Genomic DNA, 72,089 nt, shown 5'->3' on the forward strand with positions numbered 1-72,089 from the left:
AGTGGCCTTACTTCTGTCCCCTGAGTGGAGAGAATGTTTTTCCACCCCAGGGCCTTTGCTGCTACCATCATCTTAGGGACTCTGACCTCAGTTTTTGAGTAACTGCCTCCTTCTTTTCTACCATTCTAGCTCAGTCATACTCCCTCTAGAAGGCCATCCAATTGAAATTAGAAAGCCACTCAAAATCATATTACCCTATTTTATTTTCTCAAGAGCCTTTGTCACTTTAATGAAGTATAGCATTTCCCCTACCCCAGTGTTTACTAACTGAATGTCTATAATGTAGAAGCTGTCATGGGAATAGTCTCTTATGACTATATTATACATTGTTATCTATGCAGTGTAAAATTGTTCCAAGCACAAGGCAGGTATAAATAGCTTTGACTGGCACTGATGAATGATGGGGCCTAACTCACCTCCCTAGATCCTGCTCTGATTTACTTCATGGATTAGAGTGGATTGTAGAGTGTGTTGGAATACCTGTGAGACTTGTAGGAAGAGATAGCCCAGGGTATGTGAGAGTACTTGTCAAGATGTTAGAGTTTAGGGAACTCATGTGTATTGCTACTACCACCCAAGAAGAATGTGCTAGACAGTATCCAAAGATGTCTGTCACCAATTCCCCTCACCTCATCCATGTTACTTTATTCATCAAGAGGTAGACCAACACCATCCTTGAATATAATTGGCTTTGTGGACTGTTTTTACTGATACATAGAACAACCCAAAAATAAATGTTTTGGGTCTTCCAAGCCCAGGCACTACCATAATAGGCAGCCATTGTTTCTGCCATGGAAGAGTCCAATACTCTGAGAATATTGTGTAGAGAAACCCAAGCTATTTGTAGAGAGAAGTCACATGGAGGAGCTCCAGGGCACCAGAGAGATGACTGAAATATTAGCAGTCTGTCTCCTGAATGCCTCCTAGTGACTGCTCCCAGCCTGTATCGTTTGAAGCAGAAGACCTTGCAAGCCAGCAAAATCTGTGAGCAACAAAACATTCATGTTTCAAGATACAGTGAGAACGAGATGGTCTGTTGGATAGCAGATAGCTAGTGTTAAGGCTGTGGTTGCTCTATTGAATTCTGGGTAACTGAGTCCTAAGGCTTGAAGGACAACTGAGTTTCTAAAGATTTGATCTACACAGAAATCCCTAGGATCGATTGAGTGGAGGTGGATTCTTCACTTATAGTTGGGGCTGAGCTGAGATTCTGCACTTCTTACTACTCCTAAGTGACATGTGTGTCAATGACAAGTGCTTGGATTGAGCTTTGAATAAGAAGACCAACTCGAACCTCCTATAATCATCTCAGGAAAACACCAGTTTTCCCTCCTGTTTGCTTGAGGAAGTAGGGTCTGGTCAAATACCTTTGGGAAACACCACCTACTATGGCCAGAGAATCACAATATATGCACACTAGTTATATAACAGTTCTTAAATGGGCTGTAGATACAGCTCTCCGGTGGATTCCTTGCTTAGAATGCCTGATGGCCCTGGGTTTGAGCTCTAGCCCTGAAAATAATAAATGTTCTTAGAGCCTGTCAAGCCAAGAAATCTAACTCTGTTAAGCACACAACTTTCTCCCCACCAATCATGTTTAATTACTTCTATTAATACCTTTAAGAACTGGTGTTCTGAAAGCAGCCCCCACCCTACTTGGAGTTAACAGGCTCTCATTGTCGCTTTATAATGAGAACTCATGTCACACTATTTTTGTTTTTGGTTTTGATTTTCAACCCTGCTGATGTATACTCTAATTCTCCCTCCTCAATGCAGACTAGAATTCTCTATTCGTTTGTATCAGATGGATAGCAACCCTATGGCACCCAATTCTTAGTTCCTGTGTTTGAAGGTCCTCTCTCTGTTAAAGTCCTTGACCTAGCTGCCTAGTTTTTGTTTCTCTTTCTTAGCCCTTTGTTGCTCTTTTCCAAGATCTAGTGTTTGATCTGTGGGTTGACCTTGAATTGGTTTCTTGATATTTCTAAGTTAAATCTCCCTATTTGTAATGTGGAGGTATTCTGAGCACCGAGTGAGCATTGAGCCAGTTGACTCATGTGAAGTGGTTAGCATCAGGCCTGGTCTCCTCATGCTTGGTCTTGATCTAAACCCCAAGTCTCCCAGCCCCTGAATCTCTTGCCCCATGGCTGCTTGTGACCCAGCGAGGCCAGGGAGGAGGGGACACATGGCTGATTGAAACTCTTCTGATTCCACATTCTGATTCCAGCTGCTATTTTTAGTCTCCTTCACACCGAATGTTTTTCCTGGTACTGCTGAGAGGCACCAGAAAGTTCAGGCTAAAGTTAGAAAGCTGAATCTGTGTTTCTGGAAGTCCACCCACTCGCCATCTCAGGGAGCCGTTCTTTGGGACTGACACTGGAATTTCAAGGGTTATCTGCACTATAACGTTTTTATCAGCGTTTGTCAGAGATGCTGTCCCAGCGGCCAGACTCTGAAGTGGTATGTTCTGCACCAAAGCATGGTTCAGAGCTATCTCACCTCCCCTGTCCCTCTTAGCTCAGGGACTACCTGCACATTAGGCTTTTCACACTTCAGAGGAAGCAGGCAGCTTGTCATCCATATTAAAACCTATGGAGCACTTCCCTTCCCCAGCTTTTGTTGGCTGCCAAGAGTAGATTCCACTGGAAGGCTGGTTTCCTCCAGGGGGCTCACAGAGAACTCTACTTGTCCTTGGTTCTTACTTCCTTGGCCTCAAAAGGAAGTAATTCTGATTACAAGGAGAATTTCCTTTCCATAGGGTGGGAGAAAACCTGTTGTGGTTAGTTCAACTTCAAGCCTGATCTCTTTCCTCCACAGGGGCACATGTGAACTGGTCATTATTGCATTACTTGGTGAACTCCAATTGCTATTCTTCTCATAGGGATTTTGATTGCCTTGCTGAAAATCGGGTTCTTTCAGCAAGTGACAACAAGGCTAGTGTTGCCATTTCACTTGGGCACGTAGGAGGACCAGTCAAATACCACGGCCAAGACTCAGCGTTCTGAAGGTATCGGGCACTGTGTTAAACAAAGCTCTTTCTAGACCTCTGTTCTCGTCATTGACAGAAGATATCTGAGGGGTGAAATTGGTAAGGAAAGTGAAATAACGTTTCCTAGGTCCCAAAGCTACTGTTCATGGGGAGAAGAGATATTCAAACCAGAACTGGGGAACTCCTGCCCGTGGCATATGGAAGTGTTGCTTGAAAAATCAGCCCACGCTGTTCTGGGGAGCAGATCTGAGTCACACGGATGCACAGCCTTGCAAGGCTCTCCTGGTACCCCTTTATGCAGCCCCTCCGTGAAGATGCCTCAGTTCTTATGTGGAAATAATCGTAAGGTACTCCACAGCCGACCCTGGCAAACCTGCAGGGTTTTATGAACTTTCGTCAGGGAACCTCAGCCTGGAGGGTTTTTTTCTTTTTCTCTCTTTTATATGACTATTCCCACTGGAAAAAAAAGTCTGTCTGCCGAAATGCAAACTGATGTTATTTTCTGTTTTGCTTCCCACGGGTAGGAAATGAGTCCAGAGAAGCTGCCGCTTGCAACTAGAGTGTGCATATGGTACTAGTCTTGGGACTACTGTGGATCCAAAGAAAGTTTTTATTCCCATTCCTGTTCAGACACTTAGTTTTCCCAGTGCATGAATTAGAACATTGGAAAAGTGGCAATGACTTTGGTTTCAAGTGCTGTAGTCCCTGCTCCTCATGTGTTCAAGCGTGAGTTTTCAAGTGTACCAGCAGCTGATTCAGCCAGAGATTTTTTTCTTTTCTTTCCTTTTCCTTTCTCTCTCTCTCTCTCCGTCCCTCCCTCTCTCCCTCCCTCCCCCTCTCTTTTTGAGATAGGGAATCACTATGCGTCCCTGACTGGCCTAGAACTTCTAGGTGAAGCAGCTGAGCTTGAACACACAGATGTCTTCCTGTCTGCCTCTTTAGAGCTAGAGTTAAAGGTGTGCGCTACCGTGCTCAATCCTAGAGCTTGTTTTAAGGCAGAATCAAAGGCCCAGCCACTAAAGAAGCAAAGTCACCAGCTCCTCTGTGGGTGCACCAAGGATGAGAAGTACCGTTTTGTAGGACGTGAATCCTGAGAGTAGTATGCAGATGGTGTGGGTGTTAGAGTGGTTGTGTAATGCTGGCTATGTGGCAGGATCACCTGGGGACATGAGAACACAGAGAAGCATGGGGCCCATCGCGGCAGGTCCTGGATTAACGTTCTGAGTGGGCCTTTGTGTGGGATGTTTCTTGGTGATTCTATCAGGTGCGAGCGATCAGCACTGCTGTCCAAGGAAGAAGTGAAGTCTAGCTGTGGAGCAGCCATCATGGTCATCAAGACGTGGGCCCTCACGAGACTGAGGGCATCAGTTTCTCTCTGCTGGCCTGTCTGTTAGGACAGCATGGATGTAGCCCAAGCTTGAGAAAAGACAACAAGGTGAATATGAAAACTTCAATGCAGCCTTATTGGATTATTTTCAAGGAAACATAGAGAGGGGACTACTGGACTGTGCTTGATATGTTGACAGAACTGAGGTTTGGAAAATGTTCTAAAACTAGTCAGCACAAGTGGAGAGATTTGAAAGCTGTGTTGAGTGTCTCTACTTTTTAACCTCTGGGGTACTAGGCAAGCTGGAGACTGAGGGTCTAGTTGCATATTCTAAGAAGAGACCATGGAAACCACTTGTGGAGAATGGGATGGCTAGGTCAGGAAGCAGCAGGGACAGAGAGGGGAAGAGGGCTTGCAGCACCCTGGAGACCAGAGGCTGCAAGGAGTAGCCCATCTAGGTGGGGAGGGTTATTCTCTGCATGATGTCATCCATCAAGATCAGAAGCCAGGGGTTGGAGAGGATGGCTCAGCAGTTAAGAGCACTGGCTGTTCTTCCAGAGGATCTGGGTTTGATTCCCAGGACCCACAGAGTAGCTCACAATGGTCTGTAACTATAGTTCCAGAGCTCTCTTCTGACCTCTTCAGACACTGCACACATGTGGTACACAGGCATTAATGCAGGCAAAACACATATTGTACATAAAAATAAGTTAAAAAAGGTCAGGAGCCAATGTGCTGTGGGCCTTGAGTTACATGTGGTCCACTGTCTATTTTGCAAATAATATTTTATTTGGAAATATCCACACCTATTCTTTTATGTATTGTCTACAGCTGTTGTAGTGCCATACTGGTAGCAGAGTTCAATAGTTGTAGCAGAGATCACATGGCTCTCAACGTATGAAATATTTACTTCCTGGTTCTTAAAAAATAAAACGTTTTCTGGTCCCTAGGATGATGTGTCTTATACATAAGCCTTTAATGCTCAGATCATTGGCATCTTCTCAGAGAGCAAGGCTTAACCATGAAGTCTGAGAACTAAGGGCTATACTTGCCCCATCCATTGTTATTTTATATAAGTTTTGTTACCAACACCAGTGGAAGCAGGGCAACATGACCTTGGCTCTCAGAAACAATCAGAGGTGCCCCAGGATGCTTACCGAAAGAAAGATGTGTGTCCCTAGCTAAGGCCTACACAGCTCAACTTCAAGAGCCTTCTAGGGTACATCCTTCTTGTTGTCACTGATGCTTGCAGCCCAGTCACTGTTTCTCGTGAGACCCTCCTCTTAGGACAGTTTAAGTTTTTCTGATTTTTCTTAGCAAAAATTCAACAGCAGTGATATGACCTCTTTCAGCACACCAAGAAGGTGTTGACACTCACACACATGGAGACCTGTCTTAGTCTCCAGAGGGAAACTTCACATTCTCAGTACATGGCCTTTACCAGCATCTCTGTTGCTAGGTTACATGTCATCTGATTGGAATTTTAAAGATCTTGGTAGAAATCTCCTTGTTTCTCTAGTCTTAAGGCTGTTTCTTCAGGTTTTATGTTTTAAATTGAGTCTGTGTTTGCGTCATATAAAAATGGGTTGGCATTTTCAACGGGCTAAAAATTCATCAAAACTCCATCCCTCAGTTACTAACGTGACACAGACTTTCCACTTTGGCAAGTGGCCCAGCTTCAAGGTACTGGGTAAAATGGGAGTTTCCCTTGCTGACGTTTAAAAGCAGAATGTTTTTCTCCTTGACCAACCTACTTGAAAATCAATGCTTACCTATAGATAGCTCCTATTTGTTTCTAAAATGAGATGTTTCTTTGTAGGTTGTTTGATGTGATGTCATCAGCCAAACAACCGTGTGAGGCTGCCCAGGGGGAAACTAATTTCCTCTTGAAGACTGCAGTTCTAAAAGCTGCACATGTTTTATCCTCACCATCAATAGGAACCAAAGTACATGTCATTCTGTGATAAACTAAATAAAAATGATCCCACTCTTAACAGCTAAAAATAGGTAACATTGGTGTGAACTGGCCATGGTGTGTCATACACAAAATTAACTTTCAGGATCTCTGAGCCATCATCCTTCAGCAGGAGACATGGGTGACAATCAATAAGAAGGGGCAGGCTGTATGTGTCAAGATCTCTGGACACAGGAGACATACAGTAATTTCAAGAGGTTTCCAAACGGAAAGCGACAGGGCAGATGCTATGGAACTCAGGCAATGGTTTTCAAAGTTTTGTTTGACACATAGGCCATTGTCAATGTTGTGCTTCAGGGAATATTGTCCAGGGCAGCGGTCTTCTGTAGTATCATTCTGTCTTTCTATCCTCCCATAAAACTGGGGGAATGCTTAGTGAGTTTGTAGACATGCTTGATCGTTACAAATAGGAAGGAGGATGCTGTTGATATCCAGAGAGTAGAAACCAAGGATGCTACTAGATATCCAACAATGAACAGAACAGTTTTCTCCCATGGAGAATGATCCAGCCCCAAGTCACAACAGTGCAAAAGTTGAATGTTGTATCTATATGACGGAATTCTGTAATGCAGGATATAATAGTTAGTGTTAATTTTTAGCTTGACAAGATACAAAATTACCCAGGAGACCAATTTCTGAGCCTATCTGTGAGGGATCATCTAGATTAGGTTGTCCTCTGAGCATGCCTGTGATGGATAATGTTGAGTAAGTTAATTAATGTGGAAAGAGCTGCCCACTGTGGGGGGTGCCATTCCCTGTGCTGGGATCCTCGACTGCATAAAAAGGAGGAGAAGGTGAGAAGAGCACCAGCATGCACTGATTTCTTCTTTCTGGTTGTGGACACAGTGTGACCAGATTCTTCCACTTCCTGCTGCTTTAACTTCCTTGTTATGACTGGACCTTGACCTGTGAGCCGAAGTAAATCTGTCCTTCCTTAAACTGCCTGAGTCAGCATATGTTGTCATAGCAACAGGCAAAGACACAAAGACAAAGGCTAATGATCTCACAGAGCTGTGTCTAGGTGGCAATGTATTTCTGTACAAGTATTCGTAGCAACATGTCCGCCGCTGTAGGAACTTGCCAACAGTCTATCTAACAGTAATAAACAAGGAGACTTGGAAACACACGAGGAGGTGGCTTTCATTAAAGAGAGAGGTGAGACTTCAAGATCCCTAAGGGTGATGGAAAAGGAAAATATTTCATGTTCAGTATTGAGAATTAAGAAGTTTGTGTTTGGGATGAAATGAAAGAGATAGTAAGAGGTAAACAGTCCTGTAAAGGATAGAGGGTATGTGGCAAATGGGGACTCTGATATGACCCAGGCACCTTCCTGTTTCCTGGCCTGGGCTCTCACTGTGGTTCACAGCAGGTCCTGTTACAGTACCCGCCCATCTCTGGGAGAGAAGCATTTCCGTAACTCCTGCCACTGCCCCTCATCTGTCCTTTCTCATCACCCTCCCTTGAGACCTATAGCAAAGAGTTCCCTGAGAAATTCCTGGGGGAAACTCTTAGCATGTGATGAATGTATGGAAAAATGAGATGCTAGACAGAGGAAGAGTCTTTTCCCAAATTATGCAATCTTGCTGAAGCCACTTCTGTTGAAATCTGGTTAGGACTGCCTGTCATCAGTATACCCACATATTTGCATTGAGATTCCAGTGAGTGTTTTGACACCTTAAAAATAAAACAAAAGCTATTGGCATGAATTTGGGAAACATAAAGGAATTTCTTCTCTTGAATCTGCAGTCATACATGGAAAAAAACAATGTGTAGTCAGAATGGTTGTGTGCACATGGGAGGTAGAGGAATGATAACCAAGAGTTCAAGACCAGGGAAGCTGCATATTGAGTTCAACACCAACCTGGATGGCATAGCACGACCTTGACCAAGCTAAAGGCTGTGGATATGGCTCAGCAGGAGAGTATTAGCCTGGCATGTGCGAGGCCCAGACAAAAACAATGACAAAAAGCAATGACAAAAAGCAATGTCTGAATAAAAATACTAGAATTGATGAAAAGTTATATGCATCTAAAGATAAATATATGCTAAATATTATTTTTCTTGTTACCAAAACACCTAAAATGAACATAGAAGATACTATATTCTTATTAGGAATAGCAATTATAAAATATTTATAAAAGTGTACTCTATTCCTGTATAGAAAGGCTTAAAATTGTAAGTATAATTTTCTAAAACTTAATGTAAAAACTTAAACTTTAAAGAGAATATCAGAAGTTTTTCCACCCTTGGGAATTGTATAAAATAATCTTCAATCATATAGAATGACAAATGTCTGAGAGCAGCTGGACAGTCATTTAAAATGAAGGAATGTCCCACTCCCCCAAGCTCTCTTTCCCTCGACCCTCGCCCTTTACTACCCCCACTCATGTCCAGGCTGTTCATGTAGATCTCATTCCATTTCTCTGTCATTGGGCGATCCCCGTGTCTTTCTTAGGGTCCTGTTTTCCAGGTAGCCTCCCTGGTGTTGTGAGTAGCAGTCCAGTCATCCTTGTTCCACATCTAGTATCCTGCTATGAGTGAGTACATACCATGTTTGTCTTTCTGAGTCTGGGTTACCTCACTCAGGATGATTTTTTCTAGATCCATCCATTTGTCTGCAAACCTCATGATGTCATTGTTATTCTCTGCTGAGTAATACTCCATTGTGTATATGTACCACATTTTATTTATCCATTCTTCAGTTGAAGGGCATCTAGGTTGTTTCCATGTTCTGGCTATTACAAACAATGCTGATATGAACATAGCTGAACAAGTGCTCTTGTGGTGTGGTTGAGCATTCCTTGGGTATATGCCCAAGAGTGGTATAGCTGGATCTTGGGGGAGATGGATTCCCAATTTTCTAAGAAAGCGCCATATTGATTTCCAAAGTGGTTGTACAAGCTTGCATTCCCACCAGCAGTGGAGGAGAATTCCCCTAGCTCCACATCCTCTCCAGCATAAGGTGTCTTCAGTGCTTTTTATCTTAGCCATTCTGACAGGTGTAAGGTGGTATCTCAGAGTTGTTTTGATTTGCATTTCCCTGATGATTAGGGATGTTGAGCAATTCCTTAAATGTCTTTCAGCCATTTGAGTTTCCTCTGTTGAGAATTCTGTTTAGTTCTATAGCCCATTTCTTAATTGGACTGTTGGGCATATTGATGTCTAATTTCTTGAGTTCCTTATATATTCTGGATATCAGTCCTCTGTCAGATGTGGGGTTGGTGAAGATCTTTTCCCATTCTGTAGGCTGTCGCTTTGCCAGTTGGATCAACAACAGAGAGGGAGAACAAGGAATAGGAGACCATGGTAAATGAAGACCACATGAGAATAGGAAGAAGCAAAGTGCTAGAGAGGCCCACAGAAATCCACAAAGATACCCCCACAACAGATTGCTGGCAATGGTCGAGAGACAGCCCGAACTGACCTACTCTGGTGATGGGATGGCCAAACACCCTAGAAACCTCATCCAACTACTGAGGGATCTGGATGCAGAGATCCATGACTAGGCCCCGGGTGGATCTCTGGGAGTCCAATTAGCGAGAATGAGGAGGGTTTATATGAGCGAGAATTGTTGAGACCAAGGTTGGATAAAGCACAGGGACAAATAGCCAAACGAACAGAAACACATGAACTATGAACCAATGGCTGAGGGATCACTGAGTGGGTGGATCAGGCCCTCTGAGTGGGTGAGACAGTTGATTGGCCTGATCTGTTTGGGAGGCATCCAGGCAGTGGGACTGGGTCCTGTGCTCACTGCATGAGTAGGCTGTTTGAAATCTGGGGCCTATGCAGGGTCGCTTGGCTCGGCCTGGGAGGAGGGGACTGGACCTACCTGGACTGAGTCTACCAGGTTGATCTCAGTCTGTGGGGAAGGCTTTGCCCTGGAGAAGATGGGAATGGGGGTCGGGCTGGGGGGAAGGTGAGGGGGGCGGGAGGGGGAAGAACAAGGGAATCCGTGGCTGATATGTAGAACTGAATTGTATTGCAAAATAAAAATTAAAAATAAAATAAAATAAATAAAAAAAATAAAATAAAAATGAAGGAATGGCCAGGTGTGATGGTGCACACATGTAGCCCCAGCACCATAGAGGTGAGACAAGAAGACAGAGGTAATCCTCAACCGCTTAGTGATTTGAGGCTAGCCTGGGCTACCAGAGAGAGGCCTTGTCTCAAGAATAAGAAGGAGGAAAATGTGGGGGAGGAGACATTTAAAAGGGATAAGTTATCTTCTATTATAATTATCACTGTGTATTAATTATGTAAAGTAACTAGTTTCACTGTCCTATTTCATACATGCATATGCAATGCTTTGATCGTATCTGCTTTCCTTACTATGGAAAGGCTTATTTTGAATTGGACTTGCTTTACTGTATGTCAAAATAATCTCTAATCATGTACATACAACACTGCCCAAAGAATATAGACACAGGACAGAACAATGGGCCCATTAGGGTGATTCGAGGGGAAACTGAGGGACGTTTAAACAAGCGGTGTCAGCACAACTGTTTGCATCTGGATAGAGATAAAATTGGAATCTATCTACAACATATCAAAAGTAAATTTCAGTTGGATTAAAGATGTATTGAATGCCAGAAACAATACAACAGAATACAACAAACACCTAAGAATAATTCAGGAGTAGAGGACACTTTCTGACTAAGATAGGCAAACCTGAGGTTATAAATAAATGTATAAATGCATATAAAAGTAGCAGTGAATTAAAGGAGATTATCAACAACACAAAGAAACAAGTGATAAATATGGAAACACCATCCCAATGTAGAAGACAGACTAAGACCATTTATTCGTAACATTTGAAGAGCATCTATAAACAAGTAGATAGACTAGCCATCCAACCAAAAAGGGGCAAGGGATGTAGACAAATTTTCACTAGGAAAAAATGTCAAAATGCTAACTAATGCCTGGAGACTCACTGATAGTCAGGAAACACACGTTTTAAAAAGTAACAGTGACTTTAGTCCCATTGTTGTTATAACTGGAACAATAATAATTGCGGATTATTCTCTTTGACGTGGAATTCCTGTGAGAGCACATAGTGATGAAAGCTTTTGTAGACTTTTTATTATTGTTAAATACGAAATGATCCACCCATGAGATACATGTCAGTGTTGTGGCGTCAGGGAGTAAACAGCGCCAAAGGCTGCCTACTGTGTTTTTAGCACTTTAGGAATATGAGACCAGGAGGCTATCAAAAATATAAAAGAAGAAGACTGCAGTGCCCACCCCTGTAACATGATTCAACTTTAATTTAAAATTAATTATTACATATTCTAATATTTAAATGTGTATATACACAGATTAACTATTTGAAAAATAAATCAGCATACATAATGTTTTTCAAAAATATGTTAATACTATCTTGAATTTATAAGGTATTTTTCTTTCCAAGAAGCCATAACACTTTGATGCACCCCACTCATTTCATCCTCTTGACTTTCCTGGGAGCTGTGACCTTTAAATATCAAGCCTTGCAGGACTCTCTGCCTGGCCCCAGGGTGGGACATCTGGAGAGATAGCCTGGATGGTCCTTGCTTCTTTTCTGTGTGATCTGTTGGGAGGTGGGTTTGTTGCTGGGCTCTGGGCGCCTGCAGGGCTGTAGTTCCTCCAGGCTTGTGCTTTGCTCATTCCTCTAGACATGATTTCCTGTCTTGGGTGAAAGGGGGCCTTCAAGCTTTCCCCTAGACACTGGCTTCAGGATCCTGAAACAGCACAAGGGAAAAGAAAACAGTCAAGGACTATTTGAGGGTCAGCGTTCATGACTGACAGCAAGATCCTCAGCGAAAAAACAAGTTCTGATGGGCAGTGCCCCCCTCAGTTCAGTAACAGTGGGGGTTGGTGAGATGATGTAAAAATCACAGCTTTGGGGGCCTGAGCGCTGGCCCAGTGGTTAAGATCATTTGCTGTTCTTCCAGAGGACCTCAACTCAGACCCCAGAACCAACGCCAAGCAATACACAACCACCCGTAATCCCAGCTCCAGGTGATCCAACACCCTCTCCTGACCTCCTCAGGCAACCCGCCCAAACACCCCCATCTGCTCACCCACCCACCCACTCACTTCTCCATACATGTACGCATGCATGCACACACAGAAACAAATATGGAGTTGGCACATAAGAGTCAAGGGTCAGATTCTGGCTTTACTACATGGAAGGAAAAATTACTTAATGTTTCTGAGCTTGAAAAAGAAATTGTCACCGGGCGGTGGTGGCACACGCCTTTAATCCCAGCATTCGAGAGGCAGAGGCAGGCAGATCTTTGTGAGTTCGAGGCCAGCCTGGTCTCCAAAGCGAGTTACAGGAAAGGCGCAAAGCTACACAGAGAAACCCTGTCTCGGAAAAAAAAAAAAAAAAAAAAAAAAGAAATCGTCTCTAAATAATGTTCATTTATTAGATTGTCACAAGAACCAATTAACTAAGATAATAACCATAAGACATCTACCACCCGCCTGGAACACTGGAGGACCTTAGTCAGCAGGTGGGAAAGAAGCAGTGCACTGAAAACCTGCTCTTATCTGGCCTGTGTTCTCTCCACTTCTGCGAGCTCTTTCACCTTTCCCCTCCAACAGTATTGGAGTATTGGAGCCACTATTACATCAAAACCCGAGTCCTGGGAACCTCGGAGTCTAACGAAAGAGGTGGAGATTGAAGCACACGCTTTGCTGTGGGAAGGCTTTTTAACTGAGAAATGTATAAAGCTCTCTGGGAATGTATGGGAGACAGTCATGCACGTCCCTGCCTGGAAAGTCCTAACAGAAAGCCTAGTTTTGGGGAAGTCACCTGGTTGACCAGGAATCAGAGAATAAACAGCCAGGGGAATTTGCTACCATGAAGAAGAATTATGCACAGAATGGCAGATAGGCAAAATGCCCATAGATGAAAAAAAACCCACCTTTATTTACAGCTACTGTCCTGGGTATAAAAATTAACCTAATTTGACAAATGGTTGTATGCAACTGGCATTGCCCTGTTAGCATGGTTTAGCCTAACCCTGAAGGTGGCAGAGTTAATCTGTCAGCTTACCTGCATTTGGGCTCACCTAGCAGATACCTCTAGCCACACACGTGAAGGCATTTCCAGGGAGGTCGAGCTGAGAAGGGAAGAACTACTCTAAACATGGGCTATATTATTGTAGGGGAGTAATGAATGAGGTCTTGGGCCAAATAACAAAAGGAAAAGTAGAAAATCGGCTGAGTGGCAGCCTTCGTATCTCTCTCCCTCTCTTTCTCCTTTTCTCTGTCTGTCTGTCTCTCCTCTCTCTCACTCCTTACTGTGGACACAATATAACCATTTGCCTCTGACTCGTGCCTTCCCCACAAGGATGGAGAATTCCCCAAATGTGAGCCCAGTTAGACCTTCTATCCCTAAGTGGCTCTTGTCAGTTATTTTGTGAATGAAAAGTGAAAAGTACCCTATAATATAGAAGAATAAATGGATAAGCTGTTTTATAATCAAAGTTTGACATTCAAAATAGCTCTCAGGGTCCTTGCCTTCTGGGATTTGAACCCTGCCTGGTGCAGCCCCTGTCTACAGTGGACTGGGGCTGATCTGCATGATCATTAGAATGGTAATGATGTAGTGACTTGCCACTCTTGAGATGAAGCACAAGACTCTGTGGCTTCTCTCTTGACCTCTCTTGGTCTCTTTCTCTCTGATCACTCACGCTGGGGGAAGCCAGTTACCAAGTTGTAAGGGCACTCTGGAAGGCTTTGGAGAATCTCATGTGGAGAAGGAAAGAGTCTGCCAACAACTGTGGGAGTATGCTCGAAACACACCCTCTGGCCATGGAGCTGCCAATGACTGCCACTCTGACTGACAGCCAGACTGTACTCTCATAAGAAACTCTCAACCGGAACACCAGCTGAGGTGCTGGTGGATTCCAGACCCAAAGAAGATGCTCGGCAATACGTGATTGGTGCTTCAATGCTCACTAAAGAGTTCATTAGCAGATCGCTGCTTCCAACTCTTCATCAGTCTCTGCAGCAGTGTTCCGCGTGGGTTTCTCTGAGAGGTGACTTCTCAGGAGAAGTTTGTGATCGGATATCCGAGTTTCTCTTAAAAGAGACATGGAATATTGGCCTATGGGATACGTGCCAAGATGATAGCATGTCTTTTTACTAGCAATGCAGACGTTAAGATGCACAACACTTTTCTACTGGTTCAGGAAGCTTCCATCCCCCATGAGAACTTGTTGCTATTGTCCTGGTTGCTGGTGCGTCTGTAACCGGCTTCCCTGAGAAGTACCTAGTAGCAGAGTCATTCTATCCTCACTACAGACAGAGAGCCTGAGAATAAACTGCTGAGCTCAGAGAACTGGCAGTGAGCAGGAGAGGGGAAGGTTTAACTTGGAGATTATCTCCTGAAAGGACTTGTTCTGGGTGAAGAGAGAAAGTTGCTCCTTAGAGATTCAGAAACAGAAACTGGCAGAACTGGGGTTACTTGATGGAATTCCTAGGCAGACCCCATCATTTTTTCTTCCTAGATCCATAGAAGAAGTGTAAGTTACTCTACAGGATGTTGGATGAATACAATGCCCACATGCCTGACAGGAGACATGTATGTTTAAAGTGTATGTCCATGATCCATCTTGCTTCCCCTTTTGCCACAGAATACTTCTCAGTCTTTTCCTGATGGACTCTGATCCAGACACCTCTTCCAAAGGCAGGAGACTCGAGCTTAGCTGTGAGTTTCTGTGTAGGTGAATTCTCAGATGAAGTTCACTGGTTGCTATTGGAAATGTAGTCAGAGCAGCTCCAAAGCATTCTGAGACAACCTCGTGTTCCTACCACTGTACTTGATTTAAGATGCATAGTCCCAGAAGGATGGGCTTGGAAGATGCTCATTGCCATTTAAAGTCACAAGTTTTGCTAGTACAATTTGGATCCATCTGGTATCTTCTACACATTAGCATATTAGCTAGGAGTCTTCTTGTGTCCTTGCATAAGAGTGGCAGTGCCATCGGCTATTGTGATTAATATTACTACATGTTGGTACAAAGATGCCTGTGGTTTCTGGTAAGTGGTGTATGCTAATTGAAGCCTAATAAATGCCCTTTGATAGATGATACTCTCAGAATGACACTGGTTGGTCCATGTTTGTCTGATAGAATTACAGGGACCCATTTTTGGCTAGGATAATGGAGTCATTAGGAACAATAGGCTGAGAACTTATAAGTAGATCAAGGACTTCCCAGAGTGAGGGACTTAGAGATCACCATGTCCACCTTGGGGTCTTGTGATCTAGGCTCAGGCCAACCCATGATACCCTAAAAGCCAATTCATGAAATTGGTATCTTAGGATTGTCATACAGGAAAATAGTTTCCTATAGAAATTTCCTGGCTGGTTGCCTGAAAAATATTAATCAGCATTTGGAAGGAATTACAGGAACCTTTGACTACATGTCAGAGAGTAGCAAGAAGGGAACATTTTCTAACAGCCTTTTCTTCCATGTTAGGGGGTACAGTTATGTCTCTTTGGTGTGTAAACTTTGAAGCCTGGGACCAGAAAGATTAGAGATGATAGTTTTGGCATGGTTTTAGCGGGGAGAGCTCAGCACTGGTGCTAAGACTCAGGATTTTTATCATCTGAGAGACTGATATGACTTCAACAGAAGCTCAAGCAAGGAGGAGGCTGAAGATGAAGGCCTGTTCGGAAACCACAGCCACCTGCTACCCAGAGCATCACAGCAAAGATGGCTTTTCTGTCATACTCTTTGGAAACAGGGCCGTTAAGTCAACAAGGGCTGTCAGACCTGTAGTGGCTGAGACCACAGTAGTCTTAGTGATAAGGATTCGGGGTTTGGTAGCGCTGGATGTGGCTGCTCCAAGAACTAACCCAGAGTCTCTCATAAAACCTAGGCAAACATTTCGATGTAGAAATATTTTTCTTCTGTTGTCTTATCTAGATCTAGTGATACTGTCAGGGGACATGTCATATGTGACAGCAGAACATGTCTTCTGGAAGATTCTTACTTGTAGAGGTGGGAAGGTAGAGTGGCTGGCTGTCCAAAGCCCGCCAGGTAGTTTGTGATCAAGCTGGAACCTAGTGTGTAGCTAGAGTTTTCCTGCCTGGCCCACAGTCAGAACAAATCTCTTTCACCTACCAGTCCCACAGCCGCTCAGACCCAACCAAGTAAACACAGAGACTTATATTGCTTACAAACTGTATGGCCGTGGTAGGCTTCTTGCTAACTGCTCTTACAGCTTAAATTAATCCATTTCCATTAATCTATACCTTGCCACATGGCTCATGGCTTACCGGCATCTTCACATGCTGTTTGTCATCATGGCGGCTGGCAGTGTCTCTTTGACTCAGCTTTCCACTTCCCAGCTTTATTCTCCTCCTTGTCCCGCCTATACTTCCTGCCTGGCCACTGGCCAATCAGTGATTTATTTATTGACCAATCAGCAACACACTTGACATACAGACCATCCCACAGCACTAGTGCCTGGCTCTTTAGCGGCCACACTGTGCATTATTCCCATTACTTTTTATTTTTAAATGCAGTGTGCCTGGGCATGGTGGCACTTGCCTTTTTTTTTTTTTTTAAGATTTATTTATTTATTATGCATGCAGTATTCTGCCTGCATGTATCCCTGCAGGTCAGAAGAGGGCACTAGATTTCATTACACATGATTGTGAGCCACGATGTGGTTGCTGGGAATTGAACTCAGGACCTCTGGAAGAACAGCCAGTGCTTTTAACCTCTGAGCCATCTCTCCAGCCCTGGCAATCGTCTTCTACTCTGACTTTCAAAGAGGCATTTGACTGTTTCTGGTGAAGAAACAGGAAAAGCTAGTGCCCACTTTCTTTATTGCCCTCTAACTCTAGGAGAAGGGTTGCCCATCTGCTTAGGTGCAGTTGAAAGTTTCTCTCTGGTCCTGCCCAGCCCTGTGGTCCTACAGCCACTTATAAAATAATCACTCAGAGGCTTAATATTAATTATAACTGCTCGGCCATTAGCTCAGGCTTATTACTGACTATCTCATACACTTAAATTAACACATAATTCTTAAAATAACACAAAATTCTCAATGTTTAGCCACGTGGCTTGGTACCTTTTCTCAGTTCTGCCTTGTCATCTTGCTTCCTCTGTGTCTGGCTGGTGACTCCTGACTCTGCCCTTCCTCTTCCCAGCATTCCCCTTGTCTACTCGCCCTGCCTATACTTCCTGCCTGGCTACTGGCCAATCAGCATCTTATTAAACCAGTATACAAGAGCATTATCCCACAGCACTTAGGCTTCTCTTTCTTTGGCTCAACTGGGTTTGATCTTTCTCTCCAATACTCCTTCCTTGACCCCCATCCCTAGCCTTCTGCTCCCAGCAGAAAATATCTCTCATTTGTATTTTCTGCCACCCTTCTCAAGGAGCATTTGGATTTTATCATCTCTTTTTAGTATGAATGCCCAAGGGGTAAAATAGTAGAAAACTGTGCTGAATGCCAGGTGTGTGGGCACATGACTGTAATCCTAAGCATTCTGGAAGCCGAGGGAGGAGACCAAGTCTTTGACACCAGTCTGAGTACCATAGTGAGATCCTGTCTCAAAAAACCCAAACACTGGCAGGTAGCTCACTGCTAGCGCATTTTCATACTTCCATTCTTAGCATGGTGATAGGAATCAAAATAAAGCAGATACATGGGCTGTTCAGCTGGAACAAGTCAGTTGTTGTGTGCTCCTTAAAACCACACCTCGAAACCTGCTGTCTTGTCATGCTTTGATATAAAACCAATTAATATTTCTATAGTACTGATTCTGTGAGACACTAGACAGTAGAAACAGGCAGCCACAGACATTATGGCTCAAGTAGTGTTGAGCCTATAGCAAAATGCCAAGAAAGTCAGAATATCATGTTAATATTCGAGCACCTACTTTGCAAAGGTCTGCTAGTTTAAGGGGATGATAACCTTTCTACAGTGCAGTCAAACTTTCCTTTATAGATAATGAAAACAGGGAAGAACTGGATATTTTCTAATATCAACTTTTGTGACCTTGGACAAGTCAATTGTTTTCTCTTCTACCCTCATTATCTCATTGTTTAAATAGGACAAAAAACCACATACTACACTTCAAAATCAGACACTGTAACTTAATCCCCCCCAAGTATTCTTCAAAATATTTTTAAAGTGACAAGTAAAATTTTATGCATTTACCATGTTCAAATTGTTTTTGAAATACATACATACATATATACATACATATATGTATATAATCCTCATATTTTCTAGAACAACTTTATTTATTCCCTGAGTACTTTCAAGTCTATGATATAGAGTTAATTATTGTCACTGTTTTGCACAATAGATTTCTTACACTCAGTCCAGTTCCTTGGAATACCTACTTTGCTCTTGACTGGTGTGAGATAGTCTTTCAGCATTTGTATCTGAATGAGATCATGTGACATTGGTCACGGAATGCCTGCCTACTGACATAACCTGAACTCCAGGTCTATCTAGGCTGCAAAAGGCAAGATCTCATTCTTTTATGTCCAGAGTCCTTCATTGTGTAAACATGTTTCATTTTCTTTATCCATCCATCATGGATGATTACCATCAGGCGGTGGTGGGGCACACCTTTAATCCCAGCACTCGGGAGGCAGAGCCAGGTGGATCTCTGTGAGTTCAAGGCCAGCCTGGGCTACAGAATGAGTTCCAGGAAAGGCACCAGAGCTACACAGAGAAACCCTGTCTCTAAAAACCAAAAAAAAAAAAAAAAAAAAAGACACCATTACCAAAGGCAGCTTACAGAAGAAAGAGGTTATTGAAAGCTTACAGTTTCAGAGGATGGGTCCATAACCATTGTGGCAGGGAGCATGGCAGCAGGCAGGCATGGTGCTGGAGCAGAAGCTAAGCACTTAGATCCTCATCCACATGTAGGAGGCTGAGAAAAATGACGGGGAACAGCATGGACTTCTTTTGAAACCTCAAAGCCCACACTCAGTGACGCACCTCCTCTTACAAGGCCGCACCTCCTAATGCTTCCTGAACTGTTCCACCAACTGGGGACCAAACATTCAAATATATGACTCTGGGTGCCATTCTCATTCAGACCACCACCACCAGGTACTTGTTTAACTCTGTATCTTGATTCTTGTGACTAATGTTACAGTAAATAGGGACATTCATGAATATCTTCGTACACTGCTTTCATTTCCGTTAGTGCTGTAGTAGTACTCCTGGATCACGTATTAGTTTTATTCTTAACATTTTAGAGAACCTCCATACTGTTTTTCTTAATGGCTGAAGTAATTTAATTTCTACCAACAATACTGTGAAGGTTCTCTTTTCCCCACACTTGTTATCTTTTAATATTTGTTTATAACAGTCATTGTGACAAGAGCTAACCTTATAAATGATTTTAAAACAGTTATCAGTTTCCATAACAATCAACCACAAAACCTCAATGGCATATGGTTTTGATCTTCTGGGGTTACACTGCTCCTTGCAATCACTGTGGGATACACTCGAGCACAAGGTCCCTTCATCTCTTGACCTTTATAAAATTCTGTTAGCTGGTGGATTATAACACCAGTTTACTTCTCCAGAAACTGGCAGTATGTCTTGAAAGGACTGATTATAATCTCTTCCCCAGTGTGTCACCATTCTCTAAGGCATAGGTGACTTAGGGGAAAGCTAAGAGAGAAGTCTACAGTGTAAGTTTTAAAAACTTTTTTTGAGAATTTCATGTTTATTTCCACCTGACTTTTCCTCCCTCCAATTCCTCCTGTGTCTTCTTACTCCTTCTAAAATCCATGACTTCTTTAGTTACTGTCACACACACACACACACACAGAGAGAGAGAGAGAGAGAGAGAGAGAGAGAGAGAGAGAGAGAGAGACAGACAGACAGACACACACATATGTATAAATACTAGTAGTTGAATCCATTTAGTATTGCTCATATGTATATATGTTTAGGGCTGACCACTTGGGACTGGATCCCTATCATAGGGATCATCCCTGAAGAAGACTGATTCTCCCTTTGAGCAGCCATTAATTGCCTGAATTTCTTCACCTAGGGGTGCGGCCTTGTGAGATTTCTGCCATCCATGTGGGGGCATGTCAACTTGTGCTGTCGTTGGGCAGGTCTTGTTTTAGGTGACCATATTGTTAAGAGATTTCATGGGTGCAGGTCATGTACAGAAAACACTATCCCACAGTGGACATATATATAGAAGACACTGTCTCACAGGAGACATCCTGGTCCCCTAACTTACATCTTTCCACACCCTCTTCCACAGTCTTCTCCGAATCTGAAGTGTAGGGATTGTATTGTAGGTGTTAGTTATTCTCTACATTTTGGTCCACTGTGGATTTCTGTGATGGTCTCCATTTGCTACTAAAAGAAGCTTCTTTGATGAGGGTGGGAGCGACACTTCTCTACGGGTGTAAGAGTAGGTATTTATTTTTGTCTGTGTAGCAGGATTCTTCCTCAAGGGGACCCAGGCTCTTCTTCATTTCGGGGATTCGGAGTCTATGAACTGGCCCAAATCTGACAATGTTGTTACTTGAAGTTACGTTGATGCAAACTGGTGAAAAGACTCACAGAGTGTTTATTGCACTTCCTCTTGAGTTGTGATCTTTAAGGGTCCCGGGGCTTCAATCTAGAGGAAGTTCAAATTTCTGCCAAGGCAAAATCCCTCAGAGGAGATGATCATGGTTCTTCAGACAAGAATTATCTTCCTAGACAGAAAAGAGGAACTGGTCCTATTGACAGAGGAGGCTTAGGAACTGAAGTTGCCCACTTTCATGGGGTTTACCACCATGACTCCATCTGACTACTCAGGGTCCCAACTCCTTGCCAATTAACATCCCAACTTTAACATGGGAAACCCAATTGAGATAGGACATTAATTTGTATTGCATTTTGGCCATTTGTGGAACAGATTTTAGATGTGGCCTTTGAAAATGATCCTGTGCTTACAGGAGATTGATCTGTTATGGCCACTATGTATTTTAAGTCCATAATGAAGATCTAGAGCTAGAAAATTAATCCTTTGAGCTCATTGCTTTCATTTTCTAACTCCCCAAGCATACACAGAGTCAAGAAAACAAAACTTCAGATATTAACTTTGTATTAGTCAGAGTTCACTAAGAAATGTAAACCACCCCAAGTGATTCTGAATCATTTAATCATCAGTGACACATTTTAGGAATTTGATCTTATACAATCGTGGGGGTTCTTGAACAGTTTATACACAGTTGCTGCAGTTATGTTCCTATATATTTAAACACACACATGCATATATATAAATAGGTTGTACATGTATGTTTGACATGTATGTATGACATACTATTGTGAATACACACACAATTTAGATGCATAGAAGATCTAGTTCCTGGCAAAGGAGGGGCCTAAGATAACTTGTAACTCTTTGTATACAAATTCTGAGAAAAGCCAAATAAAATATTCAAACTTCTGTGAAATAGAGAGCTGAGCTTGCAAGAAAAAAAGGGAAATACTTCAATCCCAGAAATGAAAAGGGAACTGAAAGGCAGCCTGGCAGGTCTATGAAGCAGCGGGGCCTCACAGGGATTATTTGTATCTGTGGTGAAGGGTGTGGGCTCTGAGGACCACAGTGTATGAAATAAGGATATAGAACTTTCATGATGTGGGGAGTGAATCTGAGGTTTATGAGGGAGCCAAATGGTTATGAGGCTGAGGCTAGACTACCAGTCAGGGACAAGAGAAAAAGAAGAAAAGGGGTCGGCGGTGTGTGTGTGTGTGTGTGTGTGTGTGTGTGTGTGTGTGTGTGTGGTGTCAACAGGGTGGAAATGGGGCAACTGAGCAGTGTCAAGAGACACAAGGATATCTCTTTCTTCCTCATGAACTCAGGGGGAAAAAGGTAGGAAAAGAAACCTAATATAAGAAGATGGTATCACAGTCCTTGAGCTTGTATAGTCTTGATATCCAAATGTTACTGTCCACGTGGTCCAGGAGTCCAGAATGTACAATGAGTTTGTGAAACGTAGTAATCAATAGTACAAATACCAACAGAATTTTGGGGGTATGATTTCAAGGTAGACTTAACAGAAGAAAATGATTATATGTAGTATAGGGATTTGTTGAATTTAAAAGGTTTTAATTTTCCTTCATTATTTATAAGGAAGCAAGAAAGGCCACTTGAAAAATTTTTTGTTGATTAATTATATATGTAGAATTTTCAGGGTTATTTCAATGTAAACATAGAAATAACTCTGAAACCAGAAGGCAGCAGAGAAAGTAGAGTGTGTGATAAATCCAATAGATGTTATGCAGAAAAGAAAATGGGAATAAAAAACAGGGTAGGGCTGGTGAGATGGCTCAGTTGGCAAATTGCTTGCCATCTATCCTTGACAACCAGAGTTCAGTCCCTTGAACCCACAGAGTAGAAGGAAAGAACTGACTTCTGAAGGGAGGCATCCAAGATCCACATGCATGCTGTGCCTTCCTACTCTAAATAATAATAAATAAAAAATAAAAATAGCCGGGCGGTGGTGGTGCACGCCTTTAATCCCAGCACTCGGGAGGCAGAGGCAGGCAGATCTTTGTGAGTTCGAGGCCAGCCTGGTCTACAGAGGGAGATCCAGGAAAGGCGCAAAGCTACACAGAGAAACCCTGTCTCGAAAAACCAAAAAATAAAAAAAATAAATAAAATAAAAAAAATAAAAATAATCATTTAAAAATTAGGGAAGATAGGAAGCACAAAATGAAGTTATAGAAACAGACCCAAACAAATACAACAACAATCACTATACATGTAAATTGTCTAAATTCATGAGTCCAAATATGGAGACTTGGATTGCATTAAGAAAAACTAACTTCATGGTGTCATTAATGTGATGATTTCAAGATATAAATAATAACGTGATATCAACCACACTCCAGGGCAAGTTTCACCAAGGAGTAGTTGGCCAACCTAAACTGAAGTAGATTGATGTTTTGAAGAGGGAGAGAAAGAGTGAGAACACGAAGATGAGCCAGTAGCAAGCCAGGGAGGATACTCTGGGAGGAGTTGGGAAAGGGGATAAATGTGGTCAAAAACTCACTGTATGAGTTTTTCAAAGACGTAAAGAAAACATTATTTAAACAAAAGAATAACACGACAAATTTGAAAATAAAATGGTGGTAAAAGAAGCATCATCAGCACAAAAAAGCTGGGCATCCACAAATGTATAGAATAAAAACTGATTTCAAATGAAGAAACATTGCTATGGATGAAGATGATTATTACATAAACATTTGAAGAAAGAGTTATATTCCTGAGTCAGCAAATTGTTAGAACATAACCTCAATTTTTAATAAGCCCGAAACTGCAGAACTCCAAGGAAAACAAATCATCAACTATAGTGGGAAATTATATTGCTTCCTCTGCTCAAAGACTGAGCAGTGAAGACCACAGAAGCAAATAATGGCATGGGCATTTTGGCTAATATAACCAGTATGGTGAATATGAAGGATATTTGGAAAAACACATTACTGTCAATTAAATATATATTTGTCTTAAGGGTAAAAACTCTAAGCACATAGTACATTTGTTTTTAGAGACTCCCCACAGATTCCTACAGAGCGAGACTGAATTATATCCCCACCATCAGAGTGGAGCTCTCCCTTCTCCTGCATCATCTTCAGTATTTGATGTTGCTTTTTTCTCTGTGATACTTTCACTAGAGATACCTTTATGGATACATTCACTAGAGATACCTTTATGGATACTTTCACTAGAGATACCTTTATGGATACTTTCACTAGAGATACCTTTATGGATACATTCACTAGAGATACCTTTATGGATACATTCACTAGAGATACCTTTATGGATACTTTCACTAGAGATACCTTTATGGATACATTCACTAGAGATACCTTTATGGATACATTCACTAGAGATACCTTTATGGATACTTTCACTAGAGATACCTTTATGGATACATTCACTAGAGATACCTTTATGGATACATTCACTAGAGATACCTTTATGGATACTTTCACTAGAGATACCTTTATGGATACATTCACTAGAGATACCTTTATGGATACATTCACTAGAGATACCTTTATGGATACATTCACTAGAGATACCTTTATGGATACATTCACTAGAGATACCTTTATGGATACGTTCACTAGAGATGCCTTTATGGCTGTGTGTCTGGTTGTGCTTTTTGTAATAGCCATGTTTGGAATCAGCTCAGTTGCTCATCAGGAAATTGTGGAAATTGTGGACAGCGTGATTGTGGCATATATGTTCAATGGAGTATTATTCACTTTAGGAAAATGAATGGAACTAGAGGTAATCACATTGGATGGAATAAATCAGACTTGGAAAAGCAGAAGAAAGATTATTTGGGAGTAGAAAAGGGATGAGTGAGAGTGGGGAAGGCTGACAAGAGAACAGAAGAATGTGTGAATATGACAAAGTACCTCATGCATATATATGAAAATGTCCCAGTGAAACCCATTATTGATTCCAATTTATATATGCCAGTACAAACACAAAATTAAAAAATGATTACATTTATTACCTTTTCCAGTGGTGGATCTTAAAGGGTCAATGTTCTGAAAATTTCCCAGGTCTTTCTCCTGTGCAGTCAGTATTGAGAGCCCTGGTAATAGCAAGTAAAATGGATGAGCACCTGTGCAGAAGACTGAAACTAGACCCCTGTCTCTAATCCTATATAAAAATCAACTCAAAATGGACTGTAAAAGTAAATGCAAGACCCAACCCTGAGATCCCTAGAGCAATAGATAGGGGAAACACTTTAGGACAGTGATGTGCATGATATGGTTTAGGTAAGATCCCAAAGAAACAGGCTGCAGATTAGACATATGAGATTATATCAAGTAAGAAACTTCTGCTCCACAAAAAGAATGATTAAGAGACAGAAGAGGCAACATGCAGGATAGGGAGTGCATTGCCAATATTTATCTGGCAAGTGATTAATATTTGGAACATATGAAGAACTTAGAAAATTCAACAACAAACAAACAAATTAAAAAGGAGCTGGGTCGGATTCATCAAATGAAAATACAGAGAAAGCTAATAGATATGTGAAAAAATGCTCAACATCACTAACCACCAGGGAAATACAATTCAAAATCATAAGGAGAGGATGTCGAGCCCCAGCTACAATGGCTGTAATGAAGAAAAGAAAAGGATGCTGGATCAAGACAGAGAAAGGAGCACTCTTACACTGTTGGTGGAAACACAGTGTGGTCACGATGGAAATCCTATCATCTTCAATAAATGGATGAATCCAGAGGACATTGAGACAAGACAGGCCCAGAAAGGCAGGTGCTGCGTGTTCTCATTCACACGTAGAAGCTAAAGCGGTGTTGACTTCTCCTAAGGAGGGAGTAGAGAGGTAGCCACTGGAGGAGAAGAAGAACAGAGGCATGGAGGGTGGATGCTCAGCACTAAAATGCAGTCGATAGGAAGCCCGAGTGTTCTAGACCACAGCAGGTGACTGGAGTCCACAAAAATGGACCACATATTTTATGGAGAACTAGAAGAGAGGGAGCTGAGGCTTTCTAACACACGGGAATGGTGATTATGGAGAGGGACACTAACTACTCTGACCTGGTCATCACACGTTTTATGCACATATCAGAGCATCACACTGTATCTCATGGATATGTCAGATTCTTATGTGTCAATCCATACAAGAAAAAAATAGGAGGGAGTTTATTTTTCACCTAACCATGTGCATATATGTCTCATCTGGAGAAACAAAAGCCAGTTACAGAAAGAACTGTATGCCAAGCTTGAAAACATAGGCCAACAGAGTTTGTGACCGAGGTATACGTTATGTATCGTAAGACCACAAAGAAATGTAAGAGATGACAGATGCCTCCGAGGAAGAACTCCTTCCAGACCAGTCAGCAGAGGACACTAAATCGTAACTGAATCACTGGATTTGTAAAAAGTCAACCAAACTGCATGGCATCTTGGTAAAATCCATCACAACTTCACAGGCAGGAATCTGAAATGTTGGCACTTTTGCGTATTTGACGTATTTCCCACATTATAAAGGAGTAAAATGATTGCTGTGTAAATCTGGCCTCATGTCTCGTGGATAACTAAAGAGTATATCTACTAGTCAGAGAAGGAGTCGGTAAGCAGTATTTTCTCATTCAGTGTCACAGAATGACATTATTTTGGTGATTCTGCTGTGTACCAGCATCTTCCAGGCGTCTATGTCTGTGTGTCTATGGTTACATGTACGCCACAATGCACGAGGAAACCAGGGAACAACTTGTAGGAGCTGCTTTCCTCCTTCAGCATTGTGTGTCCTGGGAATCTGAACTCACGTTGTCAGGCTTGCCAACAAGTTGGTTTGCCTGCTGAGTCACTCTCAGGTCCATAAAACAGGTTTCAAGCAAGTACTTCAACTGTGTGTGTGTGTGTGTGTGTGTGTGTGTGTATCAGTGTCTCTGGTAATAAAAATTATATTACTAAGTTGGAAATAATCACCAACTAAAAAGAAATAACTTTTAACTTCAAAGACAAAAATTGACTAGGGGACACACATCTCAAAGGGAATATTTAGCATCTCAACTTAAAAAAAAAAAACCCACATCCTATTAAAAAGGAGGCAGCTTGTGCAATCTTGTCTAGGTCTCCCGTTCTGGCAGAAGAGTTCTGTCTCTCTTTTAGCTCTTCACTGCCCTCTCCAGGTCCTATGGATCTTCCTGAGGTAGGGAAGGTCTCCACCCTTGTCAGCAGCGGGATGGGGAAGGAGGTGATGGGTGCTGAAGCACAGGAAACATGGACTTGTAATTATTTTTCTCACTGTGGCCACCACCTGCAATAGCATGATGGCTGAAATAAGACTCCACAGCACCTGAGCTCCAAGCAAAGCTAATGAATAAGCTAGCAGTCACTAAATCATATTGGGCATGTGACAGTAGCAAGCTTTCCATGAGAAGCAGACTTCAGTTGGGCATGGTGGCACAAATCTGTGATCCTAGCTGAGCCAGAGGCTGAGACAGGAAGGTGGCTTGACTCCAGAAGTTTGAGACCAGCCTGGACAATGTAATGAGACCCTGTCAAAAACAAACAAAAGAAGCAAAATAAAGCACCAATAAAGAGACACCTGGTAGACAGACAAGCCGGTATATGTGGGCAAAGCCCGTGTGTTGCAGCGTGTCTGGATAGAAATAAGTTTCATATTGCCCAAATGTAAATGAAGTCTTTGTGTTCGTCAACAGTGAGAACATCCACACTGTTTTTCTTTGATGGAAGGAAGAGCTGCCAGGTCTCAGGAGAACAAGAACATCACCTGAGACTCAGGGAGAGAGGAGCATAAACGGTGGAACCCTGGGTCATGTTGTCGAAGCTAAGAAGAGCAGAGAAAGAATCACTCACTTTTTGGAGAAGAAACAAGTGAGAAGGTACATCTTGAACTCAGTCAGAGACAAGAACGGAATTAGTTCGAACCCAATACTTAACCTCCTGGGAGAGCCTTTACCTGTCTGCTGGACCGCCTGTCCGCTGGAACCAGCCTCCTGGGCTACCATCTGCCCCTGGGTTCACAGTGCTCACCTGGGTGCATGTGCCTGCAGTCCTAGAACACGCCTGGCATTTGACTCATAAAGCAGTGGTTCTCAACCTTCCTAACACTGTGACTCTTTAATTCAGTTCTTCATGTTGCAGTGGCCCCCAAGCATAAACTTATTTTCCTTGCTACTTCGTAAGTGTAATTTTGCTATGGTTATGAATCATAATGTAACTATTTTTGGAGACAGAGGTTGACCAAAGGGGTTTTGAGAACCACTGCCCTAGAGGGTTAGCACTTGGTGCTCCCTTTGCCGAGAAATCCCCTCCCTCAATCTTTACACTAGTGACTTCCTTCTTTCCAGAGGCCTTAGTTCTTCTGTCACCTCCTCGGGGGACTTCTAAATGGAATGCAATAAGAAAGTGCGGAATAAATGACCTTGCCAGAAGTGGAAGCAAGGTGGCCTGTAGATACTTTACAGCCATGGAAACCAAAGACATCAGACACTGATTGAGGTGACATTTCTGGGACTTCATCTGAGTGCAGACGTTCTGCTCTTCAATGTGTGGCACAGAGTAAGAGGCTCTGGGGCTATACTTGTGATAATGAGCCACAGCCTGGGCTCTGGAGGCACACCTCTGCTGAAGAGCCTATATGTACTCTCTGTGTACTTCCCTGACAGGGTGTCACAGCCAGACTCTGGGTGTCTATCTCTGATGAAGAACCATGGTTAGGCTCTGGGAGTACATATACCAAGGAACCTCATCACATCTGTGCTTTGGTGGTCAATGAAATGTGTGCAGCCTTTTCCCCCAGCTCTGGGTGTTGTTCTTATATCTTTTGAGTGTTAATATTTTTTCATGTGAAGATATAAAAATATTTTAAAGGCTAGAGAAGCTGGAAAGGGATATTTACAAATTATATCATAGAGTTAATTACAATAATATATAAGAAGCCTCTAGAACATGGGGAAAGTGCCAACAATGGGCTGGAAATGGCATCTAGACGCAGTACAGAAAATAAACAAAGGCATCTTGTGAATACCTGAGATGTTCAGCGTCATTTGCAATATCAAAATTTTGTACTAAAAGTTCACTGGGACTTAACTTCCTCACCTATCAGGTTGACAATATGTTTTTTTGATAGACTATGAAGAAACAGTCACTCTACTATGTTGTTAGTGGGGATGAGAAATGTACATACCTCAGTGGTGGGGATTTGACATATTTAATAAAATTGAATATACATTTACCATTTTACCTAGCATTTCAAATTTTAGGAATATTTCCTGCGCAGTAATAGCATAAAAAGACTGTTGTGCGTAACTATGTTGCAACACTGTTCATAATAGCTAAAGATTAGAAACCTGCTCAATAGGCTACGGAAGATACAGTGGAATACTATATAGCTTTAGATAAGATGGATATCACTATGTACTCCCACCACAATAAGTTATGTATGAAAGGGAGTAAGATAGCAAAGTATAGTGTTCTAACATTTACCCAAGTAAGAGTAACAAACATATTTATGAACTATCAAATAAATAAAAGAATTACCTGAAGTAGTAAGAGGAAGGAGGTGTGGAGAAGATAGACATAAAAATGAGAGATTTTTAAAAAGTTTCACTTTGTAGCTTTATATTGATACAGTACAAACATCCTTATAATTACAAATGTTAAATAAAAACCAAAGAAGCAATCCTAAAACATTTTCAAGTGACTTTAAAAAAGGGGTCATGGGTACACATCCCTAGTGCGGTAAAGTACTTGCAGTAATCCCACAGAGGCAGCAACAAAACAAATCAGCAAAAGCTTGTTGGCTGCTCACACCTAGTCTTGCCCTTTGAAATGGTTCCAGATATCTGTGTGTGAATCAAAGAAAATGATCGTGTCAGTACATCAGGAACCAAGGTTTTCCACATTAAGCGGAAAAAGCACATGCTATCAGAGGTAAATCCCCACTCTGCCAAAGTTGGACTAAAATTATTAGAGCCTGGCTCTGCAATTCTACTATCTTACAAATATGATAAAAGGATAGACAATGACCTTTTATGCCTGCAGTATCATTAGCAGAAAGACGACAGTACACCCAGAGCCTCCTGAGGGACAATGCCGTCTATGGAATATTCATGTGAAGAAAGAGCAAGCTTGAATCAAACCCAGCTTCCAGGTCTACCATTTATGGTGGAAACTGAGCAAATAGAAACATACTAGGCAAAGTGGTTAGGATGCAGTCAGTTGAATCCAGAAGATGAGAAACTGTACTACTGTGCACAGCAAACTGCTCAATTTATTCATCAAAACTTCAAAGGAAAAAGTAGAGATGAAAAGGAGACTTAAGACATCACCCCAGTGAAATGTTCCAGTCCTGATTTGAATAATCAAGTCTATAAAAATTATGTGCACACCCAACTAGTATGCAAACTCTCCTGGTTATCTTGTATGCATGAACATGGTCTGATGATTTTGAAGCATGATTATGAATTTTTTGAGATGTAAAACTGATATTGTGGTTAGACTTAAAGGGGACTCGTCTCCTTGTTGTAATGTTTACCCTCTGGGCTTTGGGTTAGCTTTCTTTCCATCACCTGAGTCTTCCTTGCTGTGTACTGGCCATGAACCAAGTCATCCTTCAACATCTCACACATGGAATAACAGAAGCATCTCTGCACAATGAATGAACACACTGAGATATAGCTCTGGCCTCTGGGTGATGTGATTCTTGCTCTTTGTATGTGTGTGTTTCTTTTTAAAAATTTAAAGTGATCTACATTGAATGAGTATTGGATATTCTGTTCTATTTTATTTTATTTTCAATTTCCCCAGGTGCTAATGAGTCTGACAGTTTACTGAAAGTATTAACCCAGAAAGTTTCTCAATGAAGAGCTGTTAAATTCAACCCATCGCTACGTAAGAGTTGTGCTATGGAATGCTGGGCACACGGTGGGAACCACCCAGGCCAATCTGTACTTGCTCGTGTAGGGAAGGCATAGGTCTGGAGGGGAGAACCCTCCAGGGCCCCGCATCCCTTGAAGATGTCTTTGACTTGGACTCCCTGTGTCAGGTTATTGGGCTGCCTGTGGATGGCTTCTAGCTGATGAGAATGCCCGCAGCCGTACGCTTACTATTCCCATTATAGTGTTGATCTTCATTGGTTTAAAATTTGAAACTATGTTACTCTCACTTTCCAAATAGATACTTCAAAATCACAAAGAGCACAAAGCAGAGACAGTGAAACTCCTCTTTCCCACCTCTGCCCCCCCAGGTATCCTGTTTCTTCCTAGAAGCAACTGATCTGATAGGAGAACAAGAAGACACAGAAGAATGGAAAAGCAAGGGCCATGGTTAGCAAGGCTGCCGAGATGAGTCACAAGGCAGCTGGGGAATGGTATAAATGCACCTGTCCTGGAGAACTTAGATGTATAAGTGTATCGGTGTGTGTAAAACAGGGGAGATACTTTAATTAAGAGCTGTAGCCTATCTACATCGTTCTATAGTTTGTTTCTTTTCACTTTGTGTCTCTTGGTAAGTGTATTGGTGTGTGTAAAACGGGAGATATTTTAATGAAGAGATGTAGCCTATCTACATTGTTCTGTAGTTTGCATCTTGTCACTTTGGTCTGTTGGTAATTCACTGGGGAGGTAGCTCAGCTGGTAGAGCGCCTGCCAGTATCTCCTGGTAATTGTTCCATACCAGTGCCCAGGAAGCTTCCTCATTCTTCTTCTTGTAACTGTTCAGTTTTTATATACAGTTTATTTAACTCTCTCTCTCCAAATATACATCCACCCAGTGTTTTGTGACTCCATTTTGAACGCAGCATTTAATAACTTCTTCATACAGGACACGGAAAGGATTTTGTTTACTACAAAAAGCTCCGTGTCTCCGTGGCTCACTCAACTGTTTAGCCCCCAGCTCCCCCCTCACATTCCACATCAGACAGGCACATCCCACAACCTTCACACAATAACAACTAAATCAACTTATCTTTGAATAGACAGCTCAGGATAGACACACCTGTGGGGTGCGGGTTCAGGTTGGTTTGACTGGGGTGTGTGTCGGGTGGGTGGGGTAGGACTGAGGCAGCCTCATTTGTTATGCTTGAGGTCTTTAGCTGGGGCCAGAGTCTTCACGCTTCTCTCAGGGGATTCTAAAGTCTCTGAGTTGCTCAGAAATTGGCTACAAAGCTCTTGGTACTGGTGAGAGCAGTCCAGTGTACACTGCCTTCACCAGGAACTGCTGGAAATGGGGCAAGCTGCTAAACAGAAAAGTGCAGAAGCAGAAACAAGCCCAGGGTATTTTTAAACCTCTTACAGATAGGAGCAAACCCAAATTTATCACCAGCAGTCTTTTTAATGTGGCTTTCTTTTTCTCCCACCTCTCTTTCAAAGAGACACTTTTATTTTATTTTTTTTTTCTCTCTCTGCTCAGATAGCAACAGCTCAGCTCTAACAAACAGGACAAGTTCACACTTGTGAGAGTTACAGGCTGTAAGCAGCCGTTCACATAAACCACACCTCCCTTCCCTCCAGGCTACAAAGGCAACCATATCTGTTTGCCATCTTTGTTCCAACAACAGGCAGACTGAAGTGAAGGGCAGCTGGGTGGGAAAGAGAATGAACTTGAGCATGCTCACTTCTGTTCAATCCTCTTCTGCTCCATTCCCATGTCCCTCCAGAGCTGGGGACACAAAGTGTTAATTCCCCAATTTGAGAAGAACTCCCATCACCATGTCCTTTCTCTGACCCATATCCTCTGACAATTTAAGTGTCTTTACTTTATTCTCACAGAAAGAACTATCAGAAGTGTCATGAGGAAATGCGTTCATGCATGGGACAAAAGACATAACAGAATTATATTACTATATAGAATGAATGAGTGTTAACTTAATTTTTCTTGTGGGGACATTCTTGATATCCAGCCAGCAAACGTGTGGGCAATGACCATTTCAGGTCTTAGTAAGGCAGGGAAACCTATGAGTGGCTACCTTCTACACATGCAAAAATTTAGCACTCCATACCCCTGCACACACTGAAAATACAAATGAAACGCTCTCACTGTTAAACAGATGCATTCATACAACCATCTGCAGAAAGGTGAGGGAATTTGGCTTGGGTGAAACTTGCAGTCATATGCAATGATAAATGCTCAGTTAGCCATCAACCAGAAGCCCACTAGGCTAGTTCTAGCCTGCAAGCCTACAGGTCTAAGGAAGTATGTGGTATATCACTGAGTGGAGGTTTGAAGTTCAGTGCTGCTCACTTCGATCTGAAACTGTATCCAGCTCTGTTCTGGATCTCCCCAGTTTGGGTCAGAGACCAGATAGGTAAGCTCCTCCCCTGCTCATCAGTTTATGAAACACACAACTGCCTGCCTTTAATACCTAGGACAAACAGACTTCAGTGATTTGGGTGGGAAAGTACTAGGACTGCAGAGGAGTGCAAAGAGGCACTGAGTGGACTGGAAGCCGGCAAGTAAACCTGCTCGGCTTCTTGTGCAGTCCTCTCTGTTCTCATTTGGAAGCAACTTTTTTTGTGCTTGTGTTTCTGCAGCTGTCAAAACCCCAAGCTTAACATGGTTTTCTCCGTGATTAGACTCTGGGTTTTGGGGTCAGGAAGTTAGCTTGGGGAGGGGGTGGGGCTTGCTGTGGCTGTCTGAGCAACTGTAGAATTGTTTGATCTTTTCAAGCTTTAGAAATGATATCTTGCCACACTGTCAGTGGCCTTTGGTAGGCTATAGGCCACAGGTGGGGAGGGTATTTTATTGGTCTTTTACGAATGTGAGACTAGGTCAGCTACTTGACATTCAAGGGGACAGCCCCGAAGGGCAGATCCGTACATGATGCAATGAAGTATGATGAAGAGTCTGGGCCTTCCTCATGCTAGGTTCTTCTCTGGCCATGGAAAACCATACATGCTTTTTTTCTGGTAGCTAGGCGTTCAACCATGCAAGACTCACCAAACTTCATGGCAGAGAGCAGGACGGTGCAAAAAGTTCAGGGGAAAAAAAAGTTGTGGACAAACCCAGAGGAATGCCACACTGTTTAAATGAAGTCTTAGTCTCTAGACTGAAGTTTTAATAGGAAAACCATGTTAGGAGTCACCATGCATTCTTAGTCTCCTCGCAAGAACTGTGAGCTCGTCGGTCATTTTCTCACTTCAGGAGAAGATGAGAGAGTAACTCTCTAGGAAGGAGAGTCGGGGAGGCCTGTTAATGGGAGAGAACTGGCTTCAGAGATGGACACAGCAGGCTTCCCAGGGGAGACTTCTCAGGACTCCTCAAAGAAAACTCCTTTCAACCCTTAGCTAATTAGAGACTTCTAGAACCAGCTAGGAAACTTAATCCTCTAGCAGCTAAAGAGAGTTGACAGCATGGTTCTACGTAACAACGGGAGGTGGGAGCAGGTGTCTAGCAAAGAACTGCAGCTTGGAAGATTAGCGGCTGAACCAGCACCAGCGCTATTAAAGTGGAAATGGATTGGGAGCCACCCATATACACACATGGAAATGAGTTTCTAGGAGCCACATGGAGAAATGAATGCCATTGCTTTTGATGAATATATTTTATTTCACCCAATGTGTCTAAAATACTACTGTTTTAGATGTATAATCAGTATTGTTCATGAAATTTATAACATTAATGTAAATCTGAATTAGTTAAAATTAGAAACAACTGGGGACTGGAGAAATCATTCAGAGGTTAAGAGCACTCGCTATCCTTGCAAAGGAGCTGGACTCAGTTCCCAGTACACACAGAGGCTTATAATTTCAATTCCAGGGATCTGATGCTGTCTCCTGGCCTTCACAGGCACCGGACAAGCATGTGGTGCATGTACACACACATACATGCAGGTAAAACACTTGTATACATCAAATAAAATAAGTAAATCTTTAAAAAACTAATAAAATTAGACAAAATTAAAATAAAAACAGTCTCTCACTGCCCTAGCTACATTTCACGCGCTCATACTGCATATGGTCAGTGGCTACCATGCTGAAGGAGAGAGTAGGGGTCTTGAATAAGGAACCAAATTACACAATTTTCCAGACTGGGTTCAGATGCTGAGTTATGAGAATGTGTCTGTTTTATGTGAGAACTTGAGAGTCTATCCACACTTGTCAAGCTAGTTGTGTGCACTCAAACAGCCAAAGACAGGAGACTGTGTGTCCCAGGTGGATGACCACATTCACCAGGAGGCGATAAGAGTGTGGGAAAAGAGCAAAGTTCACAGAGGTGGTCTCCATCAATCAGGGTGGACTGAGTTTTGTTTAGTAGCATACAACCCCAAATGTCTGGCTTTACCTAATAAAACTTACTTTCTCCCCACGATGCATGTCTTAGCTTAGTTGGGGGCACTTGGGGGACATGCAGGAACTCAGCTGTATCCTTTGATCCATCCTGTTCAATCTCTCAGGGCAGCTAGAGATCAGGGCATGACTGATTACGAAGGCAGGGAAGAATGCTATGTTTAGTTTTGAATCAGGATCTCTCTCTCTCTCTCTCTCTCTCTCTCTCTCTCTCTCTCTCTCTCTCTTTCTCTCTCTCTCTCAGCAGAAAATCTTAACCTAAATTTACAGAGTAGAAGATGAAGGGAAGTCAGACTCACTGCTGATGATGAGTACATTCCAAGTCAGTGGTTGGCTTGGCACTGAGCTCTGCTATCCAAACTCTAGTTAGGGTTTGTCCAAACCTAGTAAACATTTTCCCTATCAGTTGGGGCACAGTGCTTCTCATTATCGCCCATCTTTCTCTCCATTTTAATTTCAAGTAATAGTAGATGGGGAGAGATGTGGTCTACTCTCTGTCCTACTGTCTGTCTGTCTCTTTTAAGTTAGCAGCTTTCTTTGGAGACAAAAGCACAGCTAGGGACTGATTGGGACTGGATTATCTTCCTCCTGCATCCTCATGTTGAACCTCAGTGTGGGCATATTTGAAGACAGGGCCTCGGGGGAAGTAACTGAAGTAAAGTGAAGTCTCTAGTGGAAATGGTGTTCTTGTAAGAAGAAAAACAAAGATGTCTGTGAACCTTTCTGGACCCTTTACATATACAGGGAAGCTGTTGTGAGAATCCAGACTGCAGAGTCTGCACCTGCAACCAATGGGAATAGCACTTTGATCTTGGATCTCTAGCCTCCAAGATGTGAGAAAATTGTTTTGTGTGGCCTAAGCCACCCACTCTGTAACATTTTATTATGGCGGTCTGGGAGGACGCATCAGGACCCGTCCCATAGTCTGTCCTCTAGCCATACAAAATGTCTTCCTATGGCTTGGTGAGACTGATAAGTCATTTTGAGGTGGAATAAAAGAGAAATAAGGAGACATCCAGCCAGGACTGAGAAAACTCAGCCTGCTTCCAAAGACACACCTGTGTGACTCGCCTCGAAGGAGATAGCTGACATGATCAGCCAGCGGAATAGAGGGTGACCTCAGAGGAGACACAAGGCTTCCTGTCTTCAGGAGGCACATATACCCCAACTGAGCTGCCATGCCCTCATTCCTCATTCCTCACTAGGGCCAGCCCAGCTGGTCAGTTCTGCCATCTGTTTATTCTGTTTTTAATTTGTGTGTGTGTGTGTGTGTGTGTGTGTGTGTGTGTGTGTGTGTGTGTGAGAGAGAGAGAGAGAGAGAGAGAGAGAGAGAGAGAGAGAGAGAGAGAGAGAGAGAGAGAAGTGTATGGATGCTGGTACAGGTGTCCCTCCGCGTGTGAAGAGGCCGGGGTTGACATGGGTTATCTTCCTCAGTTATTCTACTTACTGCTTTTTTGTCAGGGTCTCAAAAACCTGAAATTCAATGATTGGGCTGGACTGGATGGCCAGCAAGCCCCGCGATCCTTCTGTCTCCACCTTCCCGGTGTCTCAGGGCTGGGGTTACAGGCATGCACCCTGACGCCTCACATTTTATATGTGTTCTGGAGATGTGCTCTCAGGACCTCATGCAAGTGTGTGACTCACTTATGCAGCAAGTGTGTGACCCACTGAGCCATCTCTGCAGACCTTATAATGCGTTGACAGTATGTGATTTACTACATCTGCATGTCATTCCTGTGTCTTAGGAAAAGGGACTCACCTAGACATACAGCCCATTGTTAACATGAGCAGATATTACATTCTAGTCATCATCCAGTTCTGACCTTGTTTTTTTCAGACAGGATCTTTCATCAAGCTTTGGCTAGGTCCCCAGGGATTCCCCTGTCACTGCTTCCCCAGTACAGGCATTGTGGATGCGCTCTGCACATCCAACTTTGGGGACTGGGGATCCAGCTCAGGTCCTCATGCTTCCAGATCAAGAACTTACCCACTGAGCCATCTTCCTGCCTGAGAGGGTTTGTTTCTTTGTTTCTTTTTTAAATTTTCAGTTGTAAAGAAAGGGCCATAAATTCTGAATGCTTGGATGAACACTTATAGCCCCATGGTTTGCTTAAATATATATGCGCTCTCACGCCCATCTGAGCTATTTCTATCAAGAACAGAACTATTTTAAAACGCTCTCTCCATTGACACTCCAGCTGAAGAGCAATTTTATGGCATAATTATAACGCATCACATAAACTGGCTAAACCTTTGTCTCGCTGTGATTGTGCTCAAGAGTTCCTTTTCACCTCCCCTTCCCACAATGACTGAATTAAGAATATCCCAACTTTAAGGCTGTTCTTTCTCCGGGGAATAAAAATGATGCTCTAAGATGAAGTGCCTAAGAAGTGATGGGTGGGAGAGAAGTTTTTGGCCCATGACTCACTCCTTTATTACAGGAGAAGGTAATATCTTAACTATTCTTAAGAGCTCTGCACCGAGGATAACACAGGGAAGAGCCAGGAGGAGAAAACTGTGGGTACCAGAAGCCCTGGACAGAGGACAGCTCTACTTGCTTGTCCATGACCTTGGGCACCTCCCAGAGCCCCAAGCCCCAGTTTGCTCATCATCACAAGGGAGAAGGTAGACCAGATGAATTTTAAACTCAATTTGGGTAGATGCCCAAGAGCAGTATAGCTGGGTCTTGAGGTAGACTGATTCCTAGTTTTCTGAGAAACTGCTACACTGATTTCCAAAGTGGCTGTACAGGTTTGCACTCCCACCAGCAATGGGAGAATGTTTCCCTTGATCCTCTCTAGCATGAGCTCTTACTTGTGTTTTTGATCTTAGCCATTCTGGGGAAATAATCTTGAACACATTGGCACAGGAGACAACTTCCTGAATAGAACACCAATAGCACAGGCACTAAAATTGGTAATTAATAAATGGGACCTCATGAAATTGAAAAGTTTCTGTATAACAAAGGACATCATCAATAGGACAAAGCAGCAGCCTACAGAATGGGAAAAAATATTCACCAAGCCCATATCCGACAGAGGGCTGATTTTCAAAGTATGTAAAGAACTCAAGAACTAGATATCAACAAACCAAATAATCCAATTAAAAAGTGGAATACGGATCTAAACAGAGAATTCTCAACAGAAGAATCTCCAATGGCTGAGAAACACTTAAGGAGATGTTCAACATTCTTAGCCATCAGGGAAACGAAAAATAAAATGACTCTGAGATTCCATCTTACACCTGTCAGCACACACACTCTTAACCATTGAGCCATCTCTCTAACCACCACCACACACACACACACACACACACACACACACACACACACACACACGTATATGTATACATACACATAAATGTGTATGTATGTATATGTATATTATACAGTGCATGTGTGTACATACAAGGAAGTAGAAGAGATAGAAGAGAGGAAGAGTGGAGAGAAGGAAGGGAGAGAAAATGGGGGAGTTGATATGACCAAAGCACGGGATATGCTCGTATGACGTATCTTTATGAAACCCATCACTGTGTACAACGAATATACCAAAAAGAATTGAAAAGACTGCATTCTTACCCTTAAAGCTTTCAGTCAACCTGTCAAAAGAAGTCATCTGTTTAGTCACATTTATGTCATATGTGTTGTGAAAAGGCTCTCTAGAGGCCTTGGCAGGTTTGAGCCAAGGAGACATGCCATGTGGGTGGCGGCCAAGGGGGCATGGTGGAAAGTTACTCACACCATGTAGGCACTGCATCCATGTGGAAAGTTTTGTTATTAAAGGGGGAGGGGAGAGGGAAGAGAAAGGAAGAGGGAGAGGCAGGAAGAGAAAGAGAGGAAAAGAGAAAAGTGGAGGTGTACACAGCCTCATGGAGAGAGAGAGAGAGAGAGAGAGAGAGAGAGAGAGAGAGAGAGAGAGGAGAGAGAGGAAGAGAGAAGGAGGAAGGGTTTTCTCTTAAAGGGAGATTTACATAAATGACACCAGAACACTGGGCGGGTCCTAACAGTATGTACATAACACATAAGTTACACATAACACAGATTTACATTGACATGATGTGTTTATCTGTATCCTTTTTCCATCATCTATGTTGTCTAACATTTCTCTCTAGACTGATGTCTTGAAGGCAGACACAATTACTAGTTATCTTCCTGAAAAAGCTTTTGCAGACAGAGTTCTGTACCCAAGTGTGTTCAGTACACCCCCACTGATTAAAATAACTAAAGAGTCACATTCTCATCCCCCAAATTACTGTTGATAATTTGAAGTGTCACCTCCAAGTAACAGTTTTGGAAGAAAATGGGCTTTTTTCCCCAACCCAGGAGAGCGCTTCTGTCCACCTCCAGGGAAGTGTTAATTACCTGCTGCCTTGCCTGTCTCCATCACCCTTTGAGAGATAACACCTCTCCTGGCAGGAAACCAAATAGATTGGCATTAAGCCTTGTTTAATTCCATAAAATTTAATAAAGGATAGGTGTTTTGGACATGAGTTTTGTCTTTGCATTGTGTGGTACCAAGTTCTTGTTTTTTGATCTATCTTTCATCCCATTGGAGGAAGTAAGGAGCATAGACTGGGGACGGGGGGGGGGGGGGCTGGGGGGTGGGAAAACACTTGGCTGTGTAGCCTGTGTTTCTATGTGGTATATTATCATTTCCTTGGGTGGTGGGACAAAAGCAAGGTACCACCTAGGGCTTAAGAGGCGAGACCACAGCTCTGAGCCATGTAGAAGCAAAGCAATTCCCTCTAGTAGAGTGAGGAATCAAAAAACTACCATTACGTTTTCCCCAGAAAGCAGAGCTGCCTGTTTAAAAGCTTCTTGTGGGAAGTGCACGTGAGAAGTGGCAGGGCATGAGCCTACAGTGGCATCTGGAAAGCCACCCAGGCCCTGGCTGAGGGAGAGGAAAAGGTCTTCCAGCACATACACTCCCTCCACGTGGAGTCACAGAATCTGAGAGGAAGATGGGTGTTGACCGGCTTCTAACACTCCGTCAGTGCGCTTTAATACTTGTTCGAAACACGAGCACAACAAAGGAAGAACTCCTATTTGGAAAGGTTATGTGGCTTTCCATCTTGAACTTTTCCAGACCTCATGACAGCAGGAGGCCATTTCCCTCACGCTGGGCAGTCTTGTCCTCTGTCTGTGTCACTGGTGAGAGGGACCACTGAGGGCTTGAGAGATCGATCGATCGATCAATCAATGCCTTTAGCCGTGCACTCTCTGTTCCCACAGCGGCGGCTCAGGATGCTGCACCAACAATCATCTTTTTTCACATCATGTGGATTTGCAGGTTTGGAGTCTGAAAAGCCAATTTTCATTTTTAATCCTGTTTGAGCCCATCTCGTTAATCAGCCATGGCCTCTTTTTCACACTTGCCTTGGGACACCAAGAGAGACGGGTTATGAGCTGTTAATTAGCTATTAGGGACTGGGACACTTCCAAAGGGTCATTATTCACACCGTTTGAGGCTAATACTTATGTAATTAGAAGTGTTCCTTTCCTCTCATAAATCCCTGGTTAAAATAAATCTAGCTCAAAATGTCTGCTCAGCTTAAAGAGATGAGTGGTTAATTCAAATTCTGCTGATTGTGTGTGTGTGTGTGTGTGTGTGTGTGTGTGTGTGTGTGACAAATGTTTGAACAAATGCCACAGTCCCACCAAGCCAAGCAGAGTGAGACGAGGGAGCAGTGGGGGTGGGCTGTGTGTGTGTGTGTGTGTGTGTGTGTGTGTGTGTGCTGCACCCTCACATCTGGAGAGCCTTCAGCAGACCTCAAAAGCACTCCCTTGGCCAGCCCCTCTCTCACACTTTAGTTTTCAGAAAAGCTTTAAGAAGAATCCCTCTACTTAATAGAGGCAGGGGACATTTGTGAGGGCCAGAGAAGAGCAACTTCATCCTTATAGACATTTAGATGCTGTCTATGAATGCTAGAACATGCTTATTTTAGCTCAAACTAGGACCACATGCCTGGTCTCTATGCTGCTCCCTTCTCTGTCTCTGTCTCTCTCTGTCTCTGTCTTTCTCTCTCAACACACACACACACACACACACACACACACACACACACACACTGATGATGATCTTGGACTTCCACACAGCACAGGGATCACACAGTGGGCAGACAGCACCTCACATGGCAGTTGGGTCCCAAGAGGTAGCATTCCAAGCTCCATGTGGAATCTGAAAATCTTTAAAGATCCTTCCTCAAAGTTAGTCAATGTCATTTTCACTGCATTTGTTTTCCAAAATAGGCCCCAAAGCCAGCAGAGATTCAAGAGAAAAGGAACTTGATATCTGCTCTAAGTAGCCTCCCAATGACAAAGAATGTGCTCACCTTAAATATACTACATAGAGCCTACTGTGTGAAAACCCTGCATTTTGTTTGCTGACTGAGTGTATGATGCCTCTAGACCATCATTCAAGATATGAAAAATGATTGTATAGGTCTGCGGACACAGCAAACATGATTGATCCCAGCATCAGTTAAGGGCACCAAAACAAATCTGTTCACACCATGTGAAATTGATTTGCTTATGAGGCAGACTCTCCAGAGAAGTCCCTGCCCCAGGGCTGGTGCACCCAGAGCCTTGCTGATGTCATTGGGTAATGCTGCGTTCTTCTGTCTGTCTTCTGTGGCATTGCCAGTACTGGCTTCATCTTTTTAAAAAAATGTATTTATTTTATACCTGACTGCAGTTTCCCTCCCTCCTCTTCTCCCAGTCCCTCCCCTCTGCCCCTGCTTTGCCCCACCAATCCACTCCTCCTCTGTTTCTGTTCAGAAAAGGGCAGGCCTCCCAGGCATATCAACAAAACATGGCATATCAAGTTGCAGTAAGACTAAGCACCTCGCCATGTATTAAGGCTGGGCAAGGCAACCCAGTATGAAGAGTAGGGTCCCAAAAGCCAGAAAGAGAAACAAAAACATCCTTTTCTCCCATTGTCAGGAGTCTCACAAGAAGACCAAGCCACACAACTGTCACATATACGCAGAGTGTCCAGGTCAGTTCTATGCAGGCTCTCTGATTGTTGGTTCAGTCTCCATGAGCCTAGTTGATTCTGTGGGTTTTCTTGCGATGTCCTTGACCCCTCTACCTCCTACAACCCCTCCTCTCTCTTCAGCAGGATTCCCCAAACTCTGCCTAATGTTTGACTGTGACTCTCTGCGTGTTTCCCTCAGCTGCTGGGAGTGCATCTTTTTTTTTTTTTTTTTTTTCCGTTTTTCGAGACAGGGTTTCTCTGTGTAGCTTTGCGCCTTTCCTGGAACTCACTTGGTAGCCCAGGCTGGCCTTGAACTCACACAGAGATCCGCCTGGCTCTGCCTCCCGAGTGCTGGGATTAAAGGCGTGCGCCACCACCGCCCGGCTTGGGAGTGCATCTTAAGCATGGCTCCTCTGCATGTTTCCATCAGCTGCTGGGTGTCCATCTTAAGCATGGCTCCTCTTCTCAGACTGGAGGGCTGTCAGTAGTCATGTGATCACTTTTTCCTCATGTATGATCAACAAGGAGAGGCCCACCACCTGTGGTTCATTCTCTCTGTCTTTCTGTCTCTCTCTGTGTCTCTGTCTCTCTCTGTGTCTCTGTCTCTCTGTCTGTCTCTGTGTCTCTTGTCTCTGTGTCTCTGTCTGTCTCTGTGTCTCTTTCTCTCTCTGTCTCTCTGTCTCTGTCTCTTTCTTTCTCTCTCTCTGTCCTCTTAGCATTTTGAGACAGGATCTTCTATGTAGCCCAGGTTGCTTCAGCCTCCCAAGTGCTGAGATTACAGCCATGTATCACTATAACCATCTGCCCAGCTTATAGTTCTGTCTTAAAAAAAAAAAAAAGACATTTTTAGAAGGTTTCATCACATCTCCCCTTTAGTCCTATTGGCCAGAATTGGCTCATATATTTATTTGAATTATTGAACCAATAACTTCCAAGAATTCTCTGAGAGACATGGGCAATACAGAACACACACATACATACACACACACACACACACACACACACACACACACACACACACACACACGATTCTGTGAGCAGGAAGATGGCGATACTTTAATACAGGCAATCAAGATTTTCATTGTAATGCCTTAAAAACAATCCCACAGTATAAATTTATTTTTCTAAAAGAGAAAATAAAAATGCTTCTGAATTGAGGTCTCGGTGAAGGGAGAACCTAACGTAGAACAGAGCCACACAAGTGGGCTTGAGGTGAGAACAGAATCTCTCCAGAGGCTCGTCTGTCTCCATAAAGTCAGAATCAGCTCACTGATCTGAGTGAAAAGGTACCAGGCTCTGCCCACTATCAACAGCTCAGCCCTGAAAAACACTCCTATGGGTACTAGTCTACAGACTGAACGGGTTATATTTAGGAATATATATGCATATACATATATGCATGTAACAACAATTCATGCAAAAAAGAAGCCATGAATTTGAAAGAGAACAAGGAGTGGTATATGGGGAGAGTCTGAAGTAAGAAACAGGAAGGGGAAAATGATGTAATTATATTTTAGTCACAAAAATAAAATAAATAATAAAATAAAGGTAAGAAGGAAAATGCTCACAGAAACGAGACCTTGTCTCAGTGCTTAAGAGCATATGGATGCAGGAAATCCCCCATCAGAGGTGAGGTTCTGCAGTACTAGGGCAGAGGGACCATGGAGTATAGAAGCCTTTGCAGGCAGAACATGAACAAAGCTGACAGCCTAGAATGTCAGTTTTCATAACTAGAGTCTTCAAGGAGTTAGGGTGGTGACACAGCCTCTCTCTCTCTCTCTCTCTCTCTCTCTCTCTCTCCTCTCTCTCTCTCTCTCTCTCTCTCTGTGTGTGTGTGTGTGTGTGTGTGTGTGTGTGTGTGTGTGTGTGTGTTTGGGGGTGGAGGTGGGAGTGGGGAGCAGATTCCCGTGCATGTTTCCTTTCTCATAACATGTTTTCAGGAGTGAAACATGGCTATGAAGAGCACAGGGAAGATCTTTAGGGAAGTGCTGAAGTGTGTGTGATCACTGGGGAGCAGGTTTGGGAACAGCTGGAGCACCTCTATGCCTTTGCCTGATGGAACGTCGGGACATAAATTGATGGCCTCATCCCCTCGACATGTCCCACTTCTCTGAGTCACCACTGCCTGCTCTGAATCCAGCCACCCACCCAAAGGGGTGACAACTCAGGTTTTCATTGACCCTCACTATTCTCCTACTACAACCAAAGTACTCTCTGTTACGTACCCCAAAGCCAAATCAAAACTGGTATGGCCTTTATATTAGATAACTTTGTGTAACAAACAACTGAAGTGAAACATCCTCAGGGAGGGGAAGTCTCCAGGCATCATTTGATCTAGATTTTTCTCCTGTTTGTTACCTTAGCATTGTACCAGTGCATCTGATGGGCTGTGAGAGGTACATTTACTGGGCAGTGTCTTCTTCAAAGTTGGAGAAACAACTAAGAACTACAAAACCCTGAAAAAGAATTTCCTCTAACTTTGACTGTAGCCCACACAATCTAGACAAGGAATTAAGAGTTAATCCTCCGAATTTCAAATGGTTGAGACCATTTGTGCTGGATTCTGGGGATCCTGACACTGACGTGGCTGCTATAATCTGAATTGCAACAACAGAGAAAGGAATCTTGGTGACTAAGTGTGGGTACCACAGGCCATGTACTCACGGTATCCCTCCCTCCCATCATAGAAGGAAGGCCTTTCTATCTCAATTAATAGATGAAAACAACTGAGTTTATGTCAGGCAGGAACTGACTAAGTCAATTCCAGAGTGTACCCCTCACATTCTCTCTCTCTCTCTCTCTCTCTCTCTCTCTCTCTCTCTCTCTCTCTCTCTCTCTCTCTCCTTCACAAATAGCAAGTAATTGGATGAATGTCACTTCCTGTCGCTGGAAGAATGGGTGGGCTAAATGTAGCCTGAAATGTGAAGTCACTTCAGCTGCTTTGCACACCTTACCTGATGCTCACTTAGCTTTCTCCTGATCGTTAGTTCTATTGAAGGGATGCAGCTTAGGCAGAATCTCATGTAAACATCATGGATAGAGGGAGAACCTTCTCAGACTTTCCTGGAATGGGACAGCCCCCATCTGCCCAGCATTCTTGGAAACAGCCATTGGAGGTGCACTTTCTCACCAAACAATCTGCACCAAGGAGTTCTTGTTGTGTCGTCCACCCTAAAGATCATGTGTGGAATATACATAGGTTTAAAATAAATGAGTGTGGTTTCTTTGGAATTGAGGTACTATGAAACATTACAAGGATCCCAGGAACAACTTTGTCTTCTGCAAAAGGCAATATATAAATGAAGTCACACTGCTGCAATCTGGCTGTTTCCAGTGTGTGTGAGGTGGAATCCTGAGGAGGCAAGTGACAGAGACTCTTGGCGGGCCTCTCAGAGATGCTGGGTCTTGACTTTTTGTAAGGAGGGGAAGTTGTAGGCATGGCATAGCTGTTTGAGATTTTTTTTTTTTTGATGGGTTGAAGTTCAAAGGTAGTTGGCGGTGGGGAAATGTGAAGGATAAACTAAACTATGTAGACACGGAAGACACTTGTTACCTTGGGGTTCATGATGCTCGTAAGAGGCCTGCCTGAGGTCTGGTTTATGGTCAACTTATTTCTTGCGCTTTTGGTTTTCTTCTGAATTCAGTTGCTTTGGGTGGAGCCTGAATTGAGGTATCTAAGTTCAGTTGACATTTTCTTACTGATTGATGAAGAAGGGCTGTGCCACCCCCGGGCAGGTGCTTCTGGGTGGCATAAGAAAGCAAACTGGGCAAACCATGAGGTACAAGCCAGTAAGCAACACTCCTCCACGGTTCTGCTTCTGTTATTGCCTTCAGGTTCCTGCCAGGACTTTCCCTGGACAGTGGACTACAAATCATAAGATGAAATAAACCCTTTCTTCCCCCAGTTACTTTTGATTATGATGTTTTAGCACAGTGATAGAAAACTCGAAGACACAAACCATAGGATTTCACCTATGTCAATTAAAAACTGAGCAAAACAGCCGGGCGGTGGTGGCGCACGCCTTTAATCCCAGCACTCGGGAGGCAGAGCCAGGCGGATCTCTGTGAGTTTGAGGCCAGCCTGGGCTACCAAGTGAGTTCCAGGTAAGGCACAAAGCTACACAGAGAAACCCTGTCTCGAAAAACCAAAAAAAAAAAAAAAAAAAACCAAAAAAAAAAAAAAACAAAAAAAAAAAACTGAGCAAAACAAATTTTTGGTAATGAAAGGCAGAAAGTGGGTTGTCGGGAGAGGAGGAAGGGAGAAATGACTAGAAAAGGTATGGGGGATTTCTGGAATGATGGGAATGTTTCTTCTTTTGTTAGCGATTAGGTTACATGGATGTATACTCTCAAAGCTTACCAAGTTCATCACTAATTTGTGCATTTTACTGGATATTAGTCATACATTAACATAAAGAAAAATCAGATGTTTTCCATATAGTAAATCACCTTTGTTTCTTCAAAATGTCATTCATTCATTCAGCTTGAGGCATTTATTAAAAACAAACAAAAGTGCCACAAGTGTCCATTGAGAACACATGCCCATTTTCCATTGTTAGTTAACCAAGTGCATTAATTTGGTTCTTCCATCCTATACCTCTGCTTTTGCATTGGAAGAGAAAACCAAAGTCAAAATCTCAACCACAAGTCGATGTTTTAAGGCCATTTTTTTCATAAAATGAATTTCTCTCTAATATTTCATTGAAGATCATCATTATAAAGTAATTAGAAAGATATTTTTTCTGGGATGAACTATGACCGTGTGTCCACAGAACTGAAGAAACAGCACCTCTCCTGTGGATGTTAAATAGACAGCAAGAATAGACACAGAAGCCTCTCCAGAGCTCTTACTATAAATAGCAGGTGTTTACTGAGAACAAATATTCCAAGACTTTCTTTTATATACATTTGACTCAGAACTTGAACACTGATATTTTTTTTTTACCACTAAAGCTTCAAGGGACTAATATTTTTGAAAGGATCAGAAAGAATTCTTTATAGTCAGTAATTGGAACTGTTTTCAAAGTTTAGCCTCTAAGTGACCCAGAAAAGTTTTTTTGAAGTAGTACTTGGTAGGAACCTATACATACCAATTAGATCTGATGTAGACCCTGGGATACTGAAAGGACACTCAAGGACATCTCAGGATACTGTGATAAACCCGGGACACTGGACAATCACAATAATGTATTGGTATCAATATTACTTCATTAATTACATCAAATTCATCATGCTGATGTTACGTGTTATGAATAAGGAAACTGGGTGAGTGATGTATGTGAACCTTACATACTAGTTTCTCAATCTTTTGAGAATTAAGCCTCAAAAAAGAGGAGCTCACTAAACAATTGCATAGCACGAGGGAAAAAGACTATGTGTCTTTAGACTTTCATAAAAGGGCTTAAAAATATGTTAATAAAAGTGGAACTACAATATGAACCAGCTGTACCACTCCTTATGTACCCAAAGAACTCATAAGTCCTCCACAGGGATACTAGAGCATCTGTGTTTATTGCTACACTTTTTGTAAAAGGCATGAAATAGGTAGAACCAGCCTAAATGTCTATCAACAAATGAATGATAAACATATGATATGTATGTACATGACATTTTATTCAGCCATGAAGAGAAAATGAAATTATGACAATTTCAAGAAAATGGTTGAAATAGGAAATTATAATTTTAAGCAAGGTATTCTAGCTTTAGAAAATACTATTTTTTCTCTCATATGTAGATCCTAGATATTAATGCATGTGTGTGTGTGTGTGTGTGTGTGTGTGTGTGTGTGAGAGAGAGAGAGAGAGAGAGAGAGAGAGAGAGAGAGAGAGAGAGAGAGAGAATTTGCATAATCGTGCAAAGCCCTAAGCATAGAGCTGGGCCTTTGGGATTTTCATTTAATTATCTTGGAGGATGAATTTTTAGCCTCTTGTCAAATGTGCTTCCATTTCCAATTGGGACTTAAAACGTTTGCTATTTTTCTAAAGAATGTTGCTATTTGGTTAAGGATACCTGCTGCATTTTGCAATTCTTAAATATAAATCTGACTTATGAAAGCTTCTTTGTTGAAGTTTGAAGTAGACATTGAAGCTGTGTTAGATAGGAAAGAACTCACTCAGCTGGTTTGGGTAGAAGCCCTTTGAAGTGGACTAGAAAATCAGGATGAAAGGTACATGTGAAAATTCTTTCTGTTATTCTTCCAGAGTCCTGCCTTTCCCCAACCAGAACCCGTGTCTGCTGGACTGAGCAGACACTGGTCTGTTCTTGTGTACTTACTATCCTAGAAATGATAAGGGGTGGGTTAGCCTCACCAGCCTTGATGCTTAGAGGATCTTCCCTTATTCCTCCCCAATCTCCCTGGGGTGGACCTGGCAGTACAACTAGCTTTTTCTTCAGCTCTCCTAAATCTGGTGATTTTGGGGCATAGCCTCTCACACAAGTCTCCCATCTATAGACTGTGTCCTGAGACATGAAGTGATTGTCTGGAAAGCTTCCTATAATTGGATCTTTAAAAATCGATTTAGTCATTTTATGTTTGAACTGGAAAATAGAACTTATTATTAATGTAAAAGTTTTTTCAATTAATTTACTGTGTATATGCAGATGCATGGTGTGTGTGTGTGTGTGTGTGTGTGTGTGTGTGTGTGTGTGTGTGTGTGTGAAGGTCAGAGGACAACTTGCAGGTGTCAATGCTCTCCTTCTGCTACATGACTTTCGGGGATCAAATCCAGATTGTCAAGTTTGGTGCCAAATGTCTTTACACACTGAACTATCTTATGAGTCCTTTGTCATTAATTTTTAAGGCTGTTAACAATAGGCCGTGTCTTGCTATTGCCATTTTGATACAATAAATCTTCCATCTTTCTTGTAAATCCTCTCTCTCCCCTACTCTTACATTCTTCGTTTGTGACTAAGTGATCTCCCCCTCTCCCCATAGTGTCTTTCGAGTCTACGTTACTTTGGTGTATCTGTTTTAGAGTCACTTTATGACTACCATGAGACTTACAAAAAAATCATGTTTTGAGTATAACGAGCCAGTGATCATTAAGATTAGAAAAGAAACAAAGAGAAAGGTCAAGGCTCACCTCCATTTGCTCTCCACGTTTTGAATTTGAATTTCTTTTTTTGAGATAAGGTCTCATCAGGTTGCCCAGGCTCACACAGAACTTATGACTCTTCCTCCTTAGCCTCCCAAGGAGCTGGGACAACAGGCATGCACTGCCGCACCTGACTCCCACACCTGCTTCATGGAAGCTGACCAGTGTTCCACACATTTGCCCCATTCCTCTTTGCTCCTTTGTGTTCTGACTGTGTGTTTTCCAATTACTCAGCCTCAAACTTTTCCTTCTTGTTTGATTTGTTATGCATTTGATGCTATTTTGTTTTTACTTCTTAGTCTACTTGGCTTGAGTATTTCTGCTTTGCTTTTCAAAAGACTAATCTCTTCTCTCTGTTAAACTTTTGCAGAATTAGATTGTTTCTGTGGGCTTTTTAAAAAGACAAGATCTCATAGCACTAGCTGGCTTGGAATTTGCTATGCAGACCAGGCTGGCCTTGAACTCACAGAGGTCTACTGTCTTTGCCTCCCCAGTGCTGAGATTAGAGGTGTGGCCCTCCTCCTCCACTTCCCACCCACCCAGTTTTTGTTTCATAAAGCATTTTAAGTTTCTTTTAAAAAAATCTCTTTTGAATTGTCCACCCAAGAGTTTACAAATACCCCTTACGAACCCTTTGGTTTTGGGTGTTTTCTTTTGCTGGACAGTTTAGGTCCTACTTCCTAAATTATTCTTGGTGTTTGTTGACATGCGACGTTATCTGAAAATTGATTGATTAGCTTTGCACTAGACTTCATAATCTGGCTTTTCTTGTTCCTGTCTTTACAAAAACTCTAAGCAAGATGCCTGTTAGTCCTCAAACATCTGTACACTTCCCCTACAGTACTAGGTACCACAGACAGGTTTGCCGCCAGCTCACTGTTGGTGTGTTGTTGCTGTTTCAGCACTAGAGGGCGCCCCAGTTCCAGTCTGGGGAGATTCTGGAGGTGCCATCTGCATCGGCTGGTCCAGATAGGCCCAGTGTTAAGTTTTACTAGCCCAGCAGGGCTCCAGACATAGACCTGTGTCCACTTCAGTATCTCCCTTGGTGTTCTTCATCTCAGTGGCTGGAGTCTTACTCTCACCATGTGCCCAGGCTTGGGGCAGGGAGTGTAGAGGCTGCCCAGGTGATGTGAAGCTTGAGTTGCTCCTGCTGTGTATCAGCTGCAGAGAGCTAGGCTCAGAGACAGAGGCCTGTAGCCTCTCTAATTGGTACTGTCTGTTCAAACTTAGAGGAAGAAGGCGGAGGCAGTCCCTTGGCTACCTGGCCAAGGAGACCAGAGACCCATTCTGTATGTTCTGCCTGGAAACAGAGCTCCCGTGTCCTGTCTGGCACTTGGTTGCAATGTGGCAAGCCTGGTAGAGGGTTTAAAGTCTAAAGGCTGGGCTTATTTCTCTTTCAGTTTGGCAGGCAGGCAACATCTCTTTCCCACACTGCACTGCTTGCTGTTGGGGTTGGGTGAGGCTTCCTTCCTGCCTTCTTCAAGATGTCTTTTCTGATTTTCATACTGAAACCGGGGTGCTGCAGATGTTTGCATGGCTTCCTGGGTTGCCGTGAAAATGGTGTGAGAGGTGGATGGCTGTCTGAATTGGTGTCTGTGTGGGGAGGAGACCCCTCAAGCAGGCACTCAGCTGTCTCCCATCTTGCCCCATCCTCCACTTCTGGATTCTTTTTCTTTTATTAATGTTTTCCTTGAGAATTTCAAACCCACACACGTGCACACATGCACACACACTTGAGGGCATGCACATGTGCAGGAGAGCCGTTTCCATTACTGCCACCCCCATCCTTCCGGCTCCTAGCAAGGTGTCTGGTGCCCGGTGATGTTTGATGCCATCTGTTGGCGGTACACACATATTACAGGAACACTTACTTCTAAACTCTATAGTGACAGCGGCCAAGAAGATTTTAATCCACCTTGGGGAGTGTGAGTGGGTATGTGGAGAAAGGAGGCAGAATGTTTTAGAAATGGGAAACGTGTTTTAAAGGTTCGGCAGACGAGCCCTCAGGAGTGAGATTGTCTGGGTGACACACGGTGGCTGCCCTACTGGCTATAGCCTTACAGGTCTGGGTGGGTTCTGGGTCCAACCCTGTTAAGTCCTTACCCAGTTTGTCTAATGAAAGAGCTGTTGAAGTGCCTTGGGGTCTCAGAGTTGATAGACAATGAATTAAAATGACATACTGAGAGATTCTAAATCATTTGTTCAATAAACTGGTCTACTTCTGGGGAGCCTTAGTTCTGGCCCACTCAACCCCCTCCACCAGGAAACAGGAAACAGATAAAGCTAGTACCCATCTTTTTTTTTCTAACACGGCATTTCTTTAAGATCCAGGTTCAAGTGGCTTTTGTCAAAGCTGAACACATTCAGGACAGAGAGCCATGTTGGCTGAAACATTATCTGAGGTTTCTGAGAAGTGCCTGGCTGAGTGCTGACTGTGTCAGATGGAAGCTAATGGCCCTTGGGGCAGATGAAAGATTGTAAAGAGCACTGCTTAACCGAAGGTAGTGGAGGGAGACAGGGGAAATTGGAGCAGGGTAATGGAGAGAGTGCATTAGTGAGGTTTCTGCACAGGCACCCTTTACCCAGAGATTCCTGTAAGTGGTCCCTTGCTGGGCAGAATCCATTATCTCCCTGGGATACCCCATTATGGCTTAGTGGGATGGAAACCATGGTGCTATGTTCTTGGCACCGGGGAGGAGCAACCTGAGGACAGCATTTCCCAGAAAACCAGGGGGAAAATAGAGCTCAGTTTCGCAGTAGAAGTAAGTTCTGCCTGCAGAGCTTGCTTTGTTGATGAGGAACGATGATGGAATGGTATGGCTTTGCTTGGTGGTGGAAAAATATGTACAAATACGCGGACATTGCAAACAGCATTTCCAAAAATAATAGAAAACCATGAGATGAGAGACTTTTGGGAATTGGGAAGGGCTATCTTTATTTGTTTGTTTGTTAGTTAATTTGAGACAAGGTCTCATGGAACCTAGGCTGAACCTAACTCACGCTGTAGTGGAGGATGAACTTGAATTCCTGATCCTCCTGTCTTTACTTCCTGAGAGCTGAGATCATAAGCATGTGCCATTGGGCCTGGCTTGAAGTTTTAACTATTTATAATTTTGATTTGTCACCTGTTACAACGGCATCAGAAATGGGCTAAGTACTTCTATGCAGCCTAACCTTCAGTTTTTGTGGGTACCACATAAAGTATTGCTGTGCTTCCCCATTAACAGGAGAAATGGGCCTGGGAATATTCTAGAATGTACTCAAGTTCACAAAACCAGGAAGGGTGGGAGCAGGCCTCCTCTGCAGAGTTCTGGCTGTCACAGCAGGCGTGCACGAACTCTTCTCACTCTTGCTTCCAACATTCTGTGTTGTTGGCCAGCATGCCTTTGCTGTGAGTCCCCGTCGCCCCCTTCTTTCTTGCCTCCCTGGTGACCTGTTTGAGCTGCAGTGAGCATCATCAGAATGGATTCATTGCGCTGTGCCAAAGGAAGAACCTCCCTCCTCAGGAGGCTTGTATTAAATGACCCGCTTTTATGTAGCTTGTCCTCTTTCCCTTGATGCCCACCCCTCCACCCGCCAGCCTTCCTCTCTCAACCTTCCTTTTTTGGCCCTATCCTACACACATCAAAACCTTGAGCTCAGAAGAGCCCAGAGAGGACAGCCAAGGGGCCCCAAGCCACTCTTTCCTGTGAGAAAGTTCTTAGAATTCTTCAAAGGGTTTACCCGGTGTCACAAGTATCATCGAGGTGTGTGAGCAAAAAACCGGAGTGTGCCTCCTTCAGTGGAGTGCTTTAGATGTGTTTAAACTAGCTACTCTGTTGCCGAAGAGAATTATTTTTACTCTAGCAGCAACAAAGAAAACACAATGGGCAAGTTAGAGGACCACAGTGGGGAAAGCCCTCTGTAGCCTAATTAAGCACGCTGTATAAATAAATATCGGTACCCAGAATCACGGAAGAGGGTAGGGGTATGCTTTGGCAAGGCAGCTCAGGTGGTCCCTGAATGTGGTGAAGTAGTAGAAAGTGAGGCTCAGAGGTCTTTCTGTATCATACATAGCACAGGGAAAGTATGCCCTCAGTAGAGGCAAATACTGCATGAGAGTTCAGGGCCAGAACTTGGAAAAATCAGGGTACAAGGTTTTGCTTTGTTACTACCAAGCTACGTTCCTAAGCACATCACCTGGCTTCCAGTCTCAGTGTTCCTATTTATACATTGAGGTAAGTGTGTCGGTAGCCTTTCCATTGAGATTTTTAATTCATGAAATTGATCAAATGTAGAAATTAGAAATATTGTGGTCAAAGATATAAGTAAAAACTGGGATTCCTTCTCCCCCCTTCTCTCTTCCTAGCTTCTTACCTCCTTTCCCCCTCTTCCTCTCTTTCTCTCTCCATTCCCAGGCTGCCATGGAGTGAGCAACTCTGCCCTCTGGCACCCCTCTGCCCAGATGTGCCTCACTGCAGGTGCACAGCAGTTCACTGCAGGTGCACAGCCGCTCACTGGAGGTACACAGCAGTTCACTGCAGATGCACAGTAGTTCACTGCAGATGCACAGCAGCTCACTGGAGGCGCACAGCAGCTCACTGGAGGTACACAGCAGTTCACTGCAGATGCACAGCAGTTCACTGGAGGTACACAGCAGTTCACTGCAGGTGCACAGCCGCTCACTGGAGGTACACAGTAGTTCACTACAGATGCACAGCAGCTCACTAGAGGTACACAGCAGCTCACTGGAGGTGCACAGCAGCTCACTGGAGGTACACAGCAGTTCACTGCAGATGCACAGCAGCTCACTGGAGGTGCACAGAAGCTCACTGGAGGTGCACAGCAGCTCACTGGAGGTGCACAACAGTTCACTGCAGATGCGTAGCAGTTCACTGGAGGTGCACAGCAGCTCACTGGAGGTGCACAGCAGCTCACTGGAGGTACACAGTAGTTCACTACAGATGCACAGCAGTTCACTGGAGGTGCACAGCAGCTCACTGCAGGTACACAGCAGCTCACTGGAGGTACACAGCAGTTCACTGCAGATACACAGCAGCTCACTGCAGGTGCACAGAAGCTCACTAGAGGTGCACAGCAGTTCACTGGAGGTGCACAGCAGCTCACTGGAGGTGCACAGCAGTTCACTGGAGGTACAGAGTAGCTCACTGCAGGTGCACAGCAGCTCACTGGGGGTGCACAGCAGCTCACTGGGGGTGCACAGCAGCTCACTGGAGGTACACAGCAGCTCATTGCAGGTGCACAGCAGCTCACTGGAGGTGCACAGCAGCGTAGCAAGCAGTCCACTAACTGAAACCTCTAAACCGAGAGTTCAAATCAATCTTATCTTCTGCTAAGTTCTTTCTGTTTTTGTAACAGTGGTAAAAGTCTAGTTCAGAAAACTGGACCCCACCAGAGAAGCGGGATCTTTGCTGTGACAACTGACAATGTAGTTCAGAGGCCTTTGGACTGTTTGTGGGAGGAATCTCAGTGAGTTTGGATAAGCAGGCTAGAGAAAGCCTGGGAGACAGTAAGAACCTATTGGGGTCCCTGGTGGGAATGCAGAAGGCCAGAATGCCAAATAAATGGAAATAAAGGAGTGTGCTGATGGGATTTCAGATGAGAATTGAACTCAGGTCCTCTTGACCACCGAGCCATCTCTCTAGTCCTGTAGCTAGAGTTCTCATTCAAACACACCCTTCACTTGTCTGTCCAGCTCCTTTGCTTGGGATACTTTAACTCTCCTTGTTTGTTCTGAAGCTGGACAGTGGACGTTTATTCCCTCCTAGTCTCCACTATGACACTTGCTGAAGTTATTACAAATCATCTGCACTTTGGTTTCCTCATCGCTAAACTGGAATAACACATTCCAGTGTCATGGCTGGAGGTTCTGGGAAGGAGACAGGAACAATTGCCATCTGGACATGACCATTGTTTGGGCTCAGATGGGGAGCCACTGGATGAAGGGTGTGTGTGTGTGTGTGTGTGTGTGTGTGTGTGTGTGTGTGTGTGTGTACATGTACTGTAGAGAAGGTCAGGATAGAGCTTTTTAAAGATGTCCATTCTCCTGTGGTAGGACCTGTGCGTGTTTCTCATGTGATTTCCACATCAGTGGACAGAGGACGAGATAATGGAGAGCTTATGTACCATTTGGCATGGGGCTGCATATACTGACTATAAACAGCACTGGTAGCTCTTTTAATTGAGTTACTCATTCACCAGGGTTACTGTGGTGCTTTATGCTAATCTCTTCTGTCCTTAAGGACTGGGGACTCTTTACCCCTCAGTGCCATCGTCCTAAAACGGATGTGCTAATAGTGGGACCCCATGGCCCTCTGCCCAGAGCTAACAGGCAAAGTTTTGTGGAAAGCCACACCCAGAGGAGCCAGTTGTTCTAGTTGGAGCTTGTGTGAGTCCAACAAAGTCACAAGAGGGCGGGGCCTAGTAATACTAGGCAAATGTCCGAGCATTTGCAGAACAAGTGTGTTGAGTCTTGCTCGACTGAAGATCCACCTTGGTGACATGAGCTTCCAAAAGCTTTCCCACTCATGATCCATTTTTGCTAGAGAAAGTTTTACATGACCCTGAATATATAGGTATATAAAAGGGTTAAGCAAATCAAACTTTTACTGGCAACACACAACATAAAGAAATGTCATTTTAAAACAAGTAAGTGTATAATGTGCATTTATTAAGGAGACAAGTAAATTTGCATACTAAGGAGATATGCTTGTTTGTTTTGTATAAGTAATTAAATATTGGCTGACTATTTAGTACTGCAGGACATAGAATCTTCAAGGTTTTTCAGAGTTGACTGATAATTTGATTTTTTAACTGTTAATGCTGAGAATATCACTTTGTGTAAATACATAGCACTATATAGCAGAAGTATGATTAAGGGCAATTTATAAAGTTTTGAACAGTCTATCCTAATCTCAAGACAAAATCCATTTAACAATATTTTATGAAATCCATATCAACCACTCAAATAGTAATTTTAAAAATCAAACATTTGAATGCAGTACAGTCCAAAGATACACTAACTTGATACAGACAATCTGAGGAATGATAGCAGGGAAATACTGAATCTTTGCTTTCTGTTATTAAACCATTATGTTTTTATAAGAGCAGAGATCTCAGTATGAACAGTAAAAAACACTGCAGGTGGTAATATGGAATAGTCTGAAATCTGAGCAAGGATGTTTCAGTGACAATTTTGCTTGGTGTGGTGGCATGCACAAAGCAAAGCTTATATGTTGTGTGTTCAGAATGAAGCCTGTAAAAAACCATACAGTATAACATGTCAAATCCATCATATGCACGATATTGATATTGGTATTTGTTGCACATTCTGAAACCTTTCACTGTTCTCTATTTTTTTCTAAGCCATCTTTAGTCACTCCACCCCATATGGGGTCACAGCCCACAGTTTAAGATGCTGATGCCTGAACCCAGGAGCAGGAGGGCTCCTTGAGTTTTGGTTCCTGCATGGTTTCCTGACTTTGGGGGAGAAACACGATTTTGAGTGAAAATAAGATGAAACCCTTTACATGTCCCATTCCCATTTTCTGCCTCAGGTATGGTGTTCTGCCAGAATTACAGATATGTGAAATCACTTATGAAGAGGAAACCTGAGTCATAAATGTTTTCAAGAAATATACCAAGTAAGAATCACAGCTCCTTGCATTAATGAAAACCTTTCAGTGACCTGTAGTTGGTCTGGGGCATGTGTACTAGCCAAAAGAAGTGAGATCTGTAACTTAAAACATGCACAAGTGTGCATTTAGGGAATGAGCATGACTTCAGTTGGAAAGCGTGTTCCTCAAACAATGCCATGTTGGTTCCTCAGTCTCTTTTAAGACTCATTACCTTTCCAGAAGTTCTCCCAGTTCTTATAGCACTGGGGCTGAACCTGGGACCTTGTGCATTCTTAGCCAGTGCACTACCACTGAGCTATACACCCAGCTCAAGTCTACTTTTTAATTTTCCTCTTCTGGAGCTACTAATGCTCCTCCTAGGGCAGTGGTTCTCAACCTTCCTAATGCTGTGACCCTTTAATACAGTTCCTCATGTTGTGGTGACTCCCCCCAACCATAAAACTATTTTCACTGTTTTTTCATAACTATAATTTTGCTACTGTTATGAATCATAATGTAAATATCTGAGTTTTTCGATGGTCTTAGGTGACCCCTGTGAAAGGGTCACTTGACCCCAAAGGGGTCTTAACCCACAAGTTGGGAACCACTGTTCTAGTAGCATCTTTGTGAAAGCAAACCTTGAAAGAAAGAAAATTAAAAGGGCAGGTGGAGGAAAGCAGGGCCAGGCCATTAGGCTGTGGGAGAGGAAGGGAGATAAAGGACGCCAGTCTTCCTTCCTGCAGGAGCTACAGTCCTTGGAGCCAAGGAAGGGATGATGCGACCAGCGTTGACTTCAAGCACGTTCTCATCTGCACATTTCCTGCGTTCACAGTCATGACCAGTTGAAGGACCTTGAAGGGAGAAAGTCTTGGGCTTTCTTCAAAATCTGGGCGGTGTGTGCTCTAAATGGTAAACATCCTGGAAGGAGGTGTCCTCAGCAGGACTTAGCATGTTCTTCCATGCAGCAAGCCAAATCTCAGAATAACCCTGGCTATGTATGGTCTAGGGCCTTCTACAAAGTAAGGTTGGGTGCCGGGGAGCCCCATTTTAGGCTAGACTTAGCCTAGGATGGGGGATACTGAGGCTTGGGGGAGTGATGACATGGACCTGGAGGGAAGGTCAGTTGTCACCAATACAAGAGAAGGTTAAGCTTGTTCTCCAGGAAGCACAGGGCTTCGAAGGAAGAGCACCACCAGGATATCTACGAGGACGCCAGTTGAAGAAGTAGGGCAGACAATCTAAAGTTGCCGGTAGCGTGGAATGGTCTCAGTAGGTTAAGTGTTACACTTTGGTGCTTCGCAGACCCAGTACTGGGGAAGTTGCCACGGTAGCTTTCCATCACACGGTGACCTTTGTACCCAGCAATGTGTACAAGTGTATTTTCCTTATGTGAAACAGGAATAGGGAAAGGTGTGCTTGAAAAAAAAAGTAATAAGTGTCAACTAGATGTATGCTTATGTAAGGAATAGCAGACAGTCCTTGCGGACCCTAAAGCATCCCCTCTCCCTCAGTCACCCTCAGCAGGCCACTACTCCTTCACAGCAGGTGCCTTTCTATTATTATGTCTTGTGTATGCTGCTATTCTTTTTGAGCGATGAAGCTTTGCACGCTACATTAACTTAAAGCAGTTATTTTATCAGAAAGAAAAGACAGTCCACTTTGCTCGTTGCAGATGCCTAAACTACCTGTTCAGATGTTGTGAGCAGCACCCTTGAGCGCCACCTTCAGGTAGATTCTGGATACTGTTCTAGTGTCTAAGGGCCTCAGGACGGGGATGCAAGCTAAAAACTGGCAGCCAACTTCCTTAAACTGTCCTGTATGAGTTTATGGCACAACTACAAGAAAATAGAAGTATTTCTAGTGGCTTATTTTCACCGGAGACTTTATTATTTTGTGATGACCAAATAATAATTACTTTCCTCATGTTTAATTTGGAGACCTCAAATGGAAAATTACTAGCCAGAAGAATAAATTCAGTTGAAACAGTGGTTTGAGCCATTAGTCACTGAGGTTACTGCAAAGGTGAGCAAAATTACTGCATGCTTTTTTTTTAACTGAAATCTAAGACAATATGGAATTTGGATTCAAGCTATTATTTTTAAAATTACCCGAATTTCTAAGCTAGCTTTTCTCTCCAATTCTTTTCTTTTCTTTCTTTCCTTTCTCTCTCTTTCTTTCTTTCTTTCTTTCTTTCTTTCTTTCTTTCTTTCTTTCTTTCTTTCTTTCTTTCTTCCGTTCTTTCTCTCTTCCTGTCTGTCGGTCTGTCTGGCTTTCTTTCTTTCTTTCTTTCTTTCTTTCTTTCTTTCTTTCTTTCTTTCTTTCTCCTTCTCCTTCTTCATCTTCTTCTTCCTCCTCCTCTTCCTCCTCCTCCTCTTCCTCCTCCTCCTCTTCCTCCTCCTCCTCCTCCTCCTTCTCTTTAACTTGGCAATTCCCTGTTTAGATGATGAGCTGCATTTTCAGGAGAGGATTTTGAGGACATAAAAAAAAAAAAAAACCAAACAAAAACCAACCCAGTCTACACCAGGCTTCACAAGCTTCTCTCCTTGTCTATGGAGTGCTGTGGATAGAGCTGTACACATGCTGGTGAGTGCTCTGCACTGAGTTATGCCACCAGTGCCAAAGCACTCTGTTTAATAGTAGAAATGGAACTGGACCCTTGATGATAAGATCCAGTTCCCTTCCTTTGTGTGCCCTCCCCACTTCCAGCTCCTGCCTGCTGCCCAGAATTGTCTTGGCTGGACTTGTAGCTGCACCGGGTTACTGGGTCATGCTTCCAGGTGGTGATGAAAATCCAAGTGAAGCTGGTCACATCAGCCTTCTGGGACTCATTAACAGACAGTTCCAGAAGAAGGTGGGCCAGGACTAGGGACTTCTGTTGCACAATAACATTGTAAGTAACCAGGTCCTCTTTGTCGTGTGTGTGTGTGTGTGTGTGTGTGTGTGTGTGTGTGTGTGTGTGTTCCAGAGGATTAAGTTAAGTGTCTTTCATGGGTACCATCTTGTTTCTTTGAGATAGGGTCTGTCAATGGCCTGAGGTTTCCCAATTACGGTAGGCTACTTGGCCAGTGAGCCCCAGGGAATCCGTGTGCCACCATGACAAGCTTTTAAACTCGGTTTCAGGGACTGAACTAGGGTTCTCACACTCACGAGGCAAGCACTTAACCAAATGAGCTAGCTCCCCAGTCCCCTATGGCTTCTGCTCTCTGCCCACCTTAGTGTTTTTGGTTTTTCTCCCAAGATGGGGGTCCATGTTTCTGGGCATCTCATCAGGACGAAGCACAGCCTGCTCCATCAACACCATTTTTCCATTTTTGAAAGAAATGTGCTCTGCCTTCCCAGATGCTCCAGAACACTTTCCCTCCATGTTGATGAATTGATGTTATTGTGTGTAGTGTAGAGCGGTGAGTCTTCATGCCAGCCATGCACATTAATTAGACTCTCCACATAACTTTGTAAAGCCACAGAGACCTATAATGACCCAGTGAGGTAGATCTAACTGAACTGGGATGGTCTGCTGGGAGCCAGCATCAAGGAATCACTGCCTTAGTGTAGCTGAGATTCTATTACATGAGCCGGAGGAGGGGTTGCCTTGTCTCTCTTGAATACGGACCCCTTCATACCTTTGAACTCAGGCCCTCAATAAGGAGCCTGAACGGAGATAGGAATGTGACAGCCAGACAAGTGTCTTATCTACTGCTGATAAAATATACTTTCCAAAATTTATCACAGGGGCTGGAGAGATGGTTCAGCTTTTGAGAGTGCTTCTTGGTCTTCCAGAGAACCTGAGTTCAGTTCCCAGCATCCACTTTGGGTGGTTCACAATCCCCTGTAACTCTAGCTCTGGGAGATCTGAATGCCCTCTTTTGGCCTTTACAGGTACCTGCACCACTTCCCTCCCTCTCTCCCTCCCTCCCTTCCTCCCCCTCTTCTCTCTCACACACACACCTTGTTTCTTCCTGGCTATAAACTGCTACATGCAACTCACAGCCACAGGTAGTGACGTATCTCTGAAGAGGAGGACAAGAGAGTTTGAAAAGTCACTCCTTAAATGTCACCCTTGCCAACAAGTTGTAAATTGATGGAGCAGAAGTGACAACAGAAACAGCATTGGGGGGTTGGAGGTATAAATGGCAAGAACACTTTAACCTCAGGTATGGGTCAGCCCTTCTGGTAGCTGCATCTGCTTCTGGAGGCTGGCTGTTCAGCACGTGGTTTTGTGATGTGAACCGCATCTGGTCCCCAGGAGTCAGCACCTGGGTGTGTATCCTAGATACGCATTCCTTCCCTCTCCCTCACACTTAGATTTGGTCTGGAGCAAAGGGTCTGGGTTTCTTTTCTTTCTGTTGCCACATGTTGGCTGGCTCATGTCAGACAGGATTGACGACTTCTTTTCTAGCTGATCCTTCCCCTCTCCTGCTGTGGTTTTGAGGAGCAGGGAACTTAGCAAGATGAATTGTTCTGGGGTGTGTGGCCAGGATGCTAGCCAACCTGGGAGGCTGTAGACTGTAAGGAGCAGCAGGGCAGCCCCAGGGCTGATTGTCTGCCGGGCAACTGCCCTACCTGGAACTCTGCTGAAGGCTGCAGCCTGCCATCTGAGAAGTAACCACCGTGCTGACTCACCATCCTTGTGGTTGAGAGAACACCAGCGAGCAAGAGGCTCCCATGAGCCCCGGAGCTTCAAAATATAGGCCAGAGAGCCTCCACCGGAAGGGGCTTCGGTTAGCGAGAAACCAACCCTTTTCTGTCTCTTTATGCTATATTATATGTATGTAAGTGGCCGAGAAGACCTGGGCATTTTACTTTCAAATGCCCAGGGTGGGCAGTGAAACTGAGTCATGAGTCAGGGCAAGTGGCAGGTGTGACATCTGCCTCTCAGGGACTCTCTGAGGTACAGTGGATGCTACCCGTTGCTGCTGGACTTCCTGCTGTGGCTAACCCTGGACCTAGCACAAGCTCCGTTGGTGTACTGGTAAAGCTCCGTGCATGCTTCCTAGAGAAATGGCGTGACCAAAGCCGGAGGCCTCCAGAAGTTTCAGACCAGGGCTGCAGCTTGCATAAATCAAGGAGGAAACTGGGGAAGGATGGGAGAGAAGACAACGGGGAGGTTCTGCCCCACCTTGAATTCTGTGTTATGTCACCTCTCACACTAACCAGGAGGGGCAGTGCATGGCACCCCTGACCCATCCCAGACCCCCCCCCCCCCAGTCCCACTGATAACGACATCTTAATCAACACCCAGCACTTCATTTGTCATATTAAGGCACAACATAAAAACTTGAATCTATAATGAGGTGGCAGATAGAACAAGATATTCACGTCCTAACACTTGGAAGCTAAATACATCACTTTACAAGGCAAAGGGGACTTGTAAGTGGGATTAGCATTCTGGACTGGGAGCTGGGGAAGTTACCCTGACTTATTTGGGTGAGCTCAGTCTACTGCTTAGAAATGATGACCTTCTCTAGGTGGAGGCAGAGAAACGTGATCATGAAAAATGTTGAAAGAAGGACTGGGAAGAGGTTTAGATGCTCCAATTCTGTTTCTCTGATGTTGGGACCTGCATGTAAAGATCAGAGAGACTTCTAGGCGTTAAGGCTGGCTCTAGTGGGCCTCCAGTAAGGGAACAGGAGCCTCAGATCCCTAACCCTATGCAACTACCAACAGCCAAAGAAGCGGAGGCCTGGATTTTCCTCTGGGGCATTCAAGAGGAGCACACTCGTGCTGATACCTTCATTTAGTCTGTGAGACCACAGAACTAAGTGATGCTAAAGCTGTGTTTGCATCTGCTAAAGTTGAGTCAATTTGTTACATCACCCAATTACATATGAATACAGCAACAGGACGGAATATGTTTTATACCTGAACACACCCTCCCTCTTCTGCCCCTGGTTTCCTTGGTGGCTGCAAGCAGCCCAGGCATTGCATGGCCGACCGAGTACTGCTACAAGGTGAGCATCTCTCTTTCCAGAGCCACATGCTTCTTGGCACTATTGATTTTTTGCTTCTTCACAGGTGTTTGCTTCTGGCATCTTCACTTAGCCAGCCTCCTTCTTAGGAAGTACACAGGGACCTGGGATACTTCCCCTGATGTGGGGTCCACACCTCACCTCTCCCCACTTGCTAATCTCTTACTCTGTGCCGGGATCTTGATGGAGTTTACTTACTTCTCACAGCAGCTTTACAAATTAACAATATATTCACTATATAAAAAAGAAACCCGAGACTCAAAGGAAATATGTGTTTCTATCTATCTAAGGACACAAGGCAAAGAATTAGGGCGAATCCAAGAGAAAACACCCTTCTCTTTGCCATGTGTCCTCTTGGGGTGAACAAGTTGTCCAGAGGTCCAGTGAGTGGGTCTGATGACATCAGAGCCATAGGACTGATGGATTTGCAGGACACTGGCACCTCCTACCTGACTGTGCCCTGCCCTGTGGCAGTTTTGTTTCTCTGCAGGAACTGTGGGCAGATGAGGGCACCGTCACTTGGATGCTTAGGAAACTGTAGCATTCAGGGGAGCATGCTACCCTCTCCTCTTCTCAAATCCTATGTATTCTCTCTTCCTTACAGACCCATAGAGGATGTAGCCTGAGGGATTGGCAGGTGTGAGTAGTGAGGGTGCCCTGGGAGAAGCTGTCTTGTGTGCACTGTACTTTATAACTTGTTTCTGACTCCCCCTTTTTATAACCCAGGCTCTGTAGTGTATGATGGAGATAAGGAAGCCAATCCATTCACGTGTGTTGTCATCTCTGTTGATTAGGACTTCCAAACCCTGTGATGTCATCTTTTTCTAGGGGCTTGGTCTATGGGTCTTAGTAATTTTTGTGGGGTTGGCAGTAGAAAAAGGGGGCAAGTGAAGTAATTATTGAGGTTCGTTGTTTGTGAAAATTCGAACACTCCTTCATGTGACTGAGAAGGTGTTGTGTTGTAAGGATATAGACACCAAGAGGACAGCGTTTCCCAGGTTCTGGTCTCCTCAGGTCTGTTTGAGGACTCAGGGATCGTCAAGTAGTGAGTGATAGCAAGAGAATGCAGGGTTCGAATCCTCCATCTCTTGCTCTGCAGCCCTGGGAGACACATTAGCTCATAGCTTCAAGCTTCTTAAGTGTAAAAGGCATGTGAGTGGCTTAATCCATAGACTTGTGAGGTTTACATTTTTTAAAAAAAATGGGCCAAGTTTTGTGCACCAAATACAGAACAAAGAAGCATGCACTGTTGCTGCTTTCTCAATGCAGAGCAGCACCTTGGGAGTGGTCTGCAATCATTTGGAGCTGACAAGCATTTCAGCTGAAATCAGTGAGAAGGAACGCGTTCAGTGCTGTGTAAAGCCTTCATGCTTCTCTCCTCACAGGAGAATCCAACCTGGAAGTTTCTAGGGGTTCAGTTTTCTTCCCTTACACACTGCACCTTCTGCCTTCCTTCAGCAGGGGTGGGCTCCACTGTCAAGGTGGACAGAAGGCTCCTCAGATGCTCGACTTCAGCTGGCCGGTTTCTGCTTCTCACACCTCCGCTTCCCCATATGGTTGTGGTTGGCTTTTCTCTAATTCTTCATTGGAACTGCAATTAAAAGAACTTTTCACCATTTTCCATAGGATGCTTTCCCCATGACTCTGCTTTCTTTGATGCTAATATATAGTTTTCATTTTTTTTTTTCCACCAAGCTAAGCTGTGCAGCCTGGTCCAGCATGCCTTACCCAGACTTCCCGAGTGACAGAACCTGTCTTAGTCACACCTATCATATTGAGAGGAAAGCTGCCATCTAGTGGTACAAAAAGGCATAGCTCTTCCCAGGAGCTCCAGTTGGCTGGGAACAAAACAAAACAAAACAAAAACAAACGAAAAGCCAAAAACAAACAAACCCACAATCAATGATAGTTTGCTTCTAAAACTGACAAACCATATTGTAAACCACAGACAATGCACGTGCTGTAAGTCCTTGTTGTAGACTGTTAGTGTAAGTGGGATATTTTCAAGCCAAATGAATAATAAGACAAAAGTCAGTGTCTAAGCACCGCTTTGCTAAACCATAATACCAAATACCTTTGAATAACCTTAAATTCAATGATGTCCTATAAACAGAAACAAACCAATAAAGAAACCTAAACCAAACGGCGCAGTTCAAAGTGGAACCGTCATAAGCCTTCAGGCAGCACCAATCTACCTACAGCCAGGGTTGCCCTGGTTGTCATCTCACAGCGCATGGCATCTGAGCAGCTTATCACAATACAATGTGGGGGCTTGACAGGAAGCCACGCTGTGGTGGAGCACAGACGGGACTCGGTAAGTTCTTCAGAAAGATTAGCTATCGCTGGGCGGGAGGGATGGATGCCAGGAAGGTGTTCTGCCTACCTGAAGAGCCCAAGCAAACCCCCAGGAATGGAAAAGAGGAATGAGTTTGGGTGCCTGTGAGATGCCCGCTGTGGCTGGAAACTCATTCATGCTGAAGTCTGCATGAAGCGTTTATTTACAAGGACCGTCTATATGCATCGTCTACCTATCTTACTCAAGTGTGTGCCATATATTCCTTTATCTTCCATATATTCCTAGATATACAGGGGTAAGGGATGCTGGCTTAAAACTTACAAAGACACTGAGGCACGCCGTGCAGGCATCAGTCAGTTCTCCTTCAGAGTGGATTCAGAGCAAAGGCAGTAAAAATGATTCCAGCAGATGTTTTCTCTCCTGGAAATCGACAAGGTGCTTCTCAAATTAACTTAGAAGGATAAAGAACCAGGGACTGTCAGGGCAATCTTGAGAAAGAACACCACCACCACCACCACCACCACACCCTCGGAGATGTACACACGAGGTATTCAAACCTTTAATAAATTGACGGGAGTTGTTGGGAATCTGGCAGCATCCACTAACCCTCCCACCCAGCAGTTCCACTCCGAGGCACATGCTCAGTGAAGACATATATACCTAGTAACAGAAACCAGCAAGACTGCTCATATCAACACTGTTTGGACTATACATGGGTTCTACCCAAAAGCCCATCAATTTTGTGACATCTTCACAGAATGGGATTCCACACAGCAGGGAGGCTCCTCATAAGAACTACATACATCACAGTGGGTGTTTTCCACAATGCAACGCTGAGAAAGTCCAGCCTCAAAGGAGTATATGCCATACATTTCCATGTACACAACTGTAATAATTGTGAGCTGATGGCTCAAATAGCTCTGATTCTGTCTATCCTAAAACCCACCCTCTTTGTCACATGACTACAGCAATTTTGAATGAAGATGCATAGTCCATTTCTCCAGAAGGACCAGGACCACAAGGAGGCAGACACATAACATTCGTGGGGTTCAAAAAGCATAAGGAAGCAATAAAAATGGCATTATAATGCAATAGTTATTAAAATCAATTAATAAAAAATCCATGATAAATAACACAAACATTTTTATAAAGACAGAAGTTGAGTCAAGCACAAATATCTTGCTACCTTAGTTTTAATTCTCACTGATGAGATCTTGTGAAAACAAGAGAGGTTTGCATATTTGTTTGTTCTCTTAGCCTTTGCCCATAATCATTCCTGTTTCCTGGCCAGCCTCCTAGAGAACAAATGTGCCCCACCTCTAGTCATAGGCAGGACCCCAGCCAGGTTATGTGGCTCTGACTATCCAGCCACCCACAAAACACTGATGTTTTACCTTTGTTTGTTACACAGCAATAGCCAGCCGATACATTGAACTACGCTGCAGAAAGTCAGCACAGAGGAAGTTCTTGGAGGGTGGTGTGGTTAAAGAAAGGAAGGCGTGTCCTTCTGAGGTGCTGGGAAGATTTAGTTTTTTTTTTTTTTTTTTTTTTAATCTCAGTGCTAATTACAAAGTAGTGTTGACATTGTGAAAATTCATCACCTCTGGAAAACTTCACAGATCTGAAACATACGTTATTGCATTTGAATTAACAATTAGAAGAGTTGGGACATATCCCCTACCAGTTTTGTAAGGACAACTGAGCTAGGATATAACCCCAAAGTTCTAAAGTTTATAATACGGGAATTACAAAAACTAGGAACTGAAATACAAGTCTAGGGTAAATTGTGTTTGAAGAAAGTCAGACAATCTGTGAAAATGTTTATTTTGAATTCTTCGATTATTTGTGAGACAATACAGCATTTTTTTTTTTTTGGTGGGGGCATCATTATTTTTAAAATTCTGTTAGGAGATAAAGTCACAACCTAAGTATATTTTCTAGTAGGGCACAGTGGCACAAATTTGTAATCCCAGCCACTTGGGAGGTTGAGGCCATAGGATCTCAAATTCAAGGCCTGGCTGGCTTAGAAAATCAATTCAAGACCAGCCTAGGCCATGAGTGAGTTCAAGGTCAAATGAATAAGTTAGAGAGACTCTGAAGATAGAAAGCAGAAGAGGCTGAGATGTAGTTCAGTGGTAGACTGCTTGAACATAGTATTCATAAAACTCTGGACTAAAGCCTAAGTATTAAAATAAAATAAAACAAAGACAACAAAATAAAATAAATTTTGGAGTATTTCATTTAGGTTGGGATTTTGATAAATTCATTCCTACACCTGGCTTTACATTGGTGCCACTTTGATGAAAAGAATATCATAATCAGTTTTCAACAATATGTGTGTGGCTGGTGTGGAGATCACTTGTGGGTCCTGTTCAGCACAAGGAGATGAGCAATGGGCAATCTAACTATCCATCTTCATTCTCAAGGCCAAGAAGCTCTGTGTCTAGTCAGCAGTGGAATGTGCTCTTTCTAGAAACTTCCTCCTTTTTCTGGCTGGTTGGGGTTGGCTCTGAAGTGGGCAGGAAATCCTGCTGCTAGTTTGATGCCCAAATGGAAACACCCCTGAATTCAGAGTGAGGTGCAAGGGAGAACGAGTGTTCCTAAACAACAACGTTCGTGATGTCTTCCTCCGTTTCCCAAAGGTGAAACTTTTACTTGCTTCTCAAGGAGACATCAAGCGTTGATGATGCTGTCTCTCTACCTAGACCAGATGTGCTACCTTGTCCCTCCCCTAACCTTGACAGAAACATCCCCTTTCCACAGTGGGTGAGGGCCACCATTGTGCCACGTGAACACCAAGCACAGTGGCTCATGTATTTTTGCAACTCTATAAGCACGTGTGTGTGTGTGTGTGTGTGTGTGTGTGTGTATGTGTGTGTGCATGTGTGTGTGCATGTGTGTGTGCATGTGTGTGTATGTGTGTGTGCTGTGTGTGTGTACGTGTATGTGTGTGTGCTGTGTGTGTGTACGTGTGTGTGTGCATGTGTGTGTGTGCTGTGTGTGTGTACGTGTGTGTGTGTGTGTGCATGTGTGTGTATGTGTGTATGTGTGTGTATGTGTGTGTGTGCTGTGTGTGTGCATGTGTATGTGTGTGCTTAAATATAATTATGTCCTTTTCATGGATAAAGACATGGAAGCACAGAGATGCTAAATCACTCTTCTGAGTTCACACAGCTAGAAAACCAGCGAAGCTAATGTAGATCCCAGCCATCAAGCTGGGGAGCCTATAGTCTTGGTCACCAAAACTTGATTTCAACTCATCCACAGTTTTAAAGAGCTCAGAAGGATCCTCTTTCAAGGGAAGATTTATATGCCAAAAGAGCTGTTGCTCCACAGTGGAAAGTTGGGGTATATCCGAACTTTTATATTTTATATATACCTGTATATGAATTAAAATAAGCAAACTAATTTGGAAAGAAATGACTTAACTTTGTCTTTTAAGGTAAGTTCTCTGACCGTATGCCTTGTTTCATATGACCATGTTTCCACAACACTGCACAGCAAACTGGTGGTGTTTTCCTCTGGCAGAAGCAGAACAGGAGAGGGCCTAGGGCCAGGCTCTTTGCATGCTCTCCGTTTATTTCAAGATTGTGTGTGTGCTGCAAATTGTGGAGTGGGATTTGGGATGGCTGTTTTCAATCCCTTTAGAATATCTAAAATGATTTCTTGCAAGCATCTACTTAGGGACTGTTTATCTCTCTTTGTTAATCAGACAGACAGCAGTCAGCCATCTTGGTTGTCATCTTTATACAACTCTGTTCACTTTCCCACATTCCACTATTTTCACATTTTTAAAAACACACTCCATGTTCTTCTCCTAGTACTATTCTAGTGGAAGTTTCTTTTTCATATTATTATAGAGCCTTTTGTTTTTTCTTTCCATTCTAAACCCTGCAGGTTCTTCCTAGTGCTTAGGTTTTATCACACAGTGGGTTTTAATATTAAGCACCAATTATGTCTTGAGAGTTTCTCAAAGGACACACTGTACGTTCATATTTTAGGTATAATTTATGGAACTCACTCTGACTTGTTTCATTAAGATTGAAGGGGGGGGCACTTGTTTAATACATTAATCTGACCAGAAGATGGCGCTACAGGCCAACATTTCTCTCAACACAGCAGGGTGGGCCCTTTTCAGAGGACGGGGAACTTGGGTGATACACCATGATCTACCAGGCTATTGAAGACATCTGTTTATTTTATAAATCAAATTTGGTTTCTCTGAATGTTACACACTATTAAGAATTTATCCATTATTAACAAACTGTTATTTTTTAAATTGCACTTTAAAGATTAATTTAAACAACCGCTTAAATCATACCATTTTTAAACAATAGAATTAATTTGCTATCACATCTTTTTACAAATGAAATTCCTAAAATAAAAATTAACTTCTAACTGGATGAAGGATGGTAATGGGCTGACTTCGAATGCTACTCTGAAGACATCAGGTCTGAGCATCACCGTGAGCCTGAACTTTGAGGAGGCAGCGGGCTGAGTGTGTACTAGCCCCTTCCTGTTCTGAGGATGCCTGGAGAAGGCCTGACTTTCCTCCTGCCCTCAGACCAACACACAGTGATTATAATACAAATGGGATTTAAAAATGCATACATACTTACATTGTATTTATATTCAACAATTTAAATGTCAGGCAAAAATTTCTCTCTCTAAAATTAACATAAATAACACATTTGATGCTAAGGATCATGGGATTTTGTCCATGCCCTTGTAGTCACTCATGCAGTTGGCTCCCTGTCTGGGGCACTCTGAGATGATGCTAACAGGCTGTCTGTCTCATGTGTATTTGTAAGTTCTTCTTGTGATTTTGCTTAGAATGTGGCCTTCTGGAATATATTTTCTTTTCCCATTTGCATGTAAATAACGTGAGCATGACCCTGTAAATTTCCCACAGGCTGTTTTTAGAAATAGGGTGTTGTTATCCCGGGGGTGAGGGCCTTTGTACCATGCCTAAAAGCATCTAAGCCAATTAAGTCAGCTGGCTTGAGTGGGGTTGTAAGACATCCAAGGTCAACGTGACAGACTCTTTCAAGTTGGAAAGGAGAGCTTGTGTATTCCAGACACCAAAAGGAATGTGTTCCAAGACAGACACATGCTTGTCCCGACATGAATAGTCATGGTAACATGGAAAAATATGAGGTAAGGCTTAGTGTCCTTCAGTGTGGCCGAGTAGCATGCAAGGAGGCCATTCTCAATAGCATGGCCATCCGCGTCTACCGAGCTAGCCATCTTCCTAAGAGTGAAGCGTTCCGCGTGACGCTTGCCGTGGCTTATCCACTTGCCTCCTCACTTTCCTGTGCTTCCTGTGGTGTTTTCTTTCTTTTTCACTTTCCCCCATCACTATAGACAAAGTTCAGAATGGTGAGGGGACAGCAGGACGTTTGCTCCCTGGTGGGGTTAGGGTGAGTGTCAGCACTGTATGCGTGACTCTCGATGGAGGCCCCCACGGGCTGTAACGCTGTAGGACGAAACTGCAGGACCTTTCTTCATCCTCTGTCTGATTTCTGTCGGGCTTTCCTGAGATCCAGATGTGTACTTGAGATTTATAGTTGTTTACTGGGGAAAGAAAGTTTCATATAAAACAGGAAAAGAATTTTTCATATAAAGAGTAAATATTTGTGCTGGAGATGGAGAAGCAAATGCCTTGGCCGGACCCAGTTTCTGTGGCTGGCTGAATGTCTGGTACATAATAATGACTCCTATTCATGACCTAACGGACGGGACGGGCTCTCTGCAGAGTGTTGAAAGGCATCATTTTTAATTTTCACAAAACCTTGCAAAATAGACAGTTATCTGTGTCAGTAAGGAGGAAGAAACAGTCTCACTTCAATCTATTTTTTCTCCCAAACTGGATCACATATTTGTAGTTTTGTAAATGGGTATTTGGGCCTCGGTTTTTGTGTTCAGATATGCCTCTGAGCTTCTCTTCAGAAGGTTGCGGGGACGCTGCACTTAGGACTGCCAAGGCAGTGTTGTTTGTGGGAGCCGTGTGTGTGGGAACAGCTTTTCTGGGAATGCGAGGCTACCTTTCCTTGGTTGTTATTGCCTTAGGACTATGTCAGAACCTCTAGACAATACGGAAATCGTCATGAAGTATCTTGCTACTTTAGCATATGCCGCTGACTTAGACCTATGAAGGAGTCCTGCCGTTAGTGGGAATGGCCTTCTTACGGGGCATCTGGGGACACGTCTTTCTTATTTGAACTTGTTCTCTGCAGTTTTATCCATTCAAAGTCTTCCTTTCACATCTTTTATTGTAATGGGAGATATCAAATTCAGAGTTTTGTGCATGATCCATAAGCACTTTCCCATTGAGCTGCATTCCTAGTTCTCAAGGTATCCTCTCCGTCTCTTGTAACACATATATTGTTTTTCCAGATGAAAATTCCTGTAAATTAATTGCTAAGTAAATAAGTTTTTGTCCCTGTCATTTATACATGTAAAGAACATAGCTAAGAAAGAATTGGTTGGAAATATTTGGTTTAGGATATGATTTTATTTACATTTACATATTTTTCTGTTTGTATACATTAATTTTTTTTCACAATTTTATACGTTATATAATACATTCTAGTTAGTCTCCCTGTGCCCTCTCTTATCTCCCACCCACCCTCACCAGGCTCCCCTGTTCCCCCAAAATCTTTTTTCTACATTCACAGCTTTGGATTTTGTTCTGTATCCCATAGTTGTGTGTGGGTGCTTGGTACTTATGTGTGTACGTGTACGTGTGTGAGTGTACATTCACTTGTGTGCATGTGGAGAATAGTGCTTGTGTGTGTGTTTGTGTGCAAATGTGTGAGTAAACATTCACATGTGTGCATGTGGAGGCCACAGGCCAAGGTCAGGTGTCTTCCCTCGCTACTGTCACTGAACCTAGATCTTTCGATCTGGCTAGACTGGCCAGCCAGCGAGCTTCAGATCCACCTGTTTCTTTCCTCCCTAGGGCTGATTAGAGATGTGTGCCCCGTTCTAGGCTCTTTACACGGGTGCTACAGAACTGAACTCAGGTGTTCATACTCACTCAGCAGCACTTTATTAAC

The 72,089-nt window shown here is 43.3% G+C and overlaps 1 long non-coding RNA gene across 4 annotated transcripts; it reads left to right on the forward strand.

The window, feature by feature from the left end:
* The first annotated feature begins 7,297 nt into the window (after nucleotides 1-7,297).
* LOC131908478 (uncharacterized) lies at nucleotides 7,298-59,649 on the forward strand. 4 transcript variants are annotated; one of them, XR_009378606.1, is made up of 4 exons: nucleotides 7,298-7,443; nucleotides 27,496-27,678; nucleotides 56,710-56,796; nucleotides 59,476-59,649. It is a non-coding gene; the product is annotated as an uncharacterized LOC131908478 (long non-coding RNA). The 4 variants fall into 4 exon arrangements; XR_009378605.1 differs by lacking the exon at nucleotides 59,476-59,649 and adding an exon at nucleotides 57,513-57,668 and having other exon boundaries at nucleotides 7,299-7,443; XR_009378603.1 differs by lacking the exons at nucleotides 56,710-56,796; nucleotides 59,476-59,649 and adding an exon at nucleotides 31,047-31,305 and having other exon boundaries at nucleotides 7,304-7,443.
* Nucleotides 59,650-72,089: the final 12,440 nt, after the last annotated feature.

The sequence above is a fragment of the Peromyscus eremicus genome, chromosome 4 (genome assembly GCF_949786415.1).
Source record: "Peromyscus eremicus chromosome 4, PerEre_H2_v1, whole genome shotgun sequence".
Taxonomy (NCBI): Eukaryota; Metazoa; Chordata; class Mammalia; order Rodentia; family Cricetidae; genus Peromyscus; species Peromyscus eremicus.